Source organism: Enoplosus armatus, chromosome 7 (assembly GCF_043641665.1).
Source record: "Enoplosus armatus isolate fEnoArm2 chromosome 7, fEnoArm2.hap1, whole genome shotgun sequence".
NCBI lineage: Eukaryota > Metazoa > Chordata > Actinopteri > Centrarchiformes > Enoplosidae > Enoplosus > Enoplosus armatus.
In genome coordinates, this window is record NC_092186.1 from 11,083,641 (window position 1) to 11,155,729 (window position 72,089).

The 72,089-nt window shown below is 42.4% G+C and overlaps 2 protein-coding genes across 2 annotated transcripts; one reads left to right on the forward strand and one right to left on the reverse strand.

The window, feature by feature from the left end:
* Nucleotides 1–12,331: 12,331 nt before the first annotated feature.
* Nucleotides 12,332–28,696, forward strand: onecut3a (one cut homeobox 3a). The gene is made up of 2 exons (XM_070909151.1): nucleotides 12,332–13,370; nucleotides 28,404–28,696. Exons 1-2 carry the CDS (start codon nucleotides 12,332–12,334, stop codon nucleotides 28,694–28,696), a joined length of 1,332 nt encoding a protein of 443 aa, XP_070765252.1.
* Nucleotides 28,697–35,934: 7,238 nt separating this feature from the next.
* On the reverse strand, nucleotides 35,935–49,536 carry atp8b3 (ATPase phospholipid transporting 8B3). The gene is made up of 27 exons (XM_070908298.1): nucleotides 49,488–49,536; nucleotides 48,994–49,085; nucleotides 48,750–48,863; nucleotides 48,262–48,360; nucleotides 47,621–47,682; nucleotides 46,680–46,752; nucleotides 46,324–46,394; nucleotides 45,554–45,645; nucleotides 45,294–45,452; nucleotides 44,177–44,265; nucleotides 43,896–44,089; nucleotides 43,568–43,776; nucleotides 43,021–43,052; nucleotides 42,594–42,750; nucleotides 42,005–42,193; nucleotides 41,731–41,843; nucleotides 40,925–41,092; nucleotides 40,656–40,767; nucleotides 40,442–40,517; nucleotides 40,214–40,337; nucleotides 39,324–39,510; nucleotides 38,940–39,163; nucleotides 38,739–38,822; nucleotides 38,375–38,599; nucleotides 36,943–37,081; nucleotides 36,573–36,703; nucleotides 35,935–36,177 (listed from the first exon to the last, which is right to left on the reverse strand). The coding sequence occupies exons 1-27, from the start codon at nucleotides 49,510–49,512 to the stop codon at nucleotides 35,935–35,937; spliced, it is 3,483 nt and encodes a 1,160-aa protein (XP_070764399.1). The 5' UTR covers nucleotides 49,513–49,536.
* Between the last annotated feature and the right edge of the window lie 22,553 nt (nucleotides 49,537–72,089).

Below are 72,089 nucleotides of genomic sequence, written 5' to 3' on the forward strand. Positions count from 1 at the left end.
CTTTTTGTGCACAAGCCTTAAACCAACATACCCGAAATAACCTGCCTCCTGCTTGTGTACCCTTTTGATTACAGTATGATGCTGTTCTCTTATGAAAGGTAACTCTGGGGGTCACTATCAAGAAGCAAGAGTTGGCCTAAGTGATAGTGAAACTAATGGCACATACTAAAAATGGATTTTTTTTTTCCTAGAACTTTTCCGTTTTAATTTGCACTTATGCAACTGTTGTCACGGTGTTACTTTGATCTTAAAATCGTTCAAACAAATAGATTTGAGAGACTTTGTGCTTTCAGGTGATCTACACTTTGTTGTGTGAGGCATCAACCTCATGCTATCCCAACAAAGGTGACGAACTCTCTTCCCAGCCCGTATTCAGGCTGCTGCTTGTGGAAATTTAAAGGATGAGTGCAGAATGTACAGACTTAGAGACCTAGTTCTGCATTTTAACTCACATGTAGCTTAAAAAAACAAAAGTTTTATGGACACAAAACGTATGTGGAAATGTGTATTTTGTGGGCAAAGAAATCTAATATGATTCAGATACTTGCCATTGCAAAACTGCATAAACTGTAGATTGCACACTCTTTTACCCTCTTTCGTGTCTAAAGATGGGGATAAAGTGCTGGTAGTGCCCCAGTGTGGGTTGCAGGGCCCCGTCACTTCCCAGCTTACCCTCCAGCTTGAAGGTTTATTAAGTCTCATTTGTGCCCATTGCAGATGGTGATTTGGCTGTGTTCACAGGTTAGGATTAAGTCTCAGGTTTATGTGGGTGACTTTGAGTGTAAACTCAGGGTTTAGATATGGCTTGCTTTTTAAAATTGCTGTAAAGACGTGGCCAAAGAAATCAGATATTGGTGAGAATTCAGAAGCGAAGACCTGCGTTGTAAAATTAAGAATATATGATCAGCATAAATGTAGCTTGAGCGTAGATTTGATGAGGTTAAATGTAATGTCAGTTTCAGGATGCTGGTGTAAATTATTTTGCCTGTGTGCTGCTTTTAAAGCAGTCTTCTAGATCTGAAGGATTTTTTTATAATAACCCCCCCCCCCTCCTCTTCCAGCCAGAATACACACAAGCTACTGTAGCCTGAGAAGTCCCTGCTCCCTTTGTCTTTGTAGTTCAGCAGCTCTCGTCCAAAATACTGTAACTTCTGGGAAACGGGGAGGTCTCAGCTCTCTGCTCAGAGACTCTCTTTCTCCATCTCTTTATGACGCTCTCTCTCTCCCTCTGTCTTTGTCTCTCTCTTTTCAAATAGACTATTTGTCATCTCTGAAATAGAGCATTTTAAAAATTCAACCTGGAGCCAACCCCCACCCTAACTCCCCTCTATTCTCACTCTCAATTCCCCAGACTCTGGCCAGCTACGATCAATAGCCTATTGATCAACTCTCTCCATTCCCATTACACACCAGTGCCAAAAGAGCCAACCATTTTCACTGAAAAGCTGATCTGGAGCATATTTGCAATGGTAAGGTTTCTCTAATTTCAGCGGGTTTATTATTAAATGCGTACAGTGTGTAAGTGCTCTGGTGCTCTTTGAGGTTGAGTGGTGAGGAAGGACCTTAGTAAATGCAGTTACCTTTTAATTGAAAGGTATTGCACTGAAGTAGAGTAGAGTATGGTTCTCCACTTAAGTAAAACAGGAAAGGTGAGAGCATTACCACATACGTAGAAAGTAATTCTTTTCCCAGTTGTTTCTACTTCATTTCTCTTCCCCGCCCTCTGTATTTCTCCTCCATCTTTCTCTCTCTTTCTCTCTCTCTCTCTCTCCATAGACAATGCTACAGGCAAAATCAATACTGGAAAGAAAAAAAGAAGGCATATTTTTAGCCTGTTATTATATGAGCTGTATGAGGAAAACAGTGTTTGTGGGAAAGACAGAAATGCCAAGGTGCTGATAAGAGAAAGATTGGGTGGGAGAGATACCAAAAGAAGTGAAAGAGTGAGAATGATGGTTGTGGGCTGCATAGTCTAATGGAGATGGATCAAACGGAGGTGGAGATAAGATGGGGTAACTGAGAAAATGGCTGATGTCTTGACCAGGGATGTAGATCTGTGTGTAGCTGGCAGGAAGATGGCTGCAAAGAGATGGGTTGGTGAGGTTTTTTGGGGATGTTTCATCTGTAAAATCAAGAACAGATTTATGTTTTCTAGACTCTCATTTTGATGTTTGGTTGTCACACATTTCATGTGTTTAATGGGTCTTTGTCTGCTTTCCACATCTGCAAATTAGCACTACATCACGCTTCCTGCACAACAACCCAGCCATGCTATTAATACCTTCTAATGCAGCTTTGCTCCACCTCTGTGCATGTTTGTGCTCTCCGTGGATTGCTGTATGCTCTGACTACACCACAGCCATCACTTTCACTCCTGCTGCCAATGCCTTTCTGATGGACTCCCTCTCCCTAACCTCTTTTCGGGCTCACCTCTGCGCCGCTGTCAGTCAACCGCAAACCCTCCTCCCATTGGCTAGAGATGCTCTGTTGATCAAATGGCGGAGCTGTCCAATTGGCTGGAGAGCTCAGGGGGGAAGGAAGGAATTGATTTATCTGTGGTATTAGGGGATCAATTAATCCCCATTGTGTGTGCCAGCACAGATAGTCCAATGTGTCTTATTTGGTATGGCTTGTTTCTGCTCGGCCAAGATAAGAGTCTCTCCCATCACTTCCCTCCATGAGCAACAAATCAAATCAAATCGAAAAGGATGACGGCACGCAGAGGGTTCCTCCCCAGGCTGTGGCTGGCTGATCACAATAAGGAAAGGCCATCAATATGAAAAGCAGCCTGTGCAGAATAAATGCCGCTCATTTGAGGGCTGAGATGTCTGCCCTGTTGCCATGACAATCCAGGGGCGAGTATATAAACATCTTAAATAACTTGAGTTGTCTCATGACCCCATTTACAATTGATCAATAACGTTGAATTCAAATAACACTGAAATACAGTGAGCACACAGCTAGAGCTGCAATGATTAAAGGATATGTTCAAGTCCCTCTTAAAACAACACGCCCGTATGTACACTGAACGCATTCTCTGTAAAGTTTGTACTAAAAACAACTCAGACTGCTGAAGCCTCATATTAGCTTTGGATAAACTTTAGGATGCATTTACAGTATATTTTGTCCCTCGTAGCTTACATGAAAATTGGGTTTGGAAGGGATTTCTTCACATCCAACATGGACTAAATGATCACAGCCACCGATATCTCTTTCAACGTACATATGGGCATGTTGTTATTGTTTTAAGATAGACTTGAAAAAAGATTAAACTATCCGTCAATCAATTAGTGATCGGCAGAAAAATAAATAGGCAACAATTTAGTCATTTTTCAAGCAACAATGGCTGCTGCCAGCCTCTCAAAAAGGAAGACTTCCTGCTTTTCTTTGTCTTATATGATTGTAAATCAAACATCAATGGGTTTGGATTATTGGTCAGACAAAATAATTTGGAGATGTCACCTTGAGCTTGGGATGGACATTTTTCACTATTTCCTGACATTTTTATAGACCAAACTCTTAAACGATAAATCGACAAAGTATTTGAAGGATCAATCGATAATAGAAATAAGTGTTAGTTACGGCCAAAGAAATAGCACCAAACACTGCGAGCAACTATACTGTACTGCACATTTCTGAGTGGGAGGGCAATCATAGCTGGGGGAGGAAGGGAGAAGGGTCAATGGGCCGATACTTGCCTATACTCACTCTGAGATGACAGTGAAAAGAAAAAGGTAAGAGAGACTAGGACAGAAGTGGGTGCTAATTCCTACTTTTCAGTTTAAATAAAGATTGGAGCTGGATAAAAGCCATTAAGGGAGAAATCAGACAGGGCATGCTATGTAGGACAAGAGCTGACTGCAGGGAGGTGAGTGGTGGGATCGATACTCAGTCGATGCGCTCAACACCCAGCTCTGCACACACACACACACGCACACACGGAGGGGCATGTGGTATTGCCGGGCATCTGCATGTTTGTGTGTGTGTGTGTGTGTGTGTGCGTGTGTGTGTGTGTGTGCGTGTGTGTGTGTGTGTGTGTGTGCGCGCGCAGCAGTGACTAATGGAGAAAGAGAGGGAGCCCGGAGAGAAAGAGTGCATGCAATATACAATTAACTCTCTTTTGAGTGAGGGAATATTAAACACAGGCTGCTTGTGCGGACTGTAATTTGCAGTGATAAAAGTATTAAAGTAAAGCACATGGACAAAGATGGAAGGGTGGACAGCTGCAGAGATGGATTTATTTTCGGGGGCATGATACAGTTAACAAAGATAGATGTTTCAAAAGAGCGTCTTCAGCCCGAACCGGAGCCTCAATACGACCGCAATCACTCTGCATTCTGTCCTCCCCTCCTCTCCTCTCTCTCCCTCTTCTTCTTCTTCTCTCCCTCTTTCTTTTACCATCTCCCTCCCTCTCTCCCTCTCTCCCTCCCTTTCTCTCTCCCTCTCTCTCTGTAGAATTGATCGACTATGTCTCCTCAATCCATCTCTCCCTCTGTCGCTTAGCAACGGGTGCTCTATCGGGTGTGGAGGGTGGGAGTTTCACTAGGGGAGGGAGGGGTGGGTGGGTGGTTGTGAGGAAGAAGGGGGGGGGGGGGCATGTATGGGTGGGTGGTGGGGGGGTTAAGCAAAAGCCAATTGTACTTGATTCCACATTTATTCTGACTGATACATGTTTCCCTTCCGTACTCTCTGTGAGTCAGGTTTTACTACTCGGCGGATAAATATAAAAAAAAGATTTACAAGATAACAAAACGATACTGGCAGAGAGCTTCTTCACCATTTATTCCATCTCATAAAAAAACATGTGCTGCAGTCGTAGCCCACCCAAAAAATGTTTGATATGGGAGCCAGGATGACTGGCAGTAGGTCACCGCTTCTGTTTTGTGTATCTGAATGTTACAAATCCGAGCGAGCAGTCCATCACTTTCCCTGAAGCTGTGTCACTGTTTCATACAGTGAGCCGTCTCTGTGAAAATACAAAAAGCACACTGCTGTGAGCCTGCACTTTAAATTTATCTACGCCTCCTTTTTTTTTCTGTCTCCACAACACGGATTGAAAAAACTTCCAGGGCATTTCGGCTCATAAACACTTTGTGTATTCTTGCTGTTTTTTTTCTTTTAAAGAATCCACATCTGCTGATTTCAACACTGTCACTTTGAAAAGATGCAGAATTATAATAAACACGTGTTGTTATAACAAATTAAAACAAGTAGGTTATTTTGGTGCAAAAAGAATACAGTAAAATGTGGGGGATATAATAAACCCCAGTGGCCATGAGAAATATTGTTGTGCATGAACGCATGAATATCATTTGAAACAAAAAGCTGTTTAAAGGAGTCTATGTACAATCCCTGAATTAACACGCGTAGGGGAATAAGAATAAGCGCTGTGCAAGAGGCATTGTTCTGTTTTTAAGACCTTATCCTTTTGATCTACACTTAACGTCTGATCCCCTTTGAGGAAGATGTGTAGGCTATTCTTTAAGCCTAATAAATCCAGCGTTAGCAGTGCTTAAGAAGGGAAAAAGCTGTGTGGTTTAAAACCAGGAGGGCAGGGGGAGAAGAACAATGAGTAATGCTCTTAACTAGCTTGTGAGATAATACACACACATTACAATCTATAATCATTCTAATCTACAATCTATGAAGCAGAATAAATGTATAGATATCAGGGCCTCGGCTCAGAGCGGGAATCATACACATCCACATTACAATGTATGATCACTTTAATCCAGAATATAAATGCACAGGTGTGTGTGTGTGTGTGTGTGTGTGCAGAATCCAAAACTGACTATATATAATTATACATTTGGACCACGTGCACTGCAAGTTATTTTGATGTGTGATGACTTTCACTGCTTTCACACACACACACACACACACACACACACACACACACACACACACAGTCCTGTAGATACACTCATGCGTTTACGTGAATGTCTATAGTTCACTACAGATATACTGCACTTCTATCGTCAGTCAAACACAGACCGTTGATGGTTGTAAACAAAAGATTAGAACATTAAAACATTTGTGCAGAGCTGTTTCAGTTCGCGTGCATCCGTTCAGCTCGAGTCAATTGACTTTCCGTTCAATTTAAAAAGAAAGCTTTTGTCAAATATGTACATTATCTATCTATCTATCTATCTATCTATCTATCTATCTATCTATCTATCTATCTATCTATCTATCATATTGACATACATACAATTTGTAGAAGTACAGGATATGTAAATCTATACTGCTGTTTATCACAATTGAATCAAAATAGCACACAAAAGTAATGGCAGCAAAATAAAATTAAATTCATTCAATTCAAATTCAATGGGAAATGACACACACACACACACACACACACACACACACACGGTATAGTGTAATTTACAGTCCAGAGTCACGTAACACACCCACACACACTACAAGTAAAATAATTTAAAGTCCTCTAAAAGCTTGTCTCTGTTGGCAGACTGATAAAACAGGGAAAAGGCACACAACTATATTTTTTATTCCTCTTCTCACTTTAATTGTTTGGAAGTTAAAAAAGCTTTTGTTCTCTGAATTTGTCCATAATTTTAAATGTGTATATTAAATAGCATCCTCTCTGCAGTATACTGTAATTGTTTTCAGTACTCCATAATGAAAATAAATAAATAGACTGAAAATAATAAAATAACAAGTGTTGTCTTATTTTACCTTGGATATTTTAGTTCAGCTCTGTAAGTGCTGTGGAGTAAAATCAAAACAAATGAGGGTGGACTGCTTACAGGCCTGATTCTCGAGTCTTATTTATCTTGTTTATCATTTCTGCTGTCAACACAATAAATATCCAACCGTCTCATTTGGCACTTCGAGGCCTCGCCAGCGGAAGTTGGAGGTGTCCGTAAGAAAGTGAAAAAGCGAGTTAATCCGTATAACATTTAGTAATCCAGCCCGATCGGATCGATGGCCTATTGAATGTGTTTGTGATTAGTAGCTCTATTGATCGCAGTGACATCATGTGAACACACCTGAGTGATGGTTATTTCGCTAACAGCTCGTCAGAATCTAAATAAATCTGTGGGGTTTCAATGAGCCTTTATGACAAAAATATTTAGATTCATATTTGATTTCAAATTGTTATGGTTTCAAAATGCGTTTCTTTTCGATAAATTAGAAGACAGGCTTTATTTTAAATTTTAACCAAAATATCTTTATGAACGACACAGATCAGCAAGGATTAAGTGTCAACAATAAACAAAATAAAAGTTCATACACTTACACTTATAACCTTATTTCTTTTCTCTTTTTTTTTCATCCCCATCGATGTGTTTCCTCCTGAACTATCCTTTATAATATATATATAGACATTAATAATTGTTATATAATACATTTGGATATATATATATCCAAATGCATTATATAACAATTATTGATGACAGACCTAGATGAAGAAACCGTGTTGATTATTGATTGCAGTCTTCTGGAGGGCATGCCAACCTTATTTGGCACCTGTTGTCCTAAATTTTTTTTAGAGGCCTGCTGTATTAAAAAATAAAGCGTCTATTTCTACATAAGATGACGAACATGAAACCAAGAGCTGAGAAAAGATGTGCGCCCAATTCCTCCGGCCAATCGATCAGGCTGCGGATAGATCGATATGGCACCAGGGCTATTGATCACTACGGTCCTCTATTGCTGGGCTCTTTCAAATGCAAATGTACCCTAAATAATAATCTGTGGCAACACACTAATTCCTTAACAAACTGCAGGCATACGTTTTACAAACACAGCGATTCAACGCGCAAGTGATTCTTTTTTCCTTTTCAACATTTAGGCCGCGGAGCTCTGACTGTGCAACGAACAGGTTTTAACAGTAGGCTGCCGTTTAAAGATTTAACAGGACAAACGGGTAACATTCACAATGCAGGGTGACATTGATTTGGCCTGTAGCCTATTGAATCTGTGTGCTGTTTGAAGGCAAAGCGATAAGTTAAAGGTCTATAGAGACAGTAAAAATAAAAAGAATTCATTTGACAATATTTAGCCCCCCCACAAAAACAAAACAGCACAACAAATAGTCCCGGCAGACAAAATAATTTAGTGTTTAGACAACAAGTATCAATTTATATGAGAATTATGAGCATATGTCCAAACTGTACTGGGCATCTAAGATGTTAAGGATAGTCATGTAAAGCTCATCCACACACACACACACACGGTTACTTAAAGTAGAGCCATATCAGTGTGTGTGTGTGTGTGTGTGTGTGTGTGTGTGTCGGGACGAGAGCAGCAGCGCCCCGTCCCGCTGACTTGCTCAGAGGCCTGATCAATGCGACATTACTAAACACTGCTACTTAACTTTTGCCAATAGCCAGATTCAAGTAAATATACTTTAGAATACATTAAGCGTGATGCATCAGCCACGGAGTCATTCAAGAAGTCATGAAAAGATTAGTCTGTCTCTATCGAGTGATTCCTGGGAAAATAGACAAGCTGGTGCGGGAGAGTTGGCCCAATGCAAACACCTCTCATTAACACGCCGTGTCTCGGGTAAATAACACCAAATACAAGGAAAGTTTTGAGGCAAGTAAAAATTACATTTGGGGCTCCAGCTGCATAAAAAGATGTAAAAATGTTTTTACACAAATTACTACTATGTACACATTACTCTCAATAGCAATAATAAAAATAATAATTAACAAAGCGGTTAAAATGTGCAATAGGGAAATATAAATATAATGTCATGCGTTTTTACACCGAGTGTCTGCAGCACTCAGCCAAATGAAAAGCTCAGCTTAAACTTTTCAGCTGAGTGCTATGTGGTCATTTCCTGTAATGAAACTGCCTCGAACACATAACAGGATAGACCTAACTTAAGCCATTTGAGCAGAATGCATTTTTGTTTGGGGGGGGGGGTTATCGATTCTTCAGAAATGCATTGAGCTGAGCTCCGGGTTCAGCATTGATTAGTTGATCAGCCAACGACAGCAGTGCTTAGAGATAAAAACAAAATGCTTTGGGCCTCATAAAAGATTTTAATGGCGACTTTAAAACAAGTTGTACTGAATGACCAAATTCCTATATAAAATATTACAACTTTTAGGAGTATGATTTTATTAACAGATAAATTAAAACACACACAAAAAGACTGCTGCACAATCGCTGCAGTGTGTGTGTGTGTGTGTGTGTGTGTGTGTGTGTGTGTGTGTGTGTGTGTGTGTGTAAAGTCGATGCCAACGTGGTGCTGAGGCCACCGCCTCGCCCGCTGTTATTAATATGAAATAAATCACCGGGTCTCTGCGGCATCGCCCCAGTCACACCGCAGATATCGACACAGTTAATATTTCATATTGTATTTGCCATAGGATATGCTTATTTAAGTATTCGAAAACAGTATATTAAAACACAAATTAAAACGGAGCTCTAGGCGGGTAAATAGATTTTTTGGGGGTAAAATATTTTTTTACTTTGCATTCAAATCTTATTTTGGCTTGCTGAATCAACGATTTGACCAAGCTGCATGAAAGAGAAGAAAACAACATTGATTGAAAATGGGGAAAGTACTCTGATCAGTTCCCCACGCCCTGTTGACCCTGCTCTTTTAGCTGTTTTTTATCTGCGTGGCGTTAACGTGACCTCGCGTGGAGCCCATAAAGAAAAACATAAAAATAAATTAGACAAAGAGAGAAGGAGGGACAAGTTCTTGGTGAAAGTATAAAACTTTTTCGGCGCGTTGTTTTGGGTTGTAAACCCTGGTGAATTAGGAGCAAGGAGCCAGCGATGAAAGTTAACATCCATCACCACCGCGACCAATAAGCTGCTCTGGCCGGCTGGCTGAGCACAGATGACGGATTCGCTGCTGTGCGGGCTTCGGTAATTCATTTTCGATAGCAGTGGTTGCTGGGATCAATACAGGGACATTAACCCAAGCGGACACTGCTGCTCTCCTGATGGCACAAGCCAAAAGCCACCATCCCCCGTTGGCAATCAGCGAAGACACAGTTTTAGGGTCATTATTTGGGGATGAGGAGCAGTGTGCCAAGGCCACTGACATCACAATTCATCAGTGAAGTTATGGATGGCCTTGACCTCACTGTCGGTAAACACTGGTCAGGGAAATTATTTTATGCAATTTGCAAATGATTAGTGATGCCACTTCCTGGATTGTTAAGACTATTTTCCCTCAGCTCCAGGTCGAAATCCTAATGGCCTCATTTTACATAACATCGGTGTAAATGCCAAGGCGTCTCACTTGGTAACAGTGTTCACATAGTTTACAGAGCAACTGCAGGCCTACTGAGGCGCGCACACACACACACACACACACACACACACACACACACACACACACACACACACACACACACACACACACACACACACACACGCATCACACTTGCAGAGACACATTCAGTATGTTCAACATGTCTAAAACATGTCTACATGTCACAGAGGTGTTGATGTTGTGATTTTTCTTTTTTACAGTTTTCCAGCACTCTCATGTGTCAGTACATGTCACCCTGTAGGCAGCTGCACAAACACGGGCTGGACACAGCGTTTATGTATAATAATACAACGTAAACACCCTACAATAAACACCACGTTTGTGAAACTTATAATGGTCAGATTTTGTTTTAAATTTGACAGATGGGTGTTGATTCAAATGTGTGGTGATATTTGAGGCCATGCAGGGACAAAATAACACGAAGCATCTTATATTATAACGCACATTAAATACAATATCACCACTGACTAGTCCACTAAATTATAGGCTGTGTATCGCAATATTACCAGTTTTAACAAGGTGAATATTGGAATATTGCGCTGGACTCTGCAGGTGCTCGTGACATTACATCCAACCCATAATAGCACCTGGAATAAATAAAGCCATATTTACTCGGTGTTTATAGCGGATGGAAAACTCATTTTGACAACTTTAGTGCAGCTTCATACACTACAGTTTCCACCCAAAACGCGTGACCTATTCGTTAGCCCTTTTCCAGAATCCAATCCCTCGATCTCAACGTGCTGCTATAACGCATCCATATTGCGGGCTCCTGCAATAGGCACCAACCTATCGATGCATCTCCTGATCCATACATACTTTGACATTGATGGATTGCTGACCCGGATTGACGTCAGCGGGCAGCAAGTTTCACGCAGAAGTTTGCGAGGCAACGAAACATTATGTGAGAGTTTCTGTGAGGAAGTTTGATTTTCGTGGCCTGAATCCGAGGAGCAAAGATGCGAAAGGGGTCAAAGCACTAGAGGCTATGATGAAATGAAACTCGGCGGATTTAATCAGTAACATTTATACTAAGGGAGAGAAAAATAAAATCACTCAAAAAGTTTTGGGTGAAAGTTTACCCGCAAGACACTGGACAGAAACATTTGATTGTTTACTTTTCAGATTGTAAAAAGAGACGCAAATGTGATTTCACTGGGAGGCAGGTTATCATTTAAGCATGTCAAAGGTCGTCCACGCAGTCTGAAGCTGTGATTGTCATGTTTTAAACTCTTAAAGAATGTGTTATTTACGTCTACAAATACAGTCATTCATCCAGCAGGCACCGAGAAGCATCTTACAGGCATGAATAAAAAGAATAACGTGGTGAAGGCTGCGAGCTGTGACCTCCTCTTCAACGATAAGTTGTGGTTTTCTCATTACACTCGTGGCCTGATGTGACACATGTCAATTAATATTTAACCTTCAAGAGAGGCATCACATGCACTGCTGGCGCCGTGTCAAAGGGTTTTATCAGAGAAAACAAGGAGCGAGTCCTTCTTATCCATCTGAGTGTAAATGTTGCACACACTGCAAAGGACTGCGGGTCTGTGTTTTTATCTTCACAAGTGTCTAATGCAATCTTTTTCAGGAATTTGAGCTTCAGTGTGCAACACGAACAACCCATGACATAGGGGCCAGTGACGTCAGGTTGGCCCCCGACAGAGTGCGCGAGTGCGAGGATACACCACGGGGGCGCGCACATGCGCACAGGCTCGGTCTCATCTTAACATGAGCGCGGGCACGTCAATATACACACACAGAGCAGAGCGGCGCTTTGGGTATAGTAGAAGGTGCTCTACAGCGGAAGAAATCCAGGCAGGCGCACCTTCACACTGAGCAGAGGTTTGCGGCGCAGTTTGTGCGGCGGCCGGGACCCGATCTTTTAAAACCATGCTGGATTGACTGCAGAGAGGCAACTAGCTACAATCAATGGCTTGGCTTTGAAATCGTTCAAAATTTATTGGAAAGGAGTGTGAGACAGAGCGACAGTGAGAGAGGGAGAGCAGCGAGGGAGAGAGCGAGAGAGTGGCGAGAGGGGTGGAAATAAAGATCCTTTCAACGATGGAGCTTACAATGGAAAACATTGGAAATCTGCACGGTGTACCTCACTCCCATCAAACGAGCGACTTAATGAACTCCCCGCACGCGCGCCAGTCGTCGGCGTCGCATCGGAACTTGGTGTCTCACGGGCGGTCAGCCATGGTGTCCAGCATGGCCTCGATACTGGAGGGAGCAGGGGACTACCGCACAGACCACGCTCTGTCTGGCCCCCTGCATCCCGCGATGACCATGTCGTGCGACTCCGGGATGAGCCTGAGCAGCACCTACACCACGCTGACGCCGCTGCAGCACCTGCCCCCCATATCCACCGTCTCGGAGAAATTTCACCATCCACACCCACATGCTCACCATCATCCGGCGCACCAGCGACTCGCTGCCGGGAACGTCAGCGGCAGCTTCACCCTGATGAGGGACGACCGAAGCCTCGCCTCCATGAGTAACCTCTACGGCCACTACCCCAAAGACATGTCCGGCATGGGGCAGCCTCTATCCCCTCTGTCCAACGGGCTGGGGTCTTTGCACAGCTCCCAGCAGACTCTCAGCGCCTATGGTCCTGGAGCACACCTCTCCAACGACAAGATGATTTCCTCGGGGGGCTTCGAGTCCCACGCAGCCATGCTGTCCCGGGGAGAGGAGCACCTGGCCCGGGGTCTCGGGGGCCATGGGGCCGGGCTCATGACATCCTTGAACGGCATACACCATCACAGCCATCCGCACTCTCAGGCAAACGGGTCCATGCTGTCAGACCGGGACAGGCAGACGGTGGTGGGAGGCGGGCAGGGAGCTGGGTCAGGGCAGGTGGAGGAGATAAACACCAAGGAGGTGGCACAGCGAATAACAGCAGAGCTCAAGCGCTACAGCATCCCCCAGGCCATCTTTGCTCAGAGGATCTTGTGCCGGTCCCAGGGAACTCTGTCCGACCTGCTGCGGAATCCTAAACCGTGGAGTAAACTCAAGTCTGGCCGGGAGACGTTCAGGAGGATGTGGAAGTGGCTCCAGGAGCCCGAGTTCCAGCGGATGTCGGCGCTCAGGCTTGCAGGTGAGTGAGGAGACAGCTCCCAACCTGAGTGATGTGGAGGGATCAATTAGAAGTCAATGTGGCGAGACTGTCAATAGCTGCTCAAACAGACATTACTAGAAGTTATTAGTCGATTGTATCGAGTAAAACTTCATCATGACAGTTGGGGTGTTAAATGTTGGGGGAAATCTATATTTTGATTGATGCTACGATGCTTGATAGTATAAACAGACGCTGTGCAACACTGGAGGTGTTAGAAACAAAAGAGAGGAAACATCTCTCAAAAGCAGACGAGGTGCAAACGCTGTCTGCACAGATGTGTTTGTTCTTACGCACATATACAGCTTTTACGCACGGACAGAGCATGGATACACACAGCCCTCTCCCCTCTGTCTCACTCTCTGTCTTTCTCTCACACACAAACACACACACACACACACACACACACACACACACACACACACACACACACACACACACACACACGCACACACACACAGAAACAGGCCAAACAAAGGAAATCAAAGCAGGATCAAAATGTGTTAGACCTTGCAGCAATTACAATGAAGGTAAAAAACAAGTCTACACTTTGACATCACTGCAACTCAAATACTCAGTATTCTACAAACTTGGTGTAGAATAAACACAAACTTGGTGTCAAATAAGCGCGTCGTCGCAAACAAGGATCGTCTGAGGCCTGGCCAAAGAGTCGGGGGAGCATGACCTCCTATGGATCAATATTTCAGGTCCAGGCGTCCCCTTTCAGGATAGCACACTGATAAATGATCGATTTGGATCTGAAAAACAGAGACACAAACAGATGCGCCTCTTCTCTGGCCTGTGTTGGGATATCTTGTCTCCAAAGTTGGTTTAGGGCCTATTTAGCCGTCTTGAGGCTGAAGTACTGTGTACTGTGGTTTGTGAGGTTATACGTGTGGGCTCAGTGGAGACATCATCCCTCCTGTTCAGCGAGAGACAAACTGTGACACAAACCCTTTCTGTGTCTCCATTTTGTCTGAATGGTTCAACTCGTTCATCCATCGTTTTGATTTTTACTGCGCAAAGATTATCCCACTAACGCAGTGATTTGAACCCACATCCCCGCCTCCTTTAAACCCTTTAAAACACTTAGCACCCGATTAACAGGACATAAATGAAAACGGGAGACGTCGCAGTGGGGTTAAAACAGAGATGTGAAAGAGAGGTCCCCTTCTCATTGATGTTTGTGTAAAGGGCCTGTTTAGACGTGCTGCGCTTCCAAACGTCAATCAGCTCTTCTGTGTCGTATTTCAGCGAACAGTTCAATTAAGCAGATATAGTGGCATATTTTAGTTCCAGTCAATGCCCTATTGAAAAGCACTTAATGGCATGTAAATTGTTCCTTTGCGCATTTAGTGGGGTTCTGGTAAATAAAGATTTAAACACTCCACAATTGTCTCTTTAAGTGCCACTGCTGTTAAAGCTAATTGGGCTGTGGGGTTTTATATCTTCCACACCCGGCATCAGGATAAACCCCCCCAATCCAATTGACATGTTGGAGTGGCACAGTCCTTTGCAGTGCACACCTACTGCATATTTCAATGTGGTCAGGCCCAGGGCAGCCTAGGTGTAAGGTGTGTGTAGTGTGTGTAGTGTGTGTAGTGTGTGTGTGTGTAGTGTGTGTGTGTACGTGCGTGCGTGCGTGCGCATTAGGTTGTAGAATGGAAATTAGGGCTGCTCTCTTATCTTAATTTGATCCAGTGGCGATAGATGTTAATAATTATTCTATTTTAAAAGTACATTTTATTATCCATATCCGAAATGTGTTTATTTTTCCGTCTTGAATCAGCAGATTCTTATCTGCTTATTGTGTCTTCTGCATTAACCTGCTGTCACAATAGGTCTCAGAGAAAGATCCGGTTGGGGTAAAATGACAAATGACTTGTATGTAAATGCGCTGGGTAACATTTTACTTATTGCATTTAAAATCACCATTATCCTCGGTGCGCATGTGGGCTGGGAGTGGGAGTTGGGGGGTTTGTGATGCTGAAAGTGAGGCTGGACCATACTCGCTCGGCCACATCAATCAATAAATTCAAATTACTATTCCAAATTCATCACAGTCACACAAATCAATGCAGCTGCCCTGCTTAGCTAATGTGAAAATGCCAGTGTCTGCACACACGCACACACACACACACGACAATCCACCCCTGAAACGAAAAACAGAGCAGAGATGGGCCCGTTTGAGGGGGAAATCTGTGCCCTTCACGCTCAACATCTCCTAATGCCACAAAGACCCACAGGCTTTTCCCACCTATTGTGTTCTTCATGTGCAGACTCACAGCACCCAGGCCCAGTAAACAGCTTTAACCTTTGGGTGTCTTTTTGTACATTTTCCCAGCATCTTAAAGCACATGTACTGGTCGAGTACTGTATAAATAAATAAGCAGCTCCATTGTAAAGCTGCACAAGTAAGAAAGACACCAGCAAAGTGAGGTTTGGGATGCATTTAAAGACCGCATTAACGATGAAAACAATTCGTCTTTGCATCTGTGTTGAATTCCACACTCCATCTCAATGTATTTGGTCCGGTCAATACAGCCCTGATCGATAAGGATAGCCAGTGCATCTATCAATTATCCCGCCTCAGCACTCTCTCCCATTGGTCTCTCACCCGGAGCAGAGGGGGGAGGCGGGAGCCAGGGAAAAGGGGGAAATAGGACAGCTGTTATTTAAAAGAAAACAACGCAATTGCACACCTTTTTTTCCTGCTGTAATCATGTAACATTTGTTGTGTGTGATACACTCTCACTCATTTGTCCTCTGAGGTTTTGGGTTATACAGTCATTTGGTTAGTATTCACGTCTAACACGTCTTTCCAGACACCAAACGTCCGGTATACATCCGGTGCAGCCCCACAGATGACGCGTTGTATTTCTCAGCAACACGAAGCGCACGTTCCTATTTATCACCGTGGCACCAGATATCCTCTCCTTCATTCTCTCGTGTGACAGTGATGAGGTGCCATGGCATCCCTTAAAAAAAAAAAAAAAAAAAAAAGCGCAGTTGGTTTATTACCATTTGAATGGCCGGAGCACGTGCCAGGGTGCGCAGGGTCAAGACCCACAGGACACGGAGGGAAAACATTGTTGAGAATGAGGCTGAAGAGGCCTCTATTCATGTTTCAATGGACTACACGCAGTTTACACAGGCCTAATCCAGGAGCAATACTCCTCCCCATCCACCATCCCCCATCCCCCAGTCACACTGCGCCCTTTCCCCTCAGCGCGTGCATCACTGCAATGCCTCCATTCATTTTCCTTGGTACACATTTTTCCTATTGAGTTGACCAGCTCGCGTCCTTACAGGCTGTGCCCTTCATTTCGAAATGTGGTTAATAATGTCGAGTTAAATTCAGCCTTTTATCTTGGTTGCATCAAACTGATAAAAGGAAGAAAGGGAGCAAATGCAATAGATTTATCTCGCATGTTACCTGAAGAAGGTTTCTTTACACAGCAGTGAATGTGAAGAGTCCTGCAGGTCAGTTTCAAGGCGCTGTCCAGGGTGCTGAAACATCCACACTGAACTGCAGGACCTTCTCTTCTGTTTTGAGGGCAGTTCAAGGTGGTGAACGGGAGTTTTCCCAATACATAGTTAATAGCATTCTTCTAGGCCCTAAACACCATTATTTCATCCAACAGCTTCCACCCATCGATCAATATTACAATCCACAATCGCGTCAATCACGCCACCCTGCACCCTACTTTCCAGTCCAGCACGAAGCCAACAGGGGTTTTCATTTAAATCACATCTCTGGATTTTTTTATTTTATTTGTGGGAGCTGCAGAAAACAAACCGGAGGTCGCCTTTATTTTGGGATGCTCACCAAAATATCATAGAGCACCAAAAATAGTCAGAAGTGGTGCTGCTTTTCGGTCATTTAAGCCAGGATAATGGATTTAATTGGACAGGGCATGAAGATTTGATTGATGCGTGTTAATCTTAAACAGGATTTTTTTTTTCATGAAGAGATGGCTTGATGTTAGCCTGCGAAATGATCGATTGGTAGTTTAATAATTGATGTGTGAGGGGAAGATAGGGGGGTAAACAGTGCAGCTGCGGTTTCAGAGCCTCGTTGTTCGTTAAGCACAGCAACGTGTGCTGTAAGTACTGAGACACGCATGAGCATCGTCTTTGAAATCCTCTGGTGGGAGAGCAACAGTCATTTTCTTGAGGTTATACCTCGAGGCTATTTTGTTTAAATCCGGGGTTCGGTGCAGCTCCTACCAGATGAAATGACATCTCACGCCTTGCATCATTATCTGCAAGCCGGCAACGAAGAGGCCGGCTGTATGTTCATGTTGTAGGCCGATATGAATATTCATGAGTGAATTCATTATGGCAAGTTATACGGGAATGAGGACTTTTAAGAAGAACACCTACACATGCACCCTAAAATATGACAGACTCTGTTCATCTAGACGACTGCAGCTTCCTGTGAGACGCTTACAACACAGGACAATATCATAGCAGCAGCTACAGCCTGCCTACGTGTCGCCTCCCCGTTTCTTCTCTCCTGTGTGTATGTGATCGGGATGTAGAGTGCGTCTGCGCCACATTGTTAAGGCCGATCTGGCGAGCCCTGAATCTGTATCGATTTCCATTCCCCCGGCCTCTGCTTTCCATCTCTGGAGCTGCGCCATGCAGCCATGCAACCCCCCCTCCATCTCCACCATGCAACACCATTTCTCCCATTAACAGCTCACCCTTCATATCGCACAACAGAATGACTAATAGACGCGTGCTCTCACGCTGGCTTGTTGCACACCTCACCGCGTGCTCCGGTCAAAACAGGCAAATGCTGACTTTTTAAAAAGCCCCGCTCTGTTTCTGTGATGGAGACGGATTAGCAGCACGAGACGACTGAAAGTTCACAGACGGTTAACCTCTTTTCCCCTCATTATACATCCCACCCACACCCTGCCGTCCTGCACACACTCTGACCAAGCCGACCTTATTATTCAGAAGAATGTGATTTTAATAGAAATCAGATTAGCGACAGAAGCAGGAGCCTTTCAGCCTGCACTGTCTCCCACGTCTTCACCACACACACACACACACACACACACACACACACACACACACACACACACACACCTCGTTCCAATTCACACGGGGGGCGTGCTTAGCAATTATAAATGCAGTAGAGCTCTGGACTCTGTACAGTCTCGAATATCTTCTCTTCTATTTTAGATGATCAATTCCTACGCTACTCCGTCGCCCCCTCGCCAAACCGGATCGATAGGAGAGAATGACCTTTAAATCAAATTGCTGGCAGAGTCGACTGAATGCACGCGGCTAGCATCAAAGGGTTAATGGCACCGCGTGCCCCCCTCCCTCCTCCTCCCTTTCTAAGCAAAAATACAAAGAGCCCAAACCTAAGATAATCATAATTAAATGTCATTATTCGTCTTTGCGCTCTGGAGTCAAATGGCTGCACAAAAGGATTTGAAGATGTGGGATGGACGCTGCGTCTGGGTCCGTGTGTGAAGACAAAACAAATCATACTGTGGCTTTTGACCCGCCACAATCTGCAGCGGGTTTACATAAGAGCCAAAGTAAGTGCCGGTTCCAAAGAGCAGGCTGTTGTGCAATTAAAACGTTGACCAGAGCACATCAGCATTGTGTGGATGGAGCGCGGTCCGCTGTTATGTAACGCCGGGATGCCCCCAAAAAACTGGCTCTGCTCCTGCGCGCCTGCACTCATAGTGTCACTGGTTTCCCCGCAACGAATTACAGCGTCTTCTGAATAACTTGCCAGTTACACAATAGTCGAGAGTTAGTTTTAAAAGGTACATTTATCCATCACCACTTCTTCTAACCCGTTTTATCCAAACACTGACCTCCTTCCCCTCAGATTTGATTTTTTACTGAGCAAACATTGACCTGAGATGTCAACACTCAGGTAACTGCGACTGTTGCTGATATCATGTGTCAGATGTCCCCGAGTGTCCCACAGAGTGACGAGGCTGATGCTTTGGGAAATAAGTAACGGATTACATTTATGTGTGTGTGTGTGTGTGTGTGTGTGTGTGTGGGGGGGGGGGGGGTTATAAATGTGCGTCCAGCGGCGCTGAAGCAGCAGCAGCGGGTCCTGCACACTGTTATCTGACGCCTTGACAGACCATCGCTTATTAACAGGCCCGATAATGGCTTGTTTAATGCGCAGCCTAAGAACACAAGGCAAGGACATTGTCCACGCAATTAAAGCGAAGAGAAGGCACGAGTCCAATTGAACACTAGTCAAGTCTTTTAATCTCCTATTAGGAGCTAAAAAATCTCTTAAACCGAGAGAAATATGTCCGTATATGAAGGCAGAATATTCCACTTATTTCTCTCATGTTTGAATTCTTACAAAACAAGTGGCAATGCTTTGGGGCGAAACAGAAGAAAGCAGATGAAAAAGAAGAACGCATATTACCCTTACATCAAATAAAACAAATTTGTTGCACTCGTTGAAGGAAAAATAAGATTTGGAGAGCCAAAAACAGGATTACAAGACAAATGCAATGTGGATCTACTGATTCATCTCCGCCTGAAAATAAAACAGCAGGTAAAGACAGAAATGTTCACATCCTCCTGTCGACAAATCCCTTTTCTGAAATGAGAAACTACAGATGGTTTGTACGGAACCTCTGTAAGTCTTTGTACAGGGTCGATCACAACAAAACCGCAAACACACACACACGCACGCACGCACGCGCGCGCACACACGCACACGCACACAGCTTATCGTACCCACAGATGCAACCCGAAACTCCGGTTGGGCAACCCCACACAGATCAACAAAGGAACAAAACGACTGTGAAATCAATTGATGAATGAATCGATGTCAGCGCATACAGCCTTTATATTAAGCTACATGTTATTAAATGTAACGAACAGGCTGCGGGTTATTCTGCAATTAATAATTTGTTTAATTTGCTGCTTTACTGAGCCGATAGGAAAACGCTGACTTTTGTTTATTCGGAGAGTTATTCAGGATTTCTGAATGTTTAGAAAAACACTGCGGTGTGTGTGTGTGTGTGTGTGTGTGTGTGTGTGTGTGCGTGTGTGCGAGTTGATTGTAATATTTTTCTTTTTGACAGACAAAAACATGACCAGACTGCAGTCCTAATACGGGGTTTTCATCATCAAATATAAATTCTAAAATTATTATTATTATTCAGCCTACATCTGTTTCTTCTTATTATTGGTAATAATATTTGTATTATTATACCACAGCCGTTGTGGTTATTAGTGGTCGGAATTGTTGCACACAGAATTAATTAAGATCATTTGGAACTGTCCTAAAATACAAATAAATAAATAAATAAATGAATAAATAAATAAATAAGGCCTCAGAGGAATTAGACACTTTTTTTAAAACCAATTTGAAGCTTCGAGAAGCCCTAAAAAATCCTGTAATAAACCCTAATAAAAAAATAAACCCCTTAAGTAAAAGAGACGAACGTGCTACAGGATAATAAAAATATTTTATTTATTTCAATCTAATATGCACTGTTCAGCATTGGGGGGAAATACCCACAGACAGACCAAATAAATGACCTGACTGTCACCGCAGTAATGGTTCAGGAATATTTCTGTTGACTCTCTCTTCTCATGATTGAGTGAGGACTGTATTGAATTGAATCTTAGAAAATTCCTGCATATAGAAAACCTGTCTGTCTCCCCGAGGAGAGTCAACAGTATCATCTGACTGCAGATCAGTTTGCGGATTCTCCTGCGACATAATACGAGAGCAGTGACAGCTGAGACATTTGAAGAATATGAACAGATTTCGATACATCCTGTGATGTAACTTCGGTAAATCTGAACACCTCAACACAAGTGATGTAAATATAGACGGAGGCAACCTCTGACCTGGTTGACCTCTGGATACAGTAATGATAATCGTGAGGCATCCTCAGTTAGTTCAGGTTTACGTTCTTTTAATTTTCTGCCTCACACCTGTTTGATTTCATGGTGTTTCGCTATAAATGAGCCTCTTGGCAGATTCACGAACCTGTAAAAAAGTGTGTAAACTCTACTCAGCAAATGAAAAGGAGCTTAAAGGGAGTTTGAGTCCTGGCACCGATTTCACATCCGCATGAACCACCAGGAGTGCGGGACTACTGACCGGCCACCCACAGCAAATCCAAACCCCCCACAGAGGCAGGGGTTATTTCTTTAAACGTTAATTAACTGCAATTAATTGTTTACGAGGTGAGTTGAATTTTAAAGCAGTTAAATACTTTATTTATCCACAATATTTAAAAGAGAGTATGAAAGCCCTTTATTATTATTTTTTTCATCTTATTTCTATTTTAACATTTCATCAACACTCAGTCAGCACGATCAGGACTCGAGCACGATTCGTCTACAATTCCTCAAAGTAAACACACGCGCGCGCACACACACACACACACACACACACACACACACACACACACACTCACACAGCGGGCCCACACCTGTTGTCTGTGGGAAATGAGAGCGCGGGCCCGCCTGTCTCCACAAAATAAAGCATCATGATCATTACCGCTATCACGCATAACTGGTCAAAGCAATTATGAATGAAATCAATGATAATCGCAGATAAGAGTATCACTCGAACAATGGAGCCACTCACACCAATAAGTGGCACACGCGCACCCAGGCTGCTATTAAACTGGCAAAAACATAATGCAGGTTCAAAGCCAGTCACACGGTTCTCTCAATGGCTCAGCGCATTTAATTATCTAAAACCTCATAAGGAGCGAGATGATCACGCGCAGCAGCCTTTACCGATTATTGATTTTCTTTCTTTTTTAGCACTATGCAATTTCTTAGCTTTACCACTGGTTTGCTAATAACACGCTGGTGTGAAAACAAAGCTGGATAAAATCTTATTTTATCAGTTTGTGCATCTCAAACGGACTGAGAGAACATAAACATATTATATATGGGCCTGTATATTTTTATTGCGTATTTAAATCAAAAATGTAAATTCCAGTGCAATGCATGGCTGTGATAGATGATGCAGCAAATCTAAAAAAGGTATAATGTTGCAGGCAGGCGAGCTGGGACTCAGAGGACTGAGGTGGGATGTGGGCGAAGGTGTAACTGAGTTCAGGTTGAGTGTTATTGAAGTGCTGCAGAAGAAATGCCTCGCAGCTGAGTCGCAGGGAGAAGGCAAACAAACAAATTGTGTCGCTTTATCAGTATATTAACACCAATTCTCACTCATTACATTAAGGAGTATTGAGCTGGAAGTGTTTTGGCCTGGCGAGAGAGAGAGAGGGGGGGGGGGGGGGGGGGGGCTGGCATTGCCCTGCAGCCAGAATGAAATAAATGCCACAGTATACAGAGAGGGCCGCGCGGATACACACACTGCTATCAATCTTTAGGGCAACAGCCCATGTGAAACAGCAGAGACGTTACTTAATAAATAGACTGAAGCCCAAACATCAAATTGCCCAATCATGCTTCTTACAAGTCTGGAGAAGAGTGCAACTGCAAGCAAACTGGCCCCGCTCAGATTATAATGGAGGACAGGATTGCTTTCTGCAGTGTGTGTGTGTGTGTGTGTGTGTGTGTGTGTGTGTGTGTGTGTGTGTGTGTGTGTGTGTGTGTGTGTAAACGCGCCGAACCGTAGCCGGTAAACATGTTTATTGGTAAATTAATTCAATCAGCAGACGTTGACCCCGTCTGCTTTTACAAACAGGCCTTCGGGAGTGGATTCAAACCGGGAGAGGAGAGTTTGTAAACCGGAGAGCATGCAGGAATGATTCCAGATGCAGGTGTGTAATCATGGTTTCATAAAAACACACACTAAAGGCGCGACGTTAGACCATTTGACTTTCTCATCATGAGCAGGAAGGGCAGTGATGATCAATAGATGATTAATGCTCAAGATGGACTCCCATCTGCAGGGACAGAGGAGGCCCGGTACAGCTGTGGACACGCGGTAAACACACGTGGAAACAGGTGATGATCATTTACTGATGTATCCCCCTCTCTGGTTTTAGTCCGCAAAGAAAGCCGGATCATCACGCTTCCTTTCCTGGCGTGTTTTGGCGTCTCCACCCCTTCATGAATCTCCTCTCCAGGCCCACCCCCACCCCCTCCTCCGAGGCATAATTAATTGGACGAACTGAATTTCACACACGAATTATTCACGAATCTATCGATCGATATTGAACACCCAGGGCCTTTCTCTTAACCTCGCTTGGTTTGTCGTGAAGCAAAGAATATTAATGTCATCAGTGGAAAAGAAATGGGCCTAAGTTGCACCGCTTCCACCCGAGCAGAAAGGATGTAAGTTGAAAAATCAGTCATTAAGGAATTTGATAGTTTAAGAGAAAAGACGAAAAGGGCCTCCAGTCGACGCAGGAGGCCCTTGAATTGACATTCATGGGGATGAACTGGGCTTCTGCTTTGCATTCATGGGAATTCATATTACAATAATATTATAGTACACAAAAACAGTGAACTAAACTGCGTAGTATAAAACAATGAAAGCCAGGATGAACATGTCTTTGCTAATCCGTCTTTGTATGTTTGTGAGGATCCATTCAAAGTAGGTCAGCTCCCGCTCACAGCTCCATATAGCGAGTAATAGAAATCACATTTCTGTGTGCTCGTGCAGCAGCAGGGTGTACACCTCGGAAAACACTCAGCACCAAACCAGGATTTCTGCTCTTGTCCGGCTGCTCTTTGTGCATGAGTTTATGTCCGTCTCTCTGCTCGGTGCCTACTGTAGCTCTAAAAGCTGCAATGATCGATTTTTTTTCCTTTTCTACGCTGAGCTTGGTTCAGTAATCAGGGCCCCCTTCCTCACCGATCGATCGATATTGATTACTAAATCCAGCGCCTGTAGCAAAGGCAGCGCACTATGGCGCCTCGTGCAGCCGGGGCCACGGCGAGAGCGACACCTGCCGACCGAAACGGCACAAAGCAAGTGGTCGATGGGGAGGCAGGACGTGACTCGCCGGCGGAGAGAGAAGCAGGGACTGTCTGAGCTTGTTGTGGAGGCACATTAAGAGAGAAACTCTCACTCCCCTGGATCACTTGGTACGAGCTTCTTAACCTTTGGGTATTTAAAGAGAATAAAGTCCTAAAGATTGTAATTAAAAATACTGACCAGCTGTTTGTTTCCTCCACAGCTGTCTTGGCTTCTTAATAACACATCCATTCATAGATTTTGGAAGAATCCCCTTTCTGTAACTACATAGATCCACGTTGATTGATTGCCTGTGACAGTGAGACTACTCATAGAAGAAAGTACATAAAATACATTAAGTAAGCCAAAATGTTGCTTCGTATGAAGCTCCTTTGATTTGTTTTCTTTACAAGAGAAAAAAATGCAAAACTGTATTTATGCAAAACACTTTGCATTTTAAGGTAAATAGCCAGTGTGTGTGTGTGTGTGTGTGTGTGTGTGTGTGTGTGAGAGAGGTTACCTGTGCAAGGCCCAGCAGGGAAAGGTCATGCTCTCGAGGGAAGTAGATATTCAGGCCAACTGGAAGCTGCATGAAATAAATGGAAACTCAGTGTGGATTTAAATATTGAGATAGTAATAAATCTGTATTGATATTAATACTAACTGTATTGCTCCAGCAGGAAAAACAGGACGTTATTCTAAAAATAAGGGTCCAATATAAAAACTGTTGCACCAGTTAGTGTACACTAATACACATTTGTAGTTATAATTAATATTACATATTAATTATGCAAGTCAAAAGTCCAAAAAGGAAAATCTCAAAATGTGTTCAACATGTCGTATTTTCACCTCTTCCAATAATCACAGAGCGTTCACACGACTCCGGCTCTGTTCGGAGCAGATGTTCAGTGAGGTTGAGGTCTGGTGACTGTGGAGGCAAAGCGGTCAGCAGCCTCGCTGTTCATTCTCGGTCTTCAAACAGGCCCTGGTTCAGAGCCTCGCTGCACGTTAAGGCTCATCGTCCTGCTGGGAAACGAATCCTCTTCCACACAAGTTAAAGCCAGAGGGGATGGCACGTCTTTGCTGAGCAGAAATGGTGGCTTCTCATTGGTCAGTGGGGAGCTGATGCAGTGCAAGTCCTCAAATGTGGAATGAGCAGAGCATCCTTACATGACGGACATTCCTCACATACACTTTGTGATTGCAACCGTGAAGTTAAACATGAGATTTGTAAACGAGAATTTTCTCCAGTCTGAAAATGGATTTATTTTCATGAATGATAAATGACTAGATTAGACTTGTTTTGTTGTGGAAGAAACGGTTTGAAAGCTGCTATTCCCCCATCAAGGCTGCACATTCCCAGCCATCTTTTACTGACTAAAGCAGTGCTCTGCTCAGCTGGTTGGGTTTCTTGGATGCAGATGCTGTTCTGTCTTTGTAAAGATGTCAGCTTAATATATTGGTTGCCAGGTGTGTATTAGTTTTTGCTGCTGTTTGGTGCTGGGGTAGATTTTCACCACTGAGTAGAACAATTTGACCTCAGAAGGTTTAATTTCTGTGTTAATTTAATCTCTTCTGACACTGTCAGGGTGAACTGGAAAACACGATTAAACATTTATCAATGATATCAACAACTGCATTATATGATATATATGAATATATCATTTAGTCAGTGTCTGGCTGTAGTTGGAGGATCAAAACAATTTACTGCATATATTTGAGGAGCATACATGTCAGCTGACTGTCAACAATCTGAGATAACCTCGCCACATGATGGATGGAAAAAGTCAAATATCTCATTTTTACAGCTTTTCTCAAACGTTGGATGTCCATCAGTCGCAATTCATGTACGCTTGAATAAGAGGTATGAACTGATTGCATTTTTAAAAACTAATTACAAACATTTCTTGGCAGAGGACTCAGACCAGAACGTGTTTTCAAAGATGTCATATTGATGAATCTATTCTCTAATAAATCCATCATATGAGTCGGCCTGTTAACGTGTGTCCCAGCTGGATCACATCTTGCTTGGTATGTAGTTGTAGGTTACCGTCCCTAAAAGACATGCAGGTGTTTGCTATATCATTATATTTAGAGCAACTTTGTTGACGAAAAAGACAAAAGATTCCCAAACTAAAGCTTTAATGGTCTGTCCTGCTCGTCCTGTAGCATCTAACCTACTGAGACTTAACTCACTGTGACAATGTGAATTATTTCAGTTAAAGTCCAAATGATAAAACATCATCAACCTCCTCCTCCTCCTCATCGTCATGACTACCCTTAATCCTACAATAAATCAAAGCATTATATATGATGATATACATACTGTACATACAAGCATGACAAATTTGTGTGTGGCATATTAGCATGTGTGTGTTTGTGTGATGTATATATATATATATATATATATATGTAGCTGCAGTGTTGATGTGAAATATGAATATGATGGATGGGCCCGTGTGCAGGTTAGACATCTGTAGTAAACAGATTGGACTGCAATGGCTGATCAATGGGCTCTGTTCCACTGTAATTAGACACACAGCGCCACTGCTTGGCTCCAGCCACTTCAGCATAATCGCAACCCCCCCCCCCCCCCAACACACACAAGTGAAAAAAAAATCTGTTCTTAAATGCATTGAGACACACACACACACACACACACACACACACACACACACACACACACACACACACACACACACACACACACACACACACACACACACACACACAGCGTGAGAGTGAGACATTATTGAAGGCGAGTATGAAAGTATCAGACAATACCAACAGCAGCAGGTGGAGACCCCACAGGGATGGCATCTCTCTCTCTCTCCAATTTGCTCTCGTTTTATTGAGACAGTAGGGAAGCTGAGAGGGACACACAGTCCGTTCTGCCAGGATTCGATCCTCAGCCAGCAGGGGAACATGTGGCTGCAGAGGTGGTGCCTTAACCTTCCACACACACACACACACACACACACACACACACTCCTCCTACATCATCTCTCGGCGCCATTTCCTGCCTTTTTACGCTGCACCTGTCTGCTGCTTTCCACTCGTCTCCTTCAAATACTTTGAGTTACAACATACTTACCCACAATACAACATTCTATTAACTATTAATTTCTGTGTTCGCTGCCTACAAGCCCCACCACCCCCTCGGACCCCCTCCCAAACGTAAAAGAGTACACTCGGTGTGTTTTCTTTTGAAAATTGCTCTGCGTATGGGAAGGGGCTCGTAGCAGCCGGTGCATGCACCTCTCGAGTGTTTGTGTTTGGGAGTGGGGGGTGGGGGTGGGGGGGTGAGTGGGTTATAAATACCCTCTCAGAGCTCAATAGAGTGGGCTCCAGTGGGCTGTGTTTGAAGTAGCAGACTGTAGACCTGCTGGGGGGGGATTCTGACCTCAGTCCCTACAGAGAACCCCCCAATTCCTACAGCAAAGTCGGTCAATATCTCTCTTTCTCCTTCACTCGCCGCCCCTCCCTCCTCTTCTCAGTTCCTCTCTTTGGCTCTTACACACACACACACACAAATGCACACACTTTGTCTTACTCCTCCACCTTTTCTCTGCAACCTTTTCTTTCCCTGCGTCTGCCCCTCCTCTATCTCTCATTTCCACACACACACACACACTCGCACAAAATGCTTACTTTTGTGCAACAGTCACTCAGTCCCCCATTGCGACTCAAACTGCATTAATATTGAATCAAACAGCAGTGTCTCCAGCTAGCAGGCAACAGTCAGTCCCGCCCCCCCCCTCCCCTCCTCACCCCATCTTTCTCTCACCGCAGGCTGGCTCCCTGTCTGCACTCTGCAGGATGGAAGGAATATTCCCACTGGGCAGGAGGCATGGATTAGCTTTAAATCAACTTTAATATGGCAATAGAGATGGAGCTGTAGAATCTCTGCTGGTGTATAAACTAGTTTTTATGTGTTTAAGTATTGGCTAATGATACATTTAGTTACTTTACTTCCCTCCACCTTGTGTTTTTGTTATCTAATCATGAAAATAATCACTTTTGTATATTTACCTTGCTTTGTGTTTTCTTTCTCCTCTTTGCCTCCCACTCTCATCCCCATCCCTCCCACCGCTGCCATCCACACCAAGCCTGCAAGCGCAAAGAACAGGAGCAACACAAGGACCGCAACACGGCGCCCAAGAAACAGCGTCTGGTCTTCACTGACCTGCAGCGGCGCACCCTCATCGCCATCTTCAAGGAGAACAAGCGTCCATCCAAGGAGATGCAGATCACCATCTCCCAGCAGCTCGGCCTGGAGCTCAGCACCGTCAGCAACTTCTTTATGAATGCGCGCCGCCGCTGCGTGGACCGCTGGCACGACGACCACGGTGCCAGCCCCGGGCAGCCGGGCACGTCCGCCACCACCTTCTCCAAGGCCTGAGAGGAGGAGAGGACCTTCAGAGGGCCGAGGAACCAGGTTGGAACAACAGGCAACATGGAGAATTGGCTGTGAAACCTGTCTATAACAACCCTACCTGGCCTGGACCACCTGAATGTGTCCTCTGCCTGAAAAAAATCCTTTGTGCCATGCAATCATCTTTTTTGTCAGTCAGAATTTCAAGCTCTCACCTGAAACAAGCATAATCTAAAGGTGAATTGTGAAGTCAGGTCCACTCTGCATTACTCACATAAGGACAATCATTGATTCTGTCATTTAAAAAAAAAAGGAAAATCACTTTTATGGCATCTGACAAAGTAAAGAGACACCAAAGATTTGATGTTTTTGTTGGACGGTACCAGACATACGCTGACCTCCTTCAACACACAAGTAGCCACTGATTCTGCTTTTCCTCCCAACTCACCTCCTTTGTGTCTGCCTCTTTAGTCTCTCTCTCATCCCCTCTACGCCGGCACACGGAAGCAACAAGGGCGAAAGAACGGCAATAAATCTGACAACAGAACAGCACATAGCCTTATTATCCAAGCCCCATCCTGCACACACAAGGCCGTCATAAAGAAAACAACGCAGCTTATGAAAAAAACAACAAGGCTTTCCAATTCTCCGCCTCTACCTCCCCCCTCCTCCTGTAGTCTCCTTCATTCCTCGGCCAAAGGTATTCCCTGATGGCCAGCCATTTCAGAGAGCAGCTCAGCCTGATCATACGGCAAACTAATGAATTGAAAAATGAATCGATGCAGACAGAGAGAGCGGGGCCTTGACCCCTCCTGAAGGTGAAACTCAAGAAGCTCGGCAGTAGATACTCAGGTCTTCCAGGCCCAGGTCTATATTTTTTGCACAGATGTTGGAGGCCTGTAGGGAGACATGTCATTGTTACTCTTAGCCTGAGCCTTGAGTCTGTGTTTCTCTGACCAACGGGAGAGGCGGGTGAGATGTCTGGACATGCTCTTTGTTCTGCTGGGAGCTTTTCCTCTGATCAATAACTGAGAACCAAGCGACAACAACACGCTCGGGCATCCAGCCAACTACATTACAGCTGCATATGAAAAGCAGAATGTAAGAGGAGCACATGGAACCCACTGGAGATGGGGACACAAAGGCCTCATAACAGCAGCAGCAGCAGCAGCAGCAGCAGCACACCTCTCCCTCCCTGGTCCTGTCTGTGCTGGCAGAGCAACAGTGCCCCCTGCTGTCGATAGCAGAGACCTGTATCCAGCAGAGCAACAGGGCTCAGAGTGGAGAGGGAGGGAAGAACCACTAGATGCTGAGGAGGAGAAGTCATGGCACAACACATTCAGGCCCTCACAGCTCTTTGAAGGCAGATCAATAGCTAACCATTATCCTATTGTTGTTCCTCATCCAACCAGCACTGGTGAAGCCGGAGGAGGGGGATGGTTAAACTGAATGGTGAAAATGCAGGGATTTAGCAAAGGCAGGGATTTATTTAGCCAATCCAAATCTTAAAGAATCCACAAAATACAAGTACAGAAATTACACACAGAGGTGATAGAAAAGTACAACAGAGTAAAAAGTAACAGAAAGGCTTACTGAGACGGACACATTTGAGGTGCAGCGGAGGTTTAATTGACATTATTTTGGGAGGCTTCATATTTTGTCATTCTTCCATTCTTTCATCCCATCTGTTTGCAAAAAAAGGCTCTCAACAGATGTGATTCAAACCAAATCTCCTGGTTATTCCCACACAAGGGTTATCAGTAGCTAACCCAAAGCTAACCACTACACTCAGCTGTCAAAATGCTACAATAATTAGTGCCAATGCTTACTGCCTTAATGCGAATCAAAGAATATGGTACTAGGGTTCACACACAGCTACAGTGCGCCCCACTGATGACGGGCGGTGTGTGCCATAGCAACCAACAATCAGCTTTTAACTGAATTAAAAATATACTTTTTTAGTAAAAAAATGAAAAAAAGAATCAGATTTTAAGGCATACAATAAACCAAACCTCAAACAACAAAGATACCACACATACGGTATGTGTTACAAATACAAAAGAAAATGTCTCCAACAGATAACTGGACACATTTTTGAAGCAGAAGAAAATCTCTCATTCTATCTTTGGTTCTCTACCTCCTCTGTCCCTCTAACCCCATTGCCCCCCTCTCTTTCTCTCTTCCTCTCTATATTGATGCGGGTATTTAATTAGTACCATAGACACAAAGTTTCTATTTCTTGTTACTATTGTGCTCTGTTGTGCATAAGTAAGGCACCTTGTTGATAAATCAAAAACAAAAAAGGAAGGACTTTTTAAAAGGAAAAAAAAAGAGGGATGCAAGGACCGAGGCCAATGAAGGACGTATTTTTTTTGCATTCTATGTGAATATAGACTCGGACGAGACATTTCCCATGAGAAAGAGGAAAAAAAGAAAAACAGGGAGCTGCTGAAGAGAAGAATAAATGACGGACGCTCTCTCTCTTTTGGCATTTCATGTCAGAACTGTGGTACTCTCAGCCCCCTTTAAGCTGAGCCCCAAGAACGGGGTAAAACGGAGGGGGACAAAACATGACCTCCAAATGTCCCGGCTGATTCAGTGTGTTTTAATGAAGGGTGGGTGGGGGGAAAAGCTCGGGACTCAATAGTTATCTGTATGGTCTTAAGATGCAACTGTAGCATTTCCAACAATGTAGTCAGATTAGTGGTGCAGATTAGATAAGAGATGGTCATTGTTACGAGCTGATTGAGAGGTACTGACAAACTTCACGTTGCTGTAAGCAGTGAGTTAACGTCGCAAAAGGATGATGAGCTAAAATCGATTTGTGGTATACAGTTCAGTGAGCATAGGTAAATAGCTAGATTCAGCTCTAGGTATTAGGCTGACAAAATGACATTTGTTTGTAGTGAGAACCAATGTGGCTACCTCACTAAGCTGAGTGGTTTGTGAAACCGCCACTAATACCAAAGATACTGCAGCCTACCGGTCCCAAACTGCCTAGGGGGACACACAAACCAAAAAAAACAAAAACCAAAAAAAAAAAAAAGCCCCCCCTCTTTGCCCAAAGCCGTTACAGACAGACACACTGACGATATTACACACACACATGTTCGTACTAACAGCGCAGTCAGACTGCATCGTGCCACATAGGAGGAGGTGGCTGCCTTGCAGACAGAGTTGAGTGCCTTTTCCTTTCAACCACGGGTGGGACTGCACTGGACACACACTCACACACACACACACAGCCATGCGTGTGCATGCATATAGCTGCACAGCCATTTACAAACACGCACTCACATTCAGACAATGCACCCATAATTGGATGGACAGAAAGGGGGGCCAAAGAGAGGGACACAGAGTGGGGGCTGTGTCAGCATTTTCTCCCATATTGACTTTCCATCTTGATACACTAGAATACAAGCACTTTATCATGTAGAAAGTCTATAAAACATTTTCTATACACTATTTATTTGAAACAAAATTATATGTTACTCCTTAACCTGTCAGTCTTTGTTACTGTATTGTTACACTTCTAGTAGCTCACAGCCTTTGAGTTTTTATTTGCTTTCTCCGTGTGCTTAGACTCTCAGCCACTTTACCTCTCTCGCATCAGAGATATTTTTGTGTAACAGAGAAAGAGGGGGGTAAAAAGGCAGAGGCTTTAAGCGCTCAGAGGGCTGTAGTTGTAAAATCTTACCACTAAATGTGTCTCTCTCTCTCTCTCTCCACTGCGGTGCAAGCACAGAGGCTGCACTAGAAAACGGTGGAAGACTCACTGACAGTTTATAGACACAAAATCTCTCCTCCCTCCACTTCGTCTGTCCAGTCAACCTCTCCCCCTGGCTAGTGCTAAGACTCGGTAGGCGTGTGTTGACAATTAATTCTGAAATACCTCAAAAACCTTTCATGTAAACTTTATGTAATTTAGACTGAAAATAATACTGCTAATGATAACAATGATTATGAAACTATGATACTATGATAGTTAGTTTTGGAACTTGTGACTTGAAGCTTTATACTGTTAAATTCCTTTTATTTGTTTGCTCATTTTTCTCGTACGTTCTCTTGTTTGTTTTTGCTACGGCATGTACTTACTGTTTTCATAAAGGAAAAGACATTGTGAATGTTTCTGTGGAGGGTTACATGAGAAAAGAAGAGACAGAAGAGAAGGCTAGAATAGAGAGAGAGGGGCAAGAGCTACTCTCTTTAGATGTTCAGTTCAAAGCTCTCTCCAAGGCGGGTACATTTAAAAGGAAAACAACAACAACAAAAAAAGAAATGACAAAAATATAATAGATTGGGGCTGAATTGTAAACCAAAAATTTGATGTTAAACCAAAGGAGGAATAACCTTTTACTCATTGTTAGCTTTCTTCTGCCTTTAAGTTGTCTTTTCTCGAAAAAAAAAAACAGTTTCACAGTTACTTTTGAAGGTTCCTGGGTGTGTTCAAGTGCTCCTGATGTTCTTAGAATATTAAAGACCAGCACCTCCTATTGAAAAGAAGGTGCGCTTTTTTCTTTTGTGCATGGATATTGTATAACTGTATAGAAACCAACAGGAATGACCTGTGATTTTGTGGGGAGAGGAGGAGGATGGAAAGACTTGGGAGTGGGTGGAGAAGGGGTGGGGGACATTTTGGTTATCAAAACAAAAAAAAGGGGTGGGAGGATTTGGGTTTTAGGCGTTGGAGGGGTCCTTGTTTTTAGAATTTCTGTCACTGTTGGATTCACTGGTTGTGTGCATGTGTTGTTGCAACCCTTCCCCTTTCCCCATGTTTCTTTGATGTATATAAATCCAGACAGTAGGGGGCAGTGTGTGCTGGGGGAGGTCAAACTCCTCTCCTCCCAATCAATAGCATTCAATCTTCATTCCTCAGCTTGTGGTCCTCACTCGGGTCCTGAAATGTGTGTCTTGCTTTTCCAAAGACAGGCTGTTTACTTGGAGTTAATCAGAGGGACACACACAGGCCCGAACGGCCTTGAATATACCTGTATGTCTGTCTACACGCTTTTCTTCAATCTGTGTATGTGTGTTCATTTGTACCTATGTGAAAGACAAAGTGTTACTTTTTTATGTTCCTTTACTATGGGTTGCAATATTTGTCATGCGAAAAATTTGAAACCATTTCTTACTGACTGACCGACCAACCAACCGCAGTACCATTTGGCAACTGATAACCTAACCCGAGATGTCATCAGCATTTACTGTCAAACAGTATATGCGTGCGTCATTTCACTTTGGTGATCGACGGTTGCCAGTGGGACTGATGTAGACACCCCCAGTCACACTGTGCTCTCCCTCTTCTGTTACCTGTTAATCAATCAGAACCAAGTGTCTTTGTGATGGTAGAAGACAATCAGTTTCAAAACAAGAAAAAAGGTAGAGAGAGGGCAGGCCAGTGGGGAGGAGGAAGGGGAGGACGGAAGAACAAAATCAAGGGAAAAGAGGCTCTCTGAATTGTGACGAGCTGTAGTGCTAGACTGCCAAACGACTGCCCCACCGCCCCTCCACTATCCAAAACATCCATCTTTCATCCATCCATGCTCAAGCTCGACGTGACTCGGTTACACAACACTCCAAACCAGAATTCATTAGACATGTTAAATTCACTCCCCTCCTCATAACCCCGTCACCTTTCACCCTCCTGTACTCCTACTGCCACAATGTAGTGCACTGCAGGAGTAGAAAACAAGAGCTGTGGTGCAGAGACCATGTTTCCTATCACCCACCACAATTTCCTGCGAATCTAATGATGATGTAGCCAGCCGCGAGGAATAAAAATGGCTCCGGTTGGTGGCTTTTGCACAGAGAACTATGCAAACACCTGACCCCCCCAATCTTAATCGTTGCTGCTGGGTCAGAGTGTACAACCCTCAACCCCCACCCCTCCCTTCCCTCAACATTTAGACACTCCCGCTCACACTTTGACCTCATCACCTTTTCCAATCCCCCTCCCTTGAGCCCAGAGTGGGCAGAAAACCCCCCAGTCACTCAGGGTACAGTAGAGAGTGTCTGGGGAGAGAAGCGCACTACAGCGCCGCATGTTTCACCACACTGATGTCGTACAGCTTTACATGAATGCCCCAAACTGCCATTGACATCAAAATGGAGTCCATGTTGATGTTTGCAAGATGATCCTCCCCGCTCATGGCTCCATTATACTACAATGTTAGACTGTCTTTGTCCCCAGCGCCAAGGAAGGGCCACAATCAATGCAAAGACACTTACATTGTACTAACTTAAGTTTACAAAGTCGTCTGGAGATGGTGGCTTATATTGCACTCGGACAGACAGACAGACACACAAACAGACACAGGCACATGCTGGAGAGGGTGAGTCTGCCTTTTGAGAGTGTTTGCTGAAACCAAAGATGAAATCAGAGGTATGACAATCTGGCTACCAAACCTAGAAGACAATGTTCAGCTTTGTGGGCTGCTCTACAGGTCCTGTGATTTACCGGCCATGTGGACATTCCACCTATTGCACTTAAACACACACACACACACACACAGACACACAGACACAGACACAGACACAGACACAGACACAGACACACACACAGACACACAGACACACAGACACACAGACACACAGACACACAGACACAGACACAGACACACACACACACACACACACACACACACACACACACACACACCCTGGTGTAAACTCGAGGGATACACACCCACTCACGACGTCTGGTCAGAAAGCCTCTTTTCCCTCCTCCCACTGCAGAAGCCGGAGAGCCTGTGAAGGACTTTTAGTTTCACTCTAGTTGAGACTTTTGAGAAGGAAAAAAATCTGAGTAATAACTGTTACAGAAAAATAAAAACTTAAAAGGATAATATGGGTAAAATTGCGTGTTTTGAAATAAATTAACAAATAAAACAATTGTAAAACAAAGCAGTGCTGTCGGTTTATTGTGTTTGGTTTGATCTTCAAAGGAAATCCCCTGTGGAAATTTAATTTTCACCACAACAGTCTCAAACAACAAAGATCAGAGATATTCATGCAGAGGAAACGGTCTATGTAAAGACAATAAACAAGATTTATAGGACATTATGTATTTTATACATGACATCATTCATACATTTTGCTTCAGTAGTTATACAAAATGAAAATGAGTGCAGGCTCTACTATGAATTGCCCACAAAAACCTGTTTGAAGTGCAGACATATAATGAATCATCTTTTCAATTCTATGTTGCAGTAACAATCTACATGACATTTTCCCCATGTCAAAACCTTAAATATATCAGTCATTATTCATGAGCCATTTGGTGCATCACTAAAGTCCTTCATGTGAATGTGGCCTTGTGAGTCAGTGGGGTTATTACTTGCGGTCACCTTCTCCTCCACTGGCGGCGCTGTGGTTTGGATGGAGGTCCCTGAGGTGATGAGGCGTCCGGGCCCAGCTCCCTGAGAGAGGGCGTAAGAGGAACGCCGAAGAGATGTTCCTCTTCTCAACTTTGACCTCAGCTCCACTGGCTGAGGGGATGCACTGTGGACCTACATCACAGCCAGGTGAGAGTGACATCAGTGACCATTTACCATTACAACTGTTCATGCTTTTGTTTTTTATAGACATGAAACCTCAATAACTTGGTGAATGGGAAACAACTCAAGTTCCCATCAGAAACCACTTGGATGCATGCTACTAGAGAATTATCACTGACAAAAATACTGGAAATATTACATAACTGGTAGACTTTTTCTCCATGTACAGGAGCTAATGTGCTGTGTGCTTAGTTGTGCAACAATTTTAATGGTTATTTCTTCTACTTACTTACTTACAGGTGAATGAAAAATGTTTTCATTTTCAGTTCTGAACTATTCCTTTGTAAATGTTTCTTACTGTCTCTCTAATTTACCTTTTCTTTTACTTTTTCAGGCAGATGTCTCACCTTGTGTTTGTCACGGATGTTGAGGATGACATTGAGAGCAAGGGCAGTCATTGAGGGCAAGACAGCCGTCCAGGCAGTGAGCAGAGCTGTGAGCCATACAACTGGATCAATGAAGGCCTTATTGGAGGCACCTGATGAAAAGCGCACACACAGAGCAATCAAACCTGTTCACAGGAGTCATGACAGATCATCAGCAACAAACCCATTACATAATCATTAAAATGGACATTTCTTCTCGCGTGTTTGGTTGTATGTTTTTGTCCATAGTTGTTCTGACATCATGTGTCTCAATGTCAATCAAATCCAGCAGTTCCTCCAGTAATGGATGTTGATAAAAAGTCGGCATGCACTGAGATGAGTAGAAGTGTACCAAGAAAGTGATAGTCGCTGGGTGATCTCTTAAACAGGTGGGTGCTGTGGGTGATCCTGGAACAGATGAAGAACAGCCCCAGAGAGACACACACAGCCGCTATATTGAACTTCGTCCAGTATTTGGTCACCAGCACAATCTGAGAGACGAACAGAAACACTATAATCAGAGGAGAAAGGTACATCTGGATATACAGTACAGCAGCTATCCGTGAAAATATCTGCTTTAGAAATAAGATGCAATTGAACAAGGTCACTGTTTTTTTTTTTCATTGTTTTTTCAACATTGTCTTTATTGGTTTTGTAACATAATGCAATAATGTACGAAAATACAATCACATAGTTGCCAGATGAGCCCATTTTTTAATTTTGTTTAAATAAGCCTGGAAGTTCTGCTTCATGTAAAATTAAAGTGACTGCACAATGTGGATTTCGCAATGTGCACAATACATGTGGACTTTACTGTGTTGGTGAATCTCTCTATAGGCATTTAACAGTTTCCCCAGCCAACTGTGAAAACCATCAGAACACAACAAGGGTAAATATTACATCCGAACAAACAAAAGACAAGCAGAGGAGCACTGAACCACACAGAACAGAATAGAATAGAACAGAACCGAACAGAACAGAGCAGAATACCACAGAATTTAACAGAATAGAATATAACAGAACTTAGGGAATAGAATAGACAGAATAGAACCAAACACAATGGAATAGAATGACAGAAAAGAACAGAACAGAATAGAAATGATAGAATAGAATAAAACTAAACAGAACACAACTTTATTGCTCACCAGGGTGGAAATTGGCCCATATGGCACTTCATTACAACATGAACACACAGTACACAACAACAACACTGATAGTATGAACAGTCCAAATGACACCTTAAGACAGGGAGACATGTTCTTTGTTACCACAGAATTTAAAGAACAGGGGATGTGAAGGTGTGATACCCTCTGTTCCCAAAGAGTCCCCAACTGGCCCTGATTGGTTTACTGGCCACCACATTGACAAACTTCATCAGCTTGCTCCTGTATTTACTGCTCAGGGCGCCAAACCATGCTGTGATATTGTTTGACAGAACACTTTGGTTTGGAGTTCAACCAAAGAACAAACATAATTTGCTTCACTCTTGGCTACTGCAGCTGCACTTTTGAATATGATAAATAAAGTGTAGAGTTACTAGAAAATGTTACAGTTGTCCACAGATAATATTTTGGTGTGTATATAATTACACAGGATCATCTTGTGTTTTGCCACATTTTGATGTAATCTGGAGTAATAATTGTGCTAGAGGGTGCAATATGTTTTGATTATGTATCAATAATAATTTCTAACTTTTCTCTTCCGTTTCCTCTACATTACATTTTTTCACTTGTGATTACAAGTTTCCACAGTTCACTTGCATCTATGAAAAGTGTGATCCTTACCTCAATGGTGGCAGTGAACGTGGCTGCCATGGCGACAGTGACTGCCATGGTCTGGTAGTCAAAGGCGGTGTTGTAGTAGACTCCAAACGGGATGAAGAAGAGGACAAGAGATGAGTAGACGGCATGCAGGAGCGACAAGGACAGCATCAGAGGGTTGGAGAGCTCCTGTCTCTGTCCAGACTTGTACAGCTCTGGCCATTTCAGGCTGCTCTCTGCACTCACGTCCTACAACACAAAGATGAAGCACTGTGACTCAAGACTTCAATATTTTATTGTAAAAATGAACTGACGCGAGCACTGATGATGACATTTCAAAATGTGATTACTGAGTTCAGAAAAACATCCATCTCTTAAACTGTCTCACCTGTTCAAAGAAGGCCACACACATAACTGGGGACGCTGTGTATAAGACAGTGTAGAGAGCAATGAACCATGTCTCATACAGGGACTGCAGGAGAGAAATAGACAGTGGAATAAATGCAGTATGTTTTATCCATGTTCAACTTGAGCTTATTATGTGACTTTAAGTCTTTATGTCATTGAATATCATCCATGTATGTCTAACCTGAGCACTGAAGCCATTGACGAAACCAAACCATACATGCACGAGAGCAAATCCACAGGTCTTAAACAGGAAGTAGCGCAAGAAGAGGGAAATGCGCCTGTAGGACCAGCGCCCATGGACCAGTAGCAGCCTTTGCAGAAATCTGAACTGGGACAATGCAAAGTCTGCGTTCTGCACTGCCTGACCTCCCTCCACTCCTGCTATTCCCACACCAACATGAGAAGCTGGTGATGGGGAAGGATAACAGTAAGAAAAGACACAGATCGAAGAAAATGTAAAAACATGAGAACAGAAAGAAGACTACACTGATTAGTAGGTTTAGTCTACAGTTTTGAACTACAAACACACATGTTCTCTGTCGTCTTTTCATTCAACCTGACTTACTCTTGATCATGTTTACATCATTGGCACCGTCCCCAATAGACATGGTGATTGAGCTGGTGTGTTTCCTGACCAACGTGACGATGTCAGCCTTCTGTCCAGGCGTAACACGACAGCACAGCACAGATTGACACTGTTCTGCCAGCGTCATGAACGTGGCCCCCCATTCTGGTCTCTGGTCAAACTCTGCCTGAAGTACAACACCATCAAACAGCTCAGTTTAGGCTATATTTATATAAAATGGTCCTACCTTCTCATGGACCTTTAGAGGAATTTTCACCTCTGCTTTTAGGTGTCAGATAGTCTCTGTTGATAGCTTGTTTTAAAGCATTTTAGTTCTTCTAGTATATGTTTTTAAGGCTGCTGTGTCAGTGTTTTTATAGTGACAATGGGTCAGATGGGTCAGATCTTACCGCGCGTAATATGAAGGGGGTATGTAATGTAATGGGTCATTTGTAGAGACAAACCCAAACTGACACCCGACTCTGCAGTTCCCCTCTACGGAGTGTTTCAGCTCATTTTTTGGTTTTACGGCATGCAACTTTGCTTTAGTCTCACCACCGTCATCGGCTCTGTTTTCAGGTGCAGCAGGTAGCTGCTTTCAGGGGAAAGGCTGTAAAACCCACTGTACACTACCTGCTCAGTACCAAACTATGTGGGGAAAAATATGAATTATTGCAGGTTTAAGGAAAAACCTCCAACAAATTACACTTTGTGACTAATACCCAAATACAATGTAAACAGTAGTAGAGCCTTGCATTTTGCCTGTCCTATCCCAACATAAACAACACAGTGTTTCATGGTACAGAGTAATTTGCAAACTATATGACAACAGCTCTTCGGTCATTTGAAAAATATATGAGTAACCTATTTCCTGTATGTCCAGTGTTTACCAGCTCAGGTCCAGTGAGGACCACAGCAGTCTTTGCTCCAGCCGTCTCCTTGTCTGCAGCCCACAGCTCTGTCTGTCTGGCCTTGAAGAAACTGACCCCTGGGTCTGGGGACTGGAGTATCTGTCTGCAGGGGCAAACACACAAAGATCAATGAGAGGGTGTGAGTGTGTGCATCTGTGTGTGTGTGTGTGTGTGTGTGTGTGTTTGTGTATTTTTATCATTGCTAACCTCAGCTCCTGCCATTCCAGTAACCTGGTATCAGGATCCAGTAGTTTGCAAGAATATCCAATATTCACTGCAGTCTCTACAGGGACGAAGACAGAGTGAGCAGGAAAGACAGAGGGAGAGACAGAAACCACAGTGAGACTTTATTTTCACGTGGCTACAGCACAGCATTCAAAATGGTGCCATTCCTACCTTCTGCTACAGTATGTCACAATACCTTTTTTGTCCCCAGTCAGTACCCATACTTTAATCCCAGCCTGTTGAAGCAGAGCAATAGTCTCAGGAACGCCCTCCTGAAGCCGGTCCTCTATTGCTGTCACCCCCAGAAGCTACAAAACATTAAAGTTAAAATTTGCTTTAAAGGGCAGAAACCATCTGTACTGTGTGTATATCTGTATTGATCATGCTGTGTCAATGATCAGCTATACCACTTTAAATGGAGAACTCACAATAAACATGTAAAAATCACATTGAGGAAGAGCCCACCTGCAGCTCTCTCTCCATCTGATCATATAGCTTTTCCAGCTGTGCATCGCGGTCACAGGTCGCCATGGCAGCAGACTGGGCCAGAGTTTTACTCCATTGCTCCCATAATGCCTCAGGAACAGATCGAACCGCAACACACAAAGTCCTCAGACAGGCCTGGGCAAACAACTGACAGAAGAGAAGTTAACACGTTATTTGATAGGCTGCACAATATTTACTGAGTGATCTTTCAGGCAGGATTGACAAATTGACGAATTGACGAAGAAAACATGAGATAAACACTTCAGTCTTGGCAGGCATGCCTCAACTATGATCTCTAAACTCTATTGAGCAATGTCGATCTGTTGGTCTCCACCACTTTGGTCCGGAATCACTGAACCAGAGGATGAATCATATTGACTTTGGTGATCCCGATTTTTCCTCTAGCGCCACCATGAGGTTCACATTTGTGTTTGTGAAATGTCTTGATGGATCGCCATGAAATTTGGCACGCTAATGTCCCCCTGACTATGAATTCTAATAACTTGCCCGACTTTTCAGCTTCACCATCAGGTCAAAAGTTAAATTTGTTCAATACTTTAGTTTATGATCAAACACCTGGAAAACTAATGACATTCCTACCAGCCTCAGCTGTTTGTTTTTATTAACATGCTAACACACTAAGCTAAGGTGGTGAACATGGTAATCATTATACCTGCTTAGCATCAGCATGTTAGCATTGCCATTGTCATGTCTGCTTTTAGTTCAAAGCACCCTGTAAATAGTAGGCTCAATAACAGCACACTATTACTATAATGGTTCATCACCTCCAAGGCGTCTTCAATCCTTTTTTGATATGGACGGTCCTTCTGCAGTCTCTCCAGGATCACTATATCCGCCCCTTTACAGTACAGCTTTAACCCACGCTCCGGGTCCCTTACTGAAAAGAAAAACAAGACCAATAGATCATTTATCCAGAAAAGAAGTTGACATGGGAGAACTCAGCATATGTGCAAAAAGAGTGAGGTGAGCGCAACAGATTACAAGTGATTGGAGGATTGGAGATATGTTGTTAGTGTGTATTTAGAGGGCTACTCTCACCCAGTACAGACATGCGTCTCCTCTTGCTGGTAAAGTCCAGCAGTGCCAGCAGCTGATATTGACGAATGACACCCAGCTCAGAGACAATGATTAAGTCTCTCGTCCTGGAAAGAAAGACCCAGCCCAGCTCCCTGGCTGCACCAACAAGAGCTTCCTCATCTGGGGACGCAGCCTGGTAAACTGGAGCCTCTGGAGGAATGAAGTCAACACATAAGGTGGAGGTAAACATGTTGTCCTCCAGGAATGGAGGTCAGTCGGGCCAGTAAATAACTTTATCCATACATGTTATATCAGATTCAGACCAGTGATTTAGGAAAAAAAACTGAGAACCTTTCAAGTTTTGTCAACATTACAGAAGTTGTGTCTGAACCTTTAATTGTAGCACGCCCATCAGGTCAATTAGTGTAATACAAAAACACAGTGGAAACAAATCAATCAAATGAATCAAACACTGAGATTTCATCACAAACAAACCAGTGTAGTCTGAGGTATAACCAGAGGTTCAACACGTTTATCAGACGGAGGATGAGAACTGAACTACAGAAAATACAGATACTCTCACATAAAGACACACACACAGAGACACAACCTTCCTTCCACTCTGCCATCACAGTGTGACATAAAGACAGTGCTGTGAGGAACTGTCTGCTGAGTGGACACTGCTGTCCTCTGAGCTTGTTCACCAGGCTGGGAGCCGACATGAACAGACCACCTCGGGAGAACTGATTCCAGCTTAAGTCCATGGGCTGCACATGAACAGGGACAAAGATGGCACACTAAGCGTTACGGTGCATTGGCATTATACACCATTGAAACTGTGGTTAACATGAAGAGAGTCTAATGCTGTTGGCAGGAGAAATTACAACAAAAAAAAACAGGCACATAGAGGAGGAAAGATAAACAATGAAGGAAGATTAGAGAATACCTTTGAATTAGGTTGGAAACATACAAGGAAGAGGTGAAGAAAAAACAAAATACACTTCAAAGATGCAGATTTGAGTGTAATTATTTGGTACCTCTGTGTCCTCTGCCCTGACTGATGCATCACCTGTGAAAGTAGAGAAATAATTATATTTAATGACTTGCAAAGAGCATTTGAAATGGGGGAAAAGTACATGATTAGAATACGCAGAAAGAGAGAGAAAGCAGACATGTGGGCTGAACCAGGAAGTGGCTCAGACATACAACATATGGTTGATGTGATTCTGACAAGGTTTCAATTACAGCTCGTCTTCAGTGGGCAGAGTCGGTGTTAAATATTTAGTAGATGGTCTCGTGGCTGTTGGATATGAGCATGTTAAGTGTCTCCTGCTGTCTCTCTCTTGAGGAATGAGTTTCAAGGTTTATGTGAAGTCGCCTCCCTAGAGGGATCTCTGTTCCACTGTAAGCCAGCGAGGAAACATTGCTCTCTCTGGTCATTATCAAACTCTCACAAGGCAATTTCAATTTGTTGGACTGGGCAGAGGGTGAGGTTGTTCAAAAGTCTGTCAGTGGTTGGAATTTAAATTTCTAGTTCCCCATGCAGCATGAGGTCAGATAAAGATATGTATTGTTTATTGTTACCATAGATCTCTCCAGCTATACAGCATTGTCTGAAGAGCAGACGGTTCTGGGTTAGTGTCCCAGTTTTGTCACTCAGCAGGTATCCCACTTGGCCGAGCTCTTCACTCAGTGAGGTATTCCTGGCCTGGGCCGGTCTGTCTGCCTGCTGCCAATACATCTCCCTATCCCAGCCAATGAACAGGCTGTGGACTGTGTGGATCAGCTCAAACCTATGGACACACACACATGGAGGACACATACACAGTAAGACAGTGTGCACACAAACACAGCTGTATTTCCACCTTCCTGCCTTCTCTCAATTGAGTGCAGTATTGTAGATGGAACTGACGTGATGTAGAGAGCTATGGGCATGGCCGGGCTGAGCAGGATGATGTAGCTCCAGAAGATGAGGAACCCTGTGTAGACGGGATTGCCGTTAACCACCAGAGGAGTCAGAACCCCGGTGTGGCTCATGACCCAACTCGAAAACACGCCGCTGCCGATGGCAAGAAGGAGAGCTGCCAGCAGCACGGACAGGATGATCTAGAGATCCAGAATATAGACACACAGTTTATAGTAACTCTGCAAGATGCCTCATGCTTGTCATCCCCCTGCCCTTTACCCACTCACCCCGATCACCACTCTGTTGAAAACTTTTTCCGTTTGAGTCATTTTCACTCTCAGTTTCCCGCAGTTCCTCAGGATCTTAGTGTCCGCGCCTGGCACAGAACAGACAACTATTAAATGCTATCACTGTGGCGGCCTTGCTGAGCAAGTTGGAAGTCTATCCTGCAGCCAGAGGGTGAAAGTTCAAGCCCTCGTGTCAGCAAGTATCTGCTGACGTGCCCTTGAGCAGGATGCTGAATCCCTACTAGTTCCGGGGGTGTCTGACCCCGCTGCCGAGAGGTCAACGGGAAGAGAGAATTTCCCTTGCAGGGATCAATAAAGTATCACATTATGTTTTCCAGTGATGCTGTCTCATTCTCACATAGACTGCTGAAGAACGCTGTGTAAAAATGACAAATACTGAGAATGTGTATCTGTAAAATGTGTAATATCTTCAAACTGGTGGAGGACAGAAACTGATCCCAACTTTGTCTTACAAAAATATGTCAACCTTGATCATGCGTGATTCAAAGTAGGCTGTGTCAAGTGTGTGTCAGGTGGGTTAGAGTTATAATCAGGCTGAACTGGGGTCACACAGATAGACAGTCTCTGATGAATGGTATAAATCCCATCTCTGGAAGAATTTGATCTATTGATCTGCTTCACCAGAACTGAAAGGGTCATAGCAGTGAGATCCATGACACCTCTGCCTGGTCCAGTAATATCCGATCAATGATCACTTAGAAGACGCGGGAGGAGCCTGTAATCTGCCTGACTTTAACAGACCCACATTTAAGACACAGCTGCAAGAGTTAAGTACTGTCCATAATTAGCAGTATAATGTATTCCACATAATAAAATTTGTCATTGAAACAAGTGGAGGCCACAGTAGAAGGTGAAATGAGGATAGGTGGCCTGGACACAAAAACATTCTGCAATAGTTTGATCTCTATGGGGCATAGAGCCACATATCAGGGCCTCTCTTCTTCCTGTTTGCCTGAATGTCATTGTTAGACTCAACAGCCCAGTCTGACAGTAGCTAGAGTACCCATTTTATGAACAATAACAATATCATCCTACTCCTCGCTAACATTATTCGACAGAAATCTTTTCTAAACTGAATAAATTTGTGTACATGTACCAGTGTATATGGTCAAGCCATAGGCAAACTCTGTGTTGCGTAGGACTGTTCCCCTCAGGAGGATGTGCTCGTTGTCCAGCAGATCACACTCTCCTCGCCAGTGCAACTGGCCTCTGAAGTTGTACAGACGATTGTTGGGCTCCTCACAGAGCACCACACCTGTAAAATGAAATGTTACATTTGCTCTCACTTAGGACGAGTATGCAGCTCTGTTACAAGATTACTTGGGTATTTTTTCTTAATAGAAAACATTTATTCACCATCAAAGGTAGCGAGCGTCTCCTCTGAGGGGTGAGAGGTCAGCTCATTGTGGGTAGCACTGAGCGCCTGCCGGTACTTGAGGTTAGTCTCTCTGTATGAAGAAAAGACCACATTTACAAGTTATATCAACACTAAACAATTGATCCATTCATGAGAAAAAATAATGAGAAGTCAAGGCAGTGTGCAGTTGGTATGCATATAGAGAGTTATGCAATCTTTCTCAAACATACTCATTAAGAGGTCTTTACTCTGCAATAAACCACGAGGCACTTTCTCCTTTCTAACTGGTTCTAACTGGTTTTAAACTGGTAACAAAAGACAGGGTCACATTGTGCTGATCCCAGCTATACCTTGTCTGACCCAAAATGTGTCGTATACCTTTTACCCTTTTATGAGCTGCCACAAAGCCTTGAATGTGCAGGCACGGCCCCCCTGGGTGTCCCAGATTTTAGAACTTTAAAGGTGACCAGGTTTTTGCTGTCAAGGCCCCATGGCTACAGAACCTCCTGAAGAGCTTGAGCCTCTAAAATCAATATCATCTCTAAAATCAATGTTAAAACTTCCTATTAATGCTATTATTTTTACTATTATACATACTACATTCCTAATTTTTGTGTTGTTGTACCTAATCGTTTTATTTGCACTACTACTATTACTAGTATAATCATGATAAAGTTAATACATGCAAACATGTATATGTTGAAATAAATGAACAGAATGAAGTATCAGAATGAGACAAGATATTAATTACGCTGACTGTGTTTCTTACCCATCAATATCCGCTGTCTCCACATAACACAGACTGTGAGGCTCTGAACTACACAGGAGGAGAAGGTCAGCCTGGGAATAAAGAGAGAACATAATAAAAGAGAGAGGGCTCAGTGGAAAGTTACTGGAAATACAAATAGAGCTACGGAGCATTTATTCAAATATCTCAAACTTTAGCTGCTGCGTGCTGATATGCTGAAATTTTCCACAAAAATATATATATGCTACATTATTACAGCCATCTATGGGATAGATTAACTAGTAATTAATGCAATCTTATTCTACTTGCGCAACAATGATAACTCAGACAGTGTTTTCTATACTGCTGTTCTGTGTTTTATAAATTGAGACTCTCACAGGGATGACTTGGTCTTTGTGGATCCGCAGCACATCTCCCACACACACGTCCTTCCACTGTGCTGCGCTGAAACTGAGACAGAGGACAAACAAGGTGTGAACGTATGGATAAAAATAATCATTGGCTTTCACATCCTGAAATTTCATGTAATTTGCTGGTCACAAACATATAAATATGGTCCTAAATATGCAATCCCATATATACAAACACAACAACTTTGTTTTTCATATATCAATAAATTTTTTTGTTTTACTAGATTTCAGATCAAAGACATAATCGGTAATCCACATCCCAACAAAAGCCAATATCAAATTTTAAAATACAGGACTGGAATTTTCCATAATTATCAATACACAGGCTTACTACACACTACACAACAACTACTTCTACATTATTAATGCTGTGAAAAGTTTGTTTTCATCAAAAGCAAGATCACAACAGGGCTCACTTATGATGAGTTCAGGAACACAGAAATACTTACTTTCCATCTATAAGTAAACTCTTTATATATGTGACTATACCAGTGGTTTACAGTATAGAAAAACATGTCTCAGCGGGCCATTCACTAAAATGATATCTGTTAGCGCTAAAAAACAATGCACTATTCATTTTTCTTTCCTGAATTTCTCATGCAGTTACCACACTTTGGGGGGTAGAGTACAAATTATTTTTTCAAGTTGTCTATTACTCCACAGGGGAAAGCGAATCATCTGGATTGTAGTCCTGGAAACAGACTGAAGCAAAAATATCTCTGAAGATAGAAGATGTCATCAGGAGTTCGGTCATAGTTTTTGTCTACCGGAAAATGCCCTGCTGTAACCCACAAAGGGACCATTTAGGGATTCACTAATTTACACTTCATTAGAGCTTCATTAGAGGACTGTTTCGAACTGGAACTGCACTGAGTCCTGAGAGAATAACCCACTGTCTTTGTCCTCACCTCTGGGAGATGAGTACATCACAGGGTCGGGAGTTAATCTTAGAGTCACTGCATCTCCTTGCCTGGACCAGAGATGGAGAGAGTGAGAGAGACGGACCGAAAACGAGAATGAGAGAGGAGAAAGAGATAGATTGAGAAGCGTGACAAGGATGGAGAAAAAGAGTGATGGACAGGGAGCGTGTGAGAGGGAGTGAGGGTGGCCATGAGAGGTTGAACAGGAGAAAGGAGAAAGGAGAAACGCCATTACGGGGCTCTACAGTGACACCAGCTGGGAGATTTACACCCTCCACTAAATGATTAGTCAATAGAGAGGGGTCAAGCAAGCGTTTCACCCAGAGCTGTTAACGACCGTAACTCAGTGATGCACTTAACCAGAGAATTCTCCATGCAAAACACCACGCCTGCATTTAAAAGGAAAAGCTTTAATGATAGGAGAGAAAATTAATGCTACTGGGATGACTGGTTTTGTCAGTGAGGAGAGGACAAGGAGTCAATGAGGACAATGAAGGAGAGGAAAGAGTGCGAACATGCTTAAGTGCCAGGTGCATAAATGCATGCGTGAGGCCGGTCGTATATATTTGTGTTTAAGCATTTGTGTGAGCGGGTGCATTCATCGCTGAGGGATACCCCCCCCCCCTCACCATGTCGTTGGCAATGTCTTTCAGGCCTCTCACAGAGAGTACGGTGAGCAGCGGGATGATGGTGATGTACCATGGGATGGATGAGATGGCAGGGACACACTGGAAACCACATGCAAGCATGGATACACACAGAAGGAAAAAGAAACAGAGTCACACATACTGTGTAAACCACACGCACACACATGAAGCACTTCTACAAGTAATAACTACACTAAAAAACTAAACAGTCAAAAGCTCTGGGTTTCTTCTACCCAAGGCGGTAACTGAGTTTATGTAAGGCGTGTCGCCGGATAGGCAACTTTTGCTTGTCAACCCTCCTTTACATACAGAAAAAAAAGAAAATAATATTTATATCCTGATAAAGTTGTATTTGTTTTGCTCTCCCAGACAGCTACATCTCTTTGGATATTGCAATCATGATACAGTAAAAACTGAAGCTGAGCCTGTAAAAGAAAGAGTGAGAAAGAACAGCAGAGCTTTCATCTGACCTGCAACACCACCATGAGGAGGAAGTAGAGATTGGCCACTCGCTGGAACTGTTCAAACAGTGTCAGGGGCAGGAAGGTCAGGGGGGAGTACTTGTGGCTGCGCACCACATTGTCCTGGCAACCGAGAGGGAGAGAGAGAGACACATACGTATCAACACATTAGTGTGTTTCCCAATGCATCAGCATGCCAACAGGTGTTAGGTTGCCATGGGGAGGGAAGACAGCACATGCGTGACTGACTCACCATGTATCGGCCCCAGCGGAAGCACAGAAAGGATTTCTTCTGTTTGTGTTTGTGGTAGAGCCGGCTGTTTGCCCTCACCTCCCATGTGAGGCCTGCTAGACACACAGAGACCATTCACATGCAATGATTTAATGTATCATTTACATCAGCAGACAACAGATGGATGTGTGTGCATGCTTCTGTGAATGTGTGTTAATATGCAAGTACTGCTGTTATATCACAAAGGGGTTCTTTGCAGAGCCTCAAGAAGGCAAAAATGACTCGAATACCATCTACTGAAGAAACACGATCCCTTATAGAAAAAACTTTCAATCTAGATAAAAGATCATATGCAGGCTGCTACGTTAATGGACATGAATGTTCACTCCACTCGCCTCTGAATGTTCTAAGTAAACACAGAGAGTAATAAATAAAGATAATAATAAATAATAATAATTAAGAGACAGTGAGGAGCAGGTGAAGAAAAATAAAGGATGAGATCAAAAGAGACATACCAGATTCAACACTTTCCTTGGCCATGACGCTGAGGAGACTCAGAAGTTTGTAGACTCTGGTTGTGCTATATGAAGGAGACAACAGAGTGAAATGGCCGCTTATGTCTCCTGCTAAGACACATTTATCAGTCTTGTAACTCATTACACTGCCTTACCATTCTAACCTCCACCATAGCACAATAGGTAAAAGGTTGTAAATCACTGCTGCTGATCTAAATAGACTCCCCTGCCAGTTGTAGCTCTCCAAACCTCACCCATCCTCTATTAACCACTTTATATAATATAAATAAAATGCGACTAAGGTGAATTGAAGGCTTGTTTTGCGTGTGATGAAACACTGAGAAATTTACCAACTCTTCTGGCTGAATCTCTGCTGGAAGCTGCATGAGCAATCCTGGAGAGAGAGAACCAAGGCTGCTCAGATCCAACCATCTGTATCAAACCTGCAAGGATTAATGTGCAGATTAATCAGCACAAGAACTGTAATTAATTACTATTACTATCAAGCTATAGGTTACCTGTTGCTAAGCAATTTGGACCGAGACCACATTTGTCAACAAGTTAATAAACAAAATAAAGCCTGAGAGGACATTAAAATAGTCTGCTTTGGCTATTAATGAAAGCTCTTGATATGCAGCAGCATATAAATAACGCACACAATTCAGAAAGCGTCATGTATTACCTGCATTGTTTGCCAGTACTGTCCTTGAGCATCGTATAGCACTTGCAGCCAGGCGATGTAGCTGAGTCATCAATCACAAAGCCCTACTGACCACAGCTACAGACTAACATGGCTGTTTTCATAACCATTCTTCAGCTGCTTTTCATAACACACACCTGTTTCATCCATCCCCCTCCTTTGTCCTTATCCTGGTGCGACATGTTCCCAGCCCCGCCTTCCTCTCACTCCCAGGTGAAGGCTCCGGTGTCAGACTGTACTCCCCATGCACCTTACCTGAGGAGAGAAAAGAGGAACGGAGGAGGGGCACCAAGGCCAGTGGAGTGTAAGCATACTGAATCATTGTTCTGTTGATCTCTTCCTCTTTTTCTGCAGCTATAAAACTTTTTTTAGTCTTTGGAGTAAACTACCACAAACTAAGATTCCAGACACACCAACAGGGTGAACTTTTGTTTAAATAACCTAAATAACTTCAGTGTACCAGAAAGTCTAACAGTATAGTAATGTTGCACCACGCAGCAGTGGGAGTATTGGTTTACAGGAATGTGAAAGCAGTAAAACGCTTTCACACTTTCTCACGCAATCTCTCTCCATACATTATTATTATTATTACTATTATGTAGAAATCAAATCTTACTAAAAAGTATTCAATGTAGATTAAATAAGCCTGGCCTCCAGTCTAGCTTATGTCTGCTTACTTGCTGAATGGTTGTCATAGGAATGAGCAAATCTGAACTAATTTAGAGTGTGCTTCCAAAAATACACAAAATAGTATTCCTCACATGGCTGATTTTATTCAGACTAATCTTCATCTTGAGACAAAAGTAAAGCCATGCATTATTTATTTAAGAGCTTTAGTTAAGAATTCTGCCTTCTTCATGAATCTAATGCCACCTGGTGGAGTGAAGCACCCACTGCAGTTTAACCATCAGATGAAGGTCAAGAAGGGTGAATTTTACAACAATGGGATGTCTGAACAAAAGGCAGCTCACTGAATTTATATGTTCACTCAATGTCAGTTAAATGCGAGTGGTTTCATATCTCTTTGTCTCATTTCTCTTCCCTATGTAAGTGAGGCCGTCCCCACAAATGCCACGTATCAACACCTGAAGGTGTGTGCATCTTACGTCTTATATATGTGTGTGTATGTGAGTGCTTGTGCATATCTAGGGCGATCTTTCCTATCTCTTTTTACAGCTGGGCTTCGCAGCTGAGTGGTTAGGGTGATGTGCTGGTGGAGTGGCATGGGTGTTCTCGGGCCTCCACAAACAATGGCAGTCAATAGGCTAGGCTTTTCCACCACAGTTTAACCGTTGCCCATCACGGCTGTCAAGCCTCGCAACCAGAAACATACAGGCGAATGGTTTCCTTTGAGCCTGTGAGTTCTTGTCATATCAACTCTGCAAATTTGAACAAAGAGAGGCTCAAGCTTTATCAAACACTTATATATAATAAATATAATATCAATTATAGTCCGTATTTCAAAATAAGATATAAAAAGATTTATTTCAAGTCATAATAAATCCAAGCCAAATATTGAATTCTTTCTTCAAGAGAAAATTTAAATGTTCAATTCCACAGTCCTCATTCTGTGCCAAAATATATATTCTTAACTTTAGTGAAAGCCAAAACAAGGGGGTATCTTCCCAAGTTATGATATTTTAAGTACATATTCCTTCTTTGTTTTACTACTCTTCTGCCACTCAGCAAGGAAACACGTTTTTTTGGTACTAAAAAGACAGTAACCTTGGAAAATACCCACTTCATGATTTGAATGATTTGAGAAACACTTGAAAAAATGTGAACCTATCCTTTAAATAAACTTTATGTTACATAAAATCAAATGGATCACTAAGCTACGTCTTAGGCAGCGAGGATATTGCCGCGACAAGGCAAAGATACAACTAGTTTGTCGCTGCTAGAGATAGTAAAATAAGAAAATGGCAAGTCAAAAACAGTGAGTAGCTTCAGACAATCTCACATTACTACCAGCCGCCATCAGAAACCAAGCACTACAAACATTAGTAACACATTTTATTTCTACACCCTTTAAATTCTTGGAACTGACCAATTGACAACATACATATTATATATGTAAAAAAAACATTTCCAGGTCACATTGAAGATTCACATTCTTACCGCAGCATCAGGGGCCAGTGAGAAAAACACAAAAGGAGGAGATGACAAGTTTAACTTCCTCATATTTGTTAAATACAAAATGGAAATATGTACAAAGTGCGAAACCTGAAACAGCTTAACAACCACAATGCCTTCTGCAGTAACTGAGAAACAGAAATGCACAATAACAGACTCTTTTTGAAATCTTGATGGTTATACAGAGGAAGCTGCCGTGCAGTACTCCTTTTACCTTCTTCTTTCTCTTCAGTGACTGTTAACTGACACACGACAGAGCATTAATAAGGACAGTGAGATGTCATTTTCAGGAAACGTCTATTTTAACTGTCTCATAATTATCGCTTTATACAAACCTTACACTCGACAATGAATACCACAATTGGCCAGAACAACCCCAAACCAGACACATTTATTATCTCTCCGCAATTTATCACACTGTCAAAAATACAGGCCACGTTTCCACTACATATTTAATGTGAGCTTGTTTGTTCTCATCTTATTCTGTATCTCACAGGATTGCAGCAGGGCCTTCAGACAACTCCTGACTTCAGCACAGTGACTGTGGGAAGCTTCTCAGGGGCCTACATCACTACCGTAAGTTTTGGCACTGAGCAAAAGTCACGCTGCAGATGACTATGAAGAGGTGATACATTCCGCGCGAGCTGAGGCTCAACTTCCTGTTAAAAGTGGTTAACAGCTCAGCCATGAGTTAAGGAGCAGGAATCAGGCCAGCAGACGTCAGCCCAAACAATCACACAAATAGCCTGCTTAAAAGGTTCGTAAAATTAATAGGGTTTGACATGACATACAAAACAGATGTTAAATAGGTTAAGATAAAGCCAAAGCAAAGCCAAAACCTTTCCATTGAGGTAGACTTTAAATGTATAGCAGCTTGCTGAAAGTAGAACATGGTGAGGTTTGGGTGGGAGTGTGTGTTTGTGTGTGAGGAGTGGGGGGTGACATAACAACATCAAAGCTTACGGGAAAAGACCGATCAGACTATGATGAGTCACCTCATCATTGGTGACTTTCACCTGAAAAATATGGTTTCACTTTGTTCAGGTGAAATGTGTGGGTACACTGAAACATAAGTAATGATTAAACTGTGGTTTAGAGGGCATTGGTAAGACTGTGTGGTCCTGTGGAGGGAACATCTGGAGGACACTCAAATAATATCATGACAGTTTCTTTTTCTAACTAGTGCTGTTGGCAGCAAAGCCTATCTCATCATATTGAAGGCAACAGGACTATCCTAAACCTACATAATCTGACCCAGATTTCTGGAGGAAAACAGTAAACAGTGTTCTCTGCATAATTAATTTAACAGCTTAGATAATATAATTCATTGCTGACACCACATTTGAATCATAAAATGTAGGCTATAGTTTGTATTGTGCCAAAATCAAAGTAACTAATGCTAGAAATAGCTCATGCCTTTGTGCCATAGGTCTACATTGTCCAAAAACAAAAAACATAGCTAACTTGGCTGAACTAAGATCAACTTAAGATATCATCATGTGCACACAACTACAAAGACACCCTTTCCTCTTCACTGACAAACAACAGCTCTCTTAAAATAGGCCCTTCAGTCAACTGAAAAATCAGCTTAGGCAGAACCATATTTCTCTCAGGGGTGTCTCAGTCTATCATACCTAAAACAAATAAATTCATTTACGTTTGTAGAAACAAGGCTTAAATGTTCCTTACCATTTTGCCAAGATGACTCTACACAACACAAATACTAATCAACATATATTCCACCCAATACAATGCCACCATACTTCTTACAACACATGACATCATCAATAACATCAGCACTGCCATAAAAGCAGGTTTGGTTGGCTCTGGAAAGGATGGTAAGTACAAGTAAGAACAAAGGAAGCGAATATGAAACTCATGAAACTGAAGACTAAATCAATAAAAAAAAAAAACTGAACTAAGTAGTGTCTGCTAAAACTACAGTGCCCAGCGGTATAAGGAAATTATGTAGCCTTAAAAGAAAAAAAAAATTATAAGTTTGTGACCCGTTTTAAACATGTATGTCTTCAGTAAGAACACATGGGTTTAGGACTGAGTCCCACAGACAGCCTGGGAAAGTAAGTATTGAAACTCATGAGAAAGTATAATACGCATTGAGATTTGTTGACAATAGCAAATATATCATTTGACACCAGCCGTATCATTTAACAAAGACTTGTGAGGAAGGCCCATTGCATCCATATTTTGTTAATCGGACAATAAACCATATGAGAAAAACAAACAAGACTGGTCAGGCTTTTATCAGCTGTGTGATCCCTCTCAGACATTGTGTTGGCTAAACTGGTTACTGTATTATATATACTGCTCAAGACAATTCATCACCACACAAAGAAATTGTCTGCAACATGCAGTCAGGATGTGGGTGTTGCCACACAATGAGAGTGGCAGTGGTAAATTATGCAGACCCACCATGACATGCCACAATGCTCTCTGAGCATGTTAATGTGAACAGTGACAATAAGTCATCCTAAAAGGGAGCAGATACAGTCAGTAGTGTGCAGTACAGTCAATCAAAGATGAAGAACTTATATCTAGACAATATATAAGCCCTGCATTTATTAATTAACCCTTAGCTGGATCATTTGTCATCTGCACTGGATGGTATAAATACAGCTTCTTGTTGCTGCTACAAGGTGGTGTTATGTCTGTGCCCTTCCTGTGTGTGTGTTTCTGTGTGACCGTGTTTGTATGTTTACTCATCATCAAAGCCATCAATCATTACGATCTGACATGTTACTACTACTTTAAAAATCTGGAGACTAACTTTTACTGAAAGACTAACCTGACTGTTGGAAAATGGCGGACTGTGGCCTCTGTGGTTACAGTGAGTCAGAAAGAAAAATCTGCAGGAGTTTTCTACAAACAGACCTGATAGCTCAGAGAACATCCCCCTCCTGATCTGGACAGCCCCCACACTCAGCAAGAGTGATCATGTACAATGCAGTGTGGTTTGCCATGTTTGGCATTGTGTGGTCGGGCTGTTCAGATCAGGTGTCTCCAACACTTAGGGGGAGATGCTGTTTTCATGCCTCTTCATATGGTGCTTCTTGTATTGTTAGGTGCTCAATGTATTGGTATGTTTATCATGCTAACTGAATGTATGGCACCGTACACCCACACATGCTGGCATGTTATCATGTACAGTATGTTTAGCATATAGCAAGTTAATATGAACACAGATAACATGCCAACATTTAGCATAATATGTTAGCAATTTACTGTCAAAGTGCAGGTGTGGCTGAGAGTAACTCATTGGTGTTAAGGCCAACAGAAACTCTCTCTGAAGTGTTGTTTGGACAGATGGATCCATGGACCAACCAAAGGGACAGGCCATGTGGAGCTGACATAATACATCCAAGTGAGCAGGAGTTTTCCCTTCATAAATTGGGTAAGGCACCGCCAAATAAGATATAAAAACCTCTCATTGCTGTTTCAAATTAAGTTCAGAATTAAGTGGAGTCAAAGAAATATGCATGCTGTTTGACCAACAGTGACTCCTTAAGTAATTAAATACAATATAAAATACAATTTAGCCGCATCATACATACACTGACATTCATTATCCCTCCTTAAATTTAATTGTGGGCACATTTACAGTAATATGTGCAGATAATGCTTCAGGGAAGAGGAGTTACAGATGTACACTTTACAACTGGGCATGCAGATTCAATGAAAATCATTTCCCCATCAAATTGGAAGAAGTCCTTGTTGTTTGCAATTCCCGCATTTTTCATCTGAAGAGAAGTAGCAGCCATGAGTTCCCAAATCTGAGCGACAGAGCATGGTAGATATATTAACAAGCAACTTAGGATAGAAACATAGGATGTCAATAATGTTTTATGGTGCAAATGGGTTAATTCATCTTTAAATTACCTTAACAAATACATGTTTTGTACAAGCTATTTTATATAGCTTAGTGGATATGGCTGTGAGAATGCACTGTTCTGCAGGCAATGTGCAGATGATCATGCCTATCGATGCGCAGTTAACTAACTTAACAAGAGCAATAAGTAGGGCAGTTGATCCAAAGTGACTCATTTCAGTATCACCTGTTGGTTTGATCGTGCACCACACTTGGACTTCCGCTCTCCATGTGAAGTTGCCTCTGAAGTTTCCACAGCGTGTAACAGACAGCGCGAGGACACAACCCGATTGGCTGCACGCCCACAATATATGCAAGCGCCGCCCAGCAGCTCTGCTCTGCTCTCTTCAGCACCGCTGGCTGTGATTGACAGGTAAGCACAGCCTTCTCCGGGCAAACACGTAACATCCACAAACTTGTGCATATAATCAAGTAGGCTGCATTATCTCAGTAAGTCGCTGTGTGTGTGTGTGTGTGTGTTGCAGAATTACAACAAGCTCTCTCAAAGTTGAACCCGTCTTCCAAATCCATCCCACAGGTGACATCTTTTCATTCAGGTCAGTGCGGCGAGTTGAACACAGTAACACTGTCTAGTCATTACGTTTGACTCGGTTTGTGGGAGACAAAACACTAATGCTATTTATTAATCTACTCACTTAGTTACATGTTAGCTGAGGTTTAATCATGTCTTTAAATGCATCGAACAACACTTCACTTGTTAACCGAAATAATGATCTCTACTCAGATCCTGTAGCCTACCACAACGCAAAATACTCCATTACATGTTGAAATCCTGCATTCAAAAAAAATCTACTTCAAATGTAAAATGCGTTCAAATGTAAATCAGCACAATGTACATTTGTGTTAAAAGTAAAAGTGCTTGTTATGCGGAATGACTGCTTTCATGGGCATAGTTATATTATTTAATCATTATTACTAATGTATTAACATGTATGCAACATTTGATGTTGTAACTGGTCGAGGTGGAGCTAATTTGACATGCTTTGTGCTATTGGGTATAGTGTAATCTTTCAATGAATAATCCCATGAATTTGTATGTGGGCTTAAATCTGAACCTAAAACAATGTAATAGTTGCCTACAAAGTAAAACATTTCCATCAAGTACCTCCAAATCAAAAACCTTCAGTTATCAATTTACCTATAATGCAGTTAAGGTCAACCACTACATATAGATGATCCCAATCCTAATTCGTTTTAATCATATTCAATATAGAAGTTTGATGTTTGATTGAAAGTTTTGACACCCCCCCCCAGTCTAGTGCCATGTCCACCTCGAGGAGCCCTGGCGGTCCTGGGGCCGCTGCTCCGTGCCAGCCCTCCTCCTCAGTCGAGAGCAGCGGCTACATGAAGCCGGATCGAGACCCTGGACTCCTCTTCCCGGTGTCACGGTCCTCCCTGCTGGCTCGACGTCTCATGCGGTTAGGGGCCTGTAGCAGCCACGTAGGTCCCGTTGCACGCCGCAAGAGGGAGATGATCCCCGCCGACAAGAAGGATGCCACCTACTGGGACAAGCGACACAAAAACAACAAGGCGGCCAAGCGGTCCAGGGAGAAAAGGAGGCTGAACGACCTGATGCTGGAGGGTCAGCTGCTGGCTCTGAACGACGAGAACGCGCAGCTGCGGGCTCAGCTGCTCAGCCTGCAGTATCACAGCAGCCTGACTGCAGATAAGAGCAGAGCAACATCTACGGCATCTGTTCAAGCTTCTACTTTGTCCTCATCACCCAGACCGGCTCACACCCCTGCCCTCTTCCCGGCAGGCCTCTGGGGCAACAGCATGAGCAACCCAGCTGCAGTCCTGGGTCTGAGGCAACAAGAGACAGCGATCTACCCATTTGAGACCAAGTTTCCTTGTTTTAGCTCAACTAGAGGTGTTGGTGGTTTTAGTCCACATAGTTCTCACAATGGTGGTACACAGCAAGGCATCCCCCCCCCCTCCGGGCCCCGTGTCCCCTCTCCCCGATCGGGTTTGGAGGGCGGGAGGTCAGCGGAGGCAGAGATGGATGCTCAGCGACAGGTCTCCTCCAGCGAAGACATCCTCAACTCCACCGATGCGTCTTCCCATCCCGCCTCTCCCACCCGAGCATTTCTGCCCACTCCCGACGCACTCCACCATGCCTCCATCCTGTCATACCCACGTCAAAATTGGCTGCTGCCCCACCTGAATCACCCGGCTGTGTGTAACAATTTTCTGCTGCCTTGGCGGTCTTCCTACCTGGCCTCGGCCCCGGCCGTCTACCCCGGCCTGCCTCTCTACATACAGGAGAGAGCAGGCCAGGGTTTCGGTGTGGAGGCAGACATTCAGAGGGGATCCAAGAGCCGGTTCAGCAGTGCACCGGCAGGGCTGTCTCAACTCGGGACGCACCTCAGTCCTGATGGACGCTAACAGCGTTTATTACAAGTAGAGGGAGAAACAAAGCCCGCCGTCTACTATTCATGCTGCAATAATGTCTTGTAAAGACGCAATGACAGCTATGGATGTTGTTTAAATGCCACTGCATACAAAAGAGGCTTCATAACATATTAATTGCAACGTCTAGACCGTTCAAGTTATCATTTGTTCATAATGAAAACAGTAAAATGTGAATTAACAGTATGTATATTTGCATAAAGAGTATTATAATGCAGCCCACTCTGTGGACTTAATGTGTGACTTTCTGTGGTTTAAATGTTTCTCAGAATACAACAGCCGTTGCATTGCACGCACGGACCAGTGCTGTCAGAGATCCTGCAAGCCCACTTCAATCTCCTATTAATAATATTTTCATTATGTAAATTAGTATATAAATGTAGTAGCTGGAGATACAAAAAGTCTTTTCACGCGTCTTTTTTTGTTATGATTAGGTATATTAGACATGAATGAAATTGCCGGGATGATTTGATTGTAGTGGGGGTTAAGACTTATTGTTTGTGTTTTTTACGGTTTATCTGCGGTGGAAAACATCGGCCACTGAGCCTGTGAAACTGGGTGCTTGTTGGCTTGGTATTTCCCTTTATCCCCACTGCGTGATTTCCAGGCACACTTTCTATCAATGGAAAACCAAACGTTGAACCATTTATTTGTAGGCTTACAGCTCTGTGAAACATCCTCCTCCACATGACTATCAATAACTATACTTTATACTGTTAACTCAAATATAAAAAAAAATGGGGTATTTCCCACCTTTAATGAAATTATCGATAGCTTATGTCATATATTTTATATACATTTTATACAAAAGTTATTTTTAGCACAGGTGCAAAGGTTGTGGAAATAAAAGACTGATGATGCTAGACTATTCTAAAGATTAGTAGCTCTTAAATGGCATTTGAATCATTTAAAAGTACCCAAAGGAAAAAAAAAGAAAAAAAGAAATGCCATGATGAGCCACAACAAAATAATCCAACTTGAAAGTCTCTTCAGCGCGGTCACTGTCAGTATTAAATAATCTTAAATGAAATAGTCGTCCAGGCTGATGAATTATTACATTAATTGGTGCAGCCGCTCAGCAGGCCTTCTCAGAAAAGTTCCACTTTTCATGACAGTTCTTGTAAAAGTTCAGCTACCTGCGGCGCTTGGGTTAGGGTTAGTTTTTCAATGTAATGTTTATAACTGTAGTAACAAAAGAGTTGTTAAAAACTGATTTATTCCTCCAGGCTATCATGTCACCTTTGATACATCGAAACAGAGGGTCTCCCACAGTCTGCCAGCACGTGTTCCCGAGGCCACCAGCAGAGGGCGCTACAACACGCAAAACAAGTGGTGAATGCTCAACTAGTGTTCCAACTTCTGCCTCTCCAGTATGTCTGCATTTTGTCTAGCAGGGTAAGATACACAAACAAGCAACTACTAAATGACTTGGAACAAATTTTGTTTTCATCATCTATGTATCATCTGGTGAAAGGAAGTCATCATTTTTCAAAAATGTAGTCTTCTAAATAAAGCTTAACATTTTACAGCAGATTTAAAACATAAAAATAAAATGTATTTAATGTTGTTTACTGTTCTAAGAAGTTTGCAATAGGACATAAGGGATGTTAGGAAGATTTAGACTTCATGGACCATCCAAATCAAAATCAACACAAAATCATTGTCTCAGTTTGCTGGTTGCAAAATGTCCGTCCACTAAATCATCAACTTTGGGTCACAGATATTTTCTATTTTGTTTAATGTCAGATGATGCTCAATTGTAATGTTTATGTCGTATACTTTATGGCGTCGACAAGAGGACTGTGTCACAGTTTTATCCTTCCCACAGGCACAACATATTTAGATTGAAAAGAAGTCTCAACATACACAAATGTCTAGTCCAAATAATTCAGCTTGAAAATTACTTTGTTAGACGTGCAGGTCAGACTGTGTCTTCTTGGCTGTATGACAACAATAAAGCGTTTAGTATCCACATCAACATCCTGTGCTTATTTTTTAACATTAACGGCTTAAGCGTGTCACAGCAGGAAGCAAAAATCTTACTTGTCTACATGTGACGGGTCTATACATAGAAATGAGGGTTGAGGTAAAATTTCCAGTCATGACGTGCTATAAATCTAATTACAAAGTTAATTTGTCTTCCTATAATGTATAACAAGTGGTTCTATATGTATAACATACATACATATACACACACACGACAATATTGTAAATGTATATATTTTATTTTTATTTTCCTTTTTATATCTATTTATGCTACTTTTCTACTCTTGAATGGGAGCACATGTAACTGTGGAATTTCCCCCCCGGGATCAATAAAGTATTTCTGATTCTGATTCTAAAGTGGGCAAAGTGTACTGCAAAAAGCAGATAAGAGAGAGGGAAATAAATGTGCAGACAATGTGACATCTACACTGATAAGTGACAAATACTTCTCTTTTTCTGTGAATCTGTGGTGCCAAAGATTTATTTAACACTCATACAAAAAAAACTTCACTTGTTGTCACTAGTTGACTCCTCTCAGTTATGCTTTACTGTAAATATCTGAAAGACATATAACTCTGGTGATATCTTTTCCACTTACTACTACTACGTTTCTTCTGGAATCTGTATCTGAATCTGGAATTTGGAATCTGTATCTGTATCTGTATCTGGATTGACAACAGCATCATACAGACGAGACCCCTGTGTGGGCAAGCCACCAACACCACAACACTATGAAGATCAGGTGGGCCAGTGAGACACTATTCATGTGACAACAGAGGTGGACAGTGTGAGTTAAAGACAGGAAAACGACCCAAAGTGTGACAGAAAGCAAAGAAGGAGGGAGGTGAGAGGGCAGGCAACAAGACATTATCAGGCCCCCTCTGCTTATATGTGCGTCCATCTCCTGACGCAGTCTCAAAGGAGAGTTCCCTGCTCTAAGTTGTATATCAGTACTGTGTGAGAGCGAGATCTATCTGAATTAGCTCAGTGGCACCTCTGTGGCAGTGAACTTTCCATTGAAGGTAAGGCCTCAAGCTCATTTTCACGTCCAAAGTCTTTTGGACCCTGCATGTAAATAGCCGATAGATTCAGGGGAGGAAATGGTTTAGGTGTTCGAGACCAGAGGACAGATGTTTTTTACACATATACTACTGTTGTCTGTTGTTGATGTGCTGATCATAGCCCAACTACACAATGCTGTATGCTGTGAAATCGACAGTGAACTCAGCAAACTTTTTCGTATACTGCCAAAATACAGGAATAAGTGACCAGTATATATTTCTTTTGTACTTTTACCACAACAAAATCAATTCATTCAGAATACAGTACCTGAAAATGTTACTCTATTATCTCTCAAGAATTGTTTGAGGAAGAGGAAGTGTCACTACCTTGTAAATATCTGCAAGATAATTTAGGGGGCCAGTTTAGTACATGGTGTGTTTCTATTGTAAAAGTCCTTACTGTAGAATATTGATCATTTAGGATATAATTTATAAATTGGCCAAACAGGGAGTTAAGTAACTGATTATTTTGATTACATATATAGTTGAAAAGTTAAATTTATTCAGGATTATGGAAGCTTGAGTTATTTTGTTATCTGGTAACAGTCGGAGTTGTAAAGATATGTTAAATCATGTAGGACGTACAGCATGATGCAGCGTGATTTTAACTCAGGATTGCTTTGAGTTACACATGAAACTTGATCTCAGATCCCTATGACAAGTACGTTATATCTTGATAACCCCAAAATAAGTTCCTATCTGGATATTTTTAACCTAAACACAAACATTTGGGTCATATAAACTGTATTATTAATACGATTTTTGGCCAAAGTTGATAATATTCAGCTTTTGTTGACACTATTGTTTCAGATTGTGTTGTTAAGTGTTTCTAAAACTTCTATCCTGCATATATGCGAGGTGGAAGAAATATCAAGAATGCCTTTCAATATATCAAAGCACCATAGAGCTGAGTCGACATACTAAGAGCTGAAACATTAGTACTCAAACTGAGAGAAACACAAGTTCGTGTTCTATACTCGATGAAAGCAAGAAATAATTTAACTATTTCAAGGAGTTCGGCCTTCTGGAAATTCCACAACCCTTCTCACAGATAAGTTAATATGAAGAGCGTTCAATACATCACATCTCATCTGGATGCAAAAACAAAGTATTAATCACCCTCCTACAATACATAACTACATAGATTGTTGGGTATAAGGATAATCTTGTACGTGATCTCAATGTAAAGCACCATATTTATTCTATGATGGTATAACACAGAATTTAGAAGACTTGAATAAAAGATACTGTCCATCCATCCATTATTTATTACACAATAACACTGATGGCTTAGTAGCATACTAAGAATATTTCATGTATTTGTTTCCTCTTTTTATGACAATAAATAAGAAATACTTTGATTCCAGTATGAATACAGCTGAATTTCCATGTATAGTCTGCAGTTTGATAAAGTAAATGTTTAACAATATACAAAGAGAACGGGGAGCGATGGTGCCATTAGTTATTAGCACTGCCCTTCAAGGAATTCATGCGTTAACGGACAATTCAAGCCAAGAACTGTGGCAAATTCTTCATTCCCCCAAGAGAACATTCATTCACTTTAATCTCCACAATGGCAGTTTACAAGAGACATGAACATAGTACATTGAGGTGAAGCCACAAAACACAGACTGGCCAGTCTTTCCTCCTATGGGTAGTTATTTTAACAATGGCTGGCAGGGCGCACAGCAACACCGCAGCAGATGGTTGAGTATGAGAAAACGGATAGACACAAAAAGAAGAAGTTTGTGAGTTCCTTACTAAAAAGCAGGCTGGCTATAATTAGTAAAGAAGAAACAGGTGCAAATGTGCAGCAGAGTAGTGAGCAGGCTCGGCCTCAAGAGAGATTTCACTCAGGAACCCTCTCTTTTTTTTTTTTCTCTCTCTATCTCTCTCTCCATGTATGATTATTGTTTTCTCTCTTCCTGCTGATGCTTTTTTTGGGCTTGCTAGCACAGAGTATACAACGTTTAGTCTTTGTGCCACAGACACACACACACACACACACACACACACACACACACACACACACACACACACACACACACACACACACACACACACACACACACACACACACACACACACACACACACACACACACACACACACAAAGTATGCAGGTGTGCCTGTTCTCACAAAGACAAACAAACACATTCAGGCTTCGTGTTCTTGCTGGGCTCAGGCATGAATATTTTTAACCTGATGTGTGTTCTCACCACAGCACACGGGGCACATGGCCTCTTTGAAACTTTTGTTTTGATGCTTCTGGCTCAGTCTACCTGCCACGTGAACATACAACTATATGGACAGTGAATATGCTCAGACGTTGCTCTAAGTGTGGATGACAGAAATAAAAATGAGAACTTGCCACTACACAGGACACTGCTGGATAATTTTTGAGGTAATAGACTGAAGTTATGGTCTGGGCTTAAGAGAGTGCTCAAGTTCCTCCCGAGTGAGTTTATATTGCAGCTTGTGTCACATGTAAACTAGCATAACGTACTGCATGACAGCTGATTAAAAATGAAATTATCAGCTATAGTGTTGTTTGCAAGAATAAGGTGTGACGGGAAACATCAATGAGTTAAAAGGCGTGTGTAAGCTCAATGGGTGTGTTTCTGCGTATGGTTGCAAGCACACATGGCTGGCTGTAGTTTCAACACTATGTTCATCCTTCTTGCACAGCTTCCTATGAAACCACCCACAAACCCACGCAAATAAAAGACTATATTAAAAGCTGCCAGCATTCCTCTCAGACCAGTTATTCAAAAAATTTACCTTACGCAACAAAATGGACAAACCCTTACTGACTGCCTTTTCTTCCCCACAATGTAGAAGAATGAAGTGAGACAAGTAGATAAAAGAGATGGAGAAGTGGTGACTAGGTGGACAAGTCCATCAAAGAGGAAGATGGGGGAGATAAAGTGAGAAATACAAAGCATTTTCAGACTCAAACTCAACTAAAGATGGGGCTCTTTTTAAAATCTGAACTGAGCTGATGGTGAAAAGTTGTATATACAGTAAATTATTTCTGTACGACAGGCTCAATTAATCACCTCTCCACTCAACTTAACCAAATGCTGGATACAACAGCAACTTTATAGCCACAGAAAGCCAGACATTCTGCAATATTTTGATTTACTCTGTAAAAACTGCGACAGAGGTTTATGTTTAGTTAAAGTTTTGGACTAATCTGTTAGATTGCTGCTAAGTATGATTGCAGCTGCATTGTTGTAAATAACTGTATGTAGCAGCATATTGATTATCAAACACATTAGTTCATATTCATCTTTGTCTATTTAATGTTTCCTGTCACATTTTCTCATGTGGTCTAGACAGGTAGGAGGTGAGGCCAGGTCAGGGGGGTTTGAGTGCTGGAGGCGCTAGACAGAGTTACATGCAACTGAGTGCACTGTAGTGGCCTCTGCAGCTTTTTAGAGAAAGAAAAAACACATAGCCTATGCACAGTCTTGGCTGTTGTTACTGGTTTTATGCTAGACTGGCAAGAGACAGTACAGGCTTTACATGGCTAACACAGACACATAAGAGGATGTAAACTCACAAATCAGAGTAAATATTATAAATATTCCCATAATCTAAGATTTTTGACAGAATTTATCATCTCAGCACAATCCAAGTACATTACAATAACATTCAACACCAACTACAAGTAGTTATAGTTTTGCTGTTCTTAAAAGGAATAAACGTCTTGACATGAAAATCACCTATTGTTGACTTTTCATATTTTTTACCCCCAGACAGCTGTGGACTTTGGATAGCACATGTGAACAGATTGTCAGCAGTATAGTCTCACAGACTCCAATCATTGCTGCATTCAGGAATACTACGGTGCTTTCAGTGAAGACAAACGAAGTATCACTCAACCTCCAACACGAGACTAAAAACTCTCCTCTATCCCTCTTGTTTTCAGGTCTCTGGTCGTTATTAGTCATTTTTCATCTACCATGGAGTCCCTGTCATCACATTTTCATGTAGGCCAAGACAGCCATATTGAACAGGCGGAAAATGAACTGGTATGTAAGGGTCTCCGTCGCAAAAGGGAGTTCATACCTGAAGAGAAGAAGGATGCCCTCTACTGGGAGAAGCGTCATAAGAACAACCAGGCAGCCAAACGCTCACGGGAGAAGAGAAGGATGAATGACTATGTGCTGGAGAGTCATGTCATGGCCCTGAAAGAAGAAAATACTAGGCTTAGTGCTGAATTACTGGCCATCAAGCTGCACTTTGGCCTGGTCCACCCTGCAGCCTACACCACTCACCAGAGTAACCAACTGCAACACCATGTCCACAGCAGCACCCAGCCTATCACCAGCACACACCACCAGGCCCTGCAGAGGGACTACTACTGGGGTGGTGGAGACTCTTCCATTATGCCAAGCCACCACTTGTCGCACCCTCTTCTCATCCCTGCATATGCCCTCCATACCATGAGAGGCTATTCATATTTGAACACATCCAGTAATGCTTGCTCTGGCCTCCTCTCTCCCCTCGTCTTCCCTCAGAATCTCCTGCCCACCCATTCATCCCATCTTAGAGCCCCCCTACTGAAGCCCATTCCTACAAGAGCTGCCTCAGATGAGGAGGAGGAGGAGCAGCAGGTCCCAGGGGTATTGTCCCTGTCCTGCTCTGCTCCACCTTGCAAAATCACCTCCAGAGAAAACAGAAACTACTCTCCACTAAGACAATACATGTCTGACTGACTGTCCAATACAGAGGGGTGTACTGTACAGGTGTCAGATTGATTGACTGAGAAAAGAAATCTTCATTTCTCTTTATGTACTGTCAAATATACCTGCTGACACTGTAACTTTAAGAGCTTTATTTTAGTGAATAAATTATGCACGGTTCATATTGAGCTCAAAGAAGCACTGTTTAAGAGCACAAGGCACGGACACCTCCACACACTTTTTGTGTCACAGCACACATTGACGGCTCTGTGTTGGATGATGATCATTCACACTACAGCCACATGAAGAACATTTTGCCCATAAAAAAAAGAAGCAAGCATTTGAGTAGTATCCATTCATGTACAAGTTCACAGCACACCCTGCTGTGTCACAAAAATAAAGCTCTGAAGCCAACTCAGCTCCTCTCTGTATATATATATGTCTGTATAAGATAACAGTACTAACTGATCTCAGCTCACTATCCTCACTCTGGAAGACTGCTAACTATCCAACATTTTACATATACAAATATATATATACTGCGACAAAACTAGATGTACGTACAATGACAGTATTCTGTTGATGGATAAACATTATTTGGTGCTATGTGTATATCTGTTAACCAGTGGTTGTAGTCTTGACTAGACTAGACGTGGAATCAAGTATTTATCTTGTTTTTTCATACAGTGAAATGCAGTTGAAAACACATGTTAATACAGATACATTGTTTTTAAAAATATAAACTGTGGGCTATAAAAAGTCAACATATGGGTTTCATTGTGGACTGAGATTACTTAAACTATTGGCTACAACCTCCCACTGTATGGAAACATTGAAGTATGGTGATGTATTTCTTTGGTTTTCCTGTGTGGGCAGAAGTCAATGTCCTCCATACTGTGGCCACAGTGTGAATATTTGAATATTCCAATAAGCTTGGGGATGACATTGTGTTGAATATATTTCACATAAAAAAACAGATTAAAACAATTACATTTAATAATTGTGAACACTGTCTTACGTTTATTTTCTTCTGACTGAAGGCTTGTGGGCTACAGTGCTCAAAAACATAGCAGTCTTTGGTCCAGAGACCAAAAATAAAACTATTGCATTAGGTTACAAAAATGGTAGCTAACTACACTCTTCTTCACATGGGCATCTGCTGTTTCTTTTATTTCTTTCAATGTATTTATGAGTCAGCAGCTCCCCAGGCTACAGCCAGTTGTTGGCTCTTTGCCTGACAGCGCTGATGGCAACATTGCTGCTGGCAAGGCAAACAGCCAGTCCGACAGGCTCAAAGACAAACTCAAAGAAACACAGGAACAAGACAGCAGCTGACTACTGAGTAAGTGTTTGGTAATATAATGCTATTTTTGGTTATGGCCAGGAATATTATAACGATTAAACATGGCTAGTGTAGTAGATAGGGCAAATTTGAGAAACAATGACACATGGCACATTTGCTTAGAGATCAAGTCAGTAAAAAAAAAAGTCCCATCTATTCCCTTAACAGATGGAAATACATAGAGTATGGCAGGTATTAGGAGTATATTTTTAAAAAAAATGTGCACAAGAATTGATTATTTGAGCCCTTACATTAATAATTAGTTCCCTAGAAATACTACACAATGCCCTCAAATTAGTCACTTATTTTTATTAAATTAGGCTAATTTAGTTACTTTATATTAGCAGTAGAAAGTGAAGTTACAAGTTGTTGATGTTAGTCTGGGCAGGTAACTACAGGAATACAGAGCTGCTAGCTAGCCACTGTTAACAGCTGGCTTGCTAGTAGTTATGTTGTAGAATACAGGTGCCCTCAAATGAATGACTCAATTCCCTATTTATATAAAGCTACTGCATTCAGTATATTTGTCCATTCCCCGTTAACCCTTTCTTTCTCATACAGTTTTCAGTGAACTGACAATGGCTTTGGCTTGTTTTGCAGGTTAAACAGCTAACGCTAGCAAGCATCAAGTACTTAACAGTGCTAACTGTTAGCTTGCTAAGACAAGAGCAAGTTAGCTAGCTCGCATCAAAAAGATCTCATCTATTTTGTACAAACAGAGTATCAAAGAAAAATGTTGTAATTATGTCTGAGTGAGATATACTTACAAGTGTGGAGGAGACAAAAAGGACAAACTGGTCATGTTGGTCTTTTACTGTGAAGGTTTGGAAAACCAAACAAAAAAAAGTAGTAGTACTAGCTTGTTACGTTTGTGTGTGCTTTTCTCCCAGTTTGGAAGAACCAGCTGCCTGTCAACTGCTGTGTCTTCGGAGGAGAAGGGAGTAAGTTACTACTGCCATTAACAGGTCGCCATCTTCGTTTCACCCATAAACTGTATGGTAGATACAGAAACGTTTCTATATCTATGGATTCACCGGGTGGGAGGTCAGTTTAACCCCCACTGGGCCCCAACAGACCAGTAGGAGTCGCTAGTGCGGCGACAAGGACCAGAGCAGCGCGCGGCTTTCCTCACATGAGCGAACACAGCACAACCGGAAGTACAGCTAGGGGGAATCACACCAGCCACCTGTGGCTCTTATGCACCGTGTTTTCTGTTTCCTGCAGCATACACAATAGATGAGGATATATATTTATCTCTCACACATCAGTTTTACATCAAGCTAGACTATAATATCCTCATATGACTGCTGTCATTAAGCATGTAAGACTTGCACTTGCTGCTGAATATTTCTATCTTTTCAATCTAGCATAGAGATCTCTATGCCGTGTGTTGCCTATTATGCTTATTAATTACAGGAATTACATTTTTATAAAATAAATGCTTGTTTTGGCTGCTTGTGTCTCAACGGTTGTTTCAGACCTGCTTTCTGTGGTCACCTGGTTCTATAAGCTACATTATAATAAATATAATCATCCTTTCTGGTACCACTTTGTCTTATTTTGATATATTATTTTGCTATATGTAATAATAAAATCACCAGGATAAATAAAATACAATGTTCATTTAAACACAGTTGAAAATTCAGACTTCCTAAGGGCTGCAATACCCAGAGCAATGAGCCCTTAGCATTATGTTCCTTATTAAACAGAATTATAATGTGAGGCCATGTAACTGATCCAGTGTTGCTCTTGTTGAAATACTTATATCAGCTGTTAGACATGAATATTACAGATCTAAATGGTTATAAGTGTGCTTTTGCAAATGCAGTCTGCAGTTGGCTGATCTTTGGTGCCAAGTGATGTCACTGTTTATATGCTGCAACAGGTTTTAACCTATTTTCAACAAATCTAGTGTGAAATTTAATAAAAATGTAGAATGATTTTAAATATAATAGCTAACACTATTTTTGCTTTTTGCTATATCACTCAATTACTATGTGTTGTTCACTTTAGAGCATATGCACAGTTTAATGGGATTTTGTGGCTTTGAAGCAAATTAACATTGTCATTTGTCCTCTATATACAAAAATGGAGACAACACTTGCACTACACCTGTACTGTACTCACCATCAACAACAAGATAAGGTGGCATCTGACACTGCACGTCACCAGTCACCACTGAACCTTTTGAGTCGAAACAAATTACTCATAAGGTTCAGAAACTAAAACTAATCTACATTAGAAATTCAAGTGATGGATGACATGGCATTCAAGTCATTTGGATCCTGGCAAACATAAGTCATACTGAGAATGAGGTAAATCAGGGGCTCCCGATGTCATCAAGCTTCAGCTTATGTAACATGCAACTTTAAAATGAAAAGGTCTCATGCAACAAGGGTTGAAGGGTTTGAATGAATTGTCAGCCAGTGTAATCACATGGAACAGAAACAGCCTTTTCACAGTATTGTTAATATATATATACAAGTGATGGAGGCAAAAACTACATGATTGCTTGCAACCGATCTGAAAGCTGATGAAAAGAGGTGCACACATTCTTTGTAGGTCAATTGTTTGTTCAGCAACTGCTAACCACTACAATCCCATTTAGACCACCACGTTTCAACACCATGGTAACACAAAATGTGTGATTACAACCCACACACACAAACCTTACACACAGGCACGCACACACACTGTGTTATATCATTCCAATCACCCATCAATGTTCCCATAGTATAGCTGGAAATAGCTTTGATGAAGCAGAAGTAGAGTGTCTGTGTGTTAAAGTGCGTTCTGACATCATTTCCTCTCTCAACCGAATGAAACAGATACTTGAGGGGAGGACTTCACAGCTTTGTGCACTTTACTACTGCTGTCTACTCCATGTAAATGAATTAAATCATGAAATGAATAAAATCCAGGCCCATCTGAATGTTTAATACTGTAATTTAACAGTCTGGTGTTGGTGTCTAATGCTTGGTCGATGACACATCTTTCAGTGGCTCATCTGAGATGTTGGTGACACATGTTAGTTCCTCTTCACAGAGATCACCACCTCTGCACAGATGAACCACAGTCAGCTCTTAACAAAGTAGGAGCCACTTTCAGACGTATTACTTTGAAGTCTACTTACAAACTGAAAAACTAAATCACGCAGTGATTTCTAGTAAAAACAAATGTATTTATTTGCCAAACTAATTCCCTTTTCAACAGAGTTTTGCTAAAAGTTGGATGAACTTGGATGCAGATTGCAGAACCTGGTGTAATTTCTCTCTTCACAGGGAAGTGACAGTGTAGTGCAGGACAAACAACAACATATCAGAGTGTGAATGCATAGCTATATTTATCTGCTCACAAAATTTATTTATAAATGAATGATAACAACCCTCCTTATACAGCATGTGCAGTACGCCAGCAGCCCAGATGACGAGACGGTTAAGACCAAAGTGACTCATTACAAAGTCAAACATGTATTTGAGACATCAGACGTGTGAAAACCATGGACACTGAGGTGTGGGAAAATTGATAGGGTCAGATGAGTCATTCTTTACCATATTCTCAACAAGTGGGTGGAGTGTGAGTGTGGCAAACACCAAGAGAACGGTTCAGGTGTGAATGCTTGACCCTGACAGCGAGGGGGTCCGGTGGTTCTGTTATGCTTTGGGGAGACATTTTTCCGCCATGATTTGGATCCACTCATCTCCTGAGAGGGAAGGGTCACTGCAAATCAATTCAAAGTTACTCTTAGTGAGCACCTTTATACTTTGATGAGACATTTCTCTCCCGTGGGAGTGGTCTGTTCCGAGACGACAATACCACCATCAATGGGGGGCATGAGCTGTCACTGAATGGTTTGATGAGCACGGTGAATGAATCATACTTTGGCCTTCATAGTGAGTAACTGAACCCCAGCGTTTGTTTCCCCAAATGAGAGAAAATCTTTGGGAAGAATTACGTTCTTACCTCCAGGAGAGTTCCTGATCTGTGTGCCAAGGATCATCGAAGCTGTTTTGGATGCTTGTGGTAACACCTTACATAGACACTTTTATAAATGCAGGAATTCATGGTCATCCAGTTATGTTTTAATATAGAAATACTCTGCTTGGAATAATAATTTGTGTCTAAAAGGTTCTAGTAACTTCTGAAAAATAATTTTACTTCTCCCTCATTGAAAAATCAATGCAAAATAATGTTAAATTTAAAGTTTAACCACTGGACCATGATGTCCCCTACTTCACTGAAAAGTCCAGTCTCAGTTTGTGCTCTTTCCACATTGTGTGAGCTTCCAAACTAGTTGCGATGACACAAAATCATGCTTGCACGTGAATGCCTTAGACTCAGATTTAAGGTGAGCACAGAGAAACTTTAGCAGCTGA

Coding starts and splice junctions, on each gene's coding strand:
- onecut3a (XM_070909151.1), top strand. CDS start 12,332: ATGGAGCTTACAATGGAAAACATTGGAAATCTGCACGGTGTACCTCAC. Junction 13,371..28,403: donor GTCGGCGCTCAGGCTTGCAG/GTGAGTGAGGAG, acceptor ATCCACACCAAG/CCTGCAAGCGCAAAGAACAG.
- atp8b3 (XM_070908298.1), bottom strand. CDS start 49,512: ATGGCCAAGGAAAGTGTTGAATCTG. Junction 42,751..43,020: donor TCAGGGCAGAGGACACAGAG/GTACCAAATAAT, acceptor GTTCATGTGCAG/CCCATGGACTTAAGCTGGAA. Junction 37,082..38,374: donor CGTTCACTGCCACCATTGAG/GTAAGGATCACA, acceptor TTCGTCTCTCAG/ATTGTGCTGGTGACCAAATA.